Genomic DNA, 72,089 nt, shown 5'->3' on the forward strand with positions numbered 1-72,089 from the left:
CTCAGCATGAGGACCCATTTAGGCCTCTGTGCATCTAAGCAAGTGAGTAAATTGAGTGAAGCAAAGACTTTATACTGTAGAAATGTGGCACTCAAATATAGTTAAAAAGATACGGAAGTGAATTTAGCTAAATAATTATATTATAATTCAGTAAATGGCTTTGTGTAAATGTGGTCACTGTGTAGTTTTGGATTTATTCTAATTAAGTAATACTTTGCAAGTCATGTAATGCAGTAATGCTTAAGAGCTTTACTCATTAACTGAATGAGTGTCCCAGGATGTCTTGTATTTATGTTTCTCTGTTTCTTTTTATGCAGTGTAGATATGGATAAATCTAACACAAATTAAATATGAAACTCAAAAAACCTGGGGAAATCTAAAATTATTAAAAGAAAACCAAAGCGTATAATGTAATTACTTCCCGGGTTTAAGGGAACGTCAATCAAGGGCATATCTTGGAATCGCTTAATGGGATATTGAAATATCCTCTTTCAGCATGTGGCAAGGAAGGCAAGTGCTAATTAGTATGAATGACGAGAGCTAAGATGACTAATGTTGCTGAGTACAGGTTTTAATTGAGAATAATGTAATTAAGTGTCCTGCAGATTTGTCAGTATGTAGTCCTTGTTCCTTATTGGTCCACACAGGCCTAAGAAGTGCAATAAAATAGCCAGCAGTAGGTCCAGCAACAAAAAGTGTTTTTTTTCTGCAGAACTAATTCATTATTAGTTTATTTGGGATGTGGTGCACATCATTTCATTTTGTGTGCAACTGATTAAATTATGTATTTCATGTATGCATGTTTTGGTACAACACAATAAGAATATTAAGTAGAAGGGGAGGAACAAAAAAAAATCAATAAGCAAATCTACCAGTAATGTTGTGTGCTTTAATGGACGATCATTTCTGATAAGGGTAATAGCCTATACTGGCCCCAGCAGCTCAACATGAAAAGCAAACCTCGTGGTTAAAGGGCGCACATGGGGTTTTGGGTGGGATATTATGCAGTGGTGTGTGGTGAGTTTCACAGCAAGGCAAGCAGAGATAACTAAAATCTAAACAAAACACCACCCTCAAACACAGAATACAAATCTTCCTCCGTTGTTTAACGAGACAGATTGGGCCAGATTAAAACATACCGTTTCAAGATTTTGTCACGCTTGTCTTTTATTCTTTTTTCTGGATGCTGACATCCTCCTGCAACATGCTGCACTCTGCAAGGATATTTTCCTCTTTCTACACTCCTTTCTCACTGAAAAATTGTAAAATATTATTACTTCTACAGTTATCAAAAACATTTACCATTAGCTGACAATGCCAAGCACATTTTTAATAACATTTCCTTTAGTAAATTTAGCAATAAAGCTGTTTTCACAGAATGGACTAATTGTAACTGATCTCAGAACAGTCAAGTTAAAGCCAGTGGCAGATTGTCTTGCACACTACCAACCTTTGTCAATGGGACATGGACACACTCATGAAGACAATAGAGACTAGAGAGTCCCATGACTCTGAGTTAAACAGAGTTAACACTGCATCCAGAGACAATAGCTAACTGTGGCCACAAGATGCTAGCTATTTGAAGGATGGACACAAACAAATGAGAAGCTTCATGACTGAAGTGCGAAAAAACAGAATGGGAAAGCCAAGTTTGTTGAAAGCACTTATTTAGTAGATTAGAGATGAAAATAGATTAAACATGGAAAAATTGTGTTTGTGTTTCTCTACTGATCATTTTAAAGCTATATCTACCAGGGTGTTACTAATGTAAACTAAAGGCTAGTCCCTTTAGGGGTTACCACAGCAGATCATCTGTCTGCATACCACCATATCCCTATAGCATCTGTCACATCAACTCTCTGCATGTCATCCTTCAATTCATACATAAATCTTCTTGGTGATTTTCCCCTTTTCCTCCTGCCTGGTGGCTTCATTAAACAGTATTAAGAAAATAACAGATCCATGTAGTTATCACATACTAGTTGGTTGTGGGTAGCCAGTCGCTTAGCTCTAATCTAAAACAATAAGCTAAAATAAGCTAAAATGCTCTATTAAATGGAGGACAATTGGAATCATTTCATAAATTAATGTAACTTGTTGTATTAATCAAGCTTTAAATACTTCACTCATACAATATCTAGCAACATATACGGTATACTCTCGAAATAAATTGACCTATAGAATGCACCTGAACTAGATAAAATAGTCTGAACTACTTGGTATACTAAAGTCAGATCTTATATCTCTTTATAAAAAGCAGACCTCTTTTCCACATTCATGGTGTAATGATTATGATTAAGAAAATAGTCTGTCCAGAAGGCAATAGAAGGATAAAGGTGATGCATAATGACTTAAGACCTAAAAGCTATTCTCTACAAAAAGACATGTTCTCCGACCTAATAAACAGATTATCACTGCTGTAACATCATTGATTAGGTTTTATTGCCTTCTCCTCTTTTGGCCTCACAGCCTTTTAAGGTTTTTATTAAAATGTGAATGGCAACTGAAGAGCATAATTATTATCATATTTTATATGGGACATGCCATTCAGAACAGTAATGAAACTTGTGATTTGCTGTGAGGTGTGTAGTGTGTTACCCCCTCATGTTTTCAGTGTGTGGCTCGGGGCCACTGTATATCTCTGAGAGGGTGCCAGACTTAAATTTGCCAGTGATGAGTGTGTGAGTGTGTGTTTTTTTTAAGTCTTAGTGGAGTGACTGCTCAGTAACACTTCACAGAAATGGCTGTGTAGTTGTTCAGCCATTTTACTCCTCTAATGACGTATATCATGTTTGCCTGAGATGAAAACACTCTGAATTATACCAAAGGTTTTTTGTGCCCTATCTCTGTCATACTAAAAACAAAAACAAAGTAATTAACCTCAGTTGACTGATTATCAATATTAGGAAGAATTTAAAGATTCAGATTTCTAATGTACAGACCTACCATTTAAAGGGACCAGCTGAAAGCAACTACACCAATGTGCTTGGCTCCAGCAGCCCTGTTCTTCATTCACTGCACATACTTCAAATAAAATTTTTACTCCTTTCATTAGTTAAATTGTATCTGATAATTGCACTGCTCCCACCTGTTTCTCTCCCACTAATAATTTAAGTTTAACCAACAAATTAATTAATGTTTCTCAACAGTTCCAACTATAGCACAACTGACTGTCCATAACATAACACTTATTTCTTCAACTACTTGCAGTGACATTTAACTGACATTTCAAGTGCTTTCTGCTGTGTTAATCGCATACTGATTGATTCTCCTTTTTTTCACATTTTCAGGATTTCAGTCCTAAGAGTTTGAATCTTCAGGTCCTTTCAGCACTCAGTTCAGCTGACCATTCAATTTCACTCAACACTTTCACTTACTGTAAAATAATACCTCAACTTCAGTAAACGCTTTCACTTACACTGAAATTTCAACTTCTTTCAGGGCTCACTGGTAGTTTGGTTTTCTTTTGCAATTTGCAATTTGAATTGATTTCGCCTTATTTTATCGTTTTGGTAAGTCTCCGCCCGACAATTAAACACAAATTTCAGCATTAGGGTGTATATTTACACTGTGAATTATGGTGATAGTAACCATAATAGCTCTGAGGATGACAGGTACCCGAGCCAGATGAAAGTGAGATATTGTGACACTTACACAAAAACAGACTTCAGTGGGGCTCCAATGACTAACATCAGACAGCAGTTATTTGTGAAGGTGTCACTCACTGACAGAATTCAGCACTTAATATGAAGGGGGGGGGGGGGGGGGGTTGCAATAAATAAAGATTATTAGGTTAATTAATTATTTTGCATTTATTACTCTTTTGTATCTCCATATAATTACTCTGCACCGCTTTAATTGAATCTGAGCAGGAGCCAGCAGAAGATAATTTGTTTTCACGTTACCAAATGGTTCCAGTGTTGCCAGGCTGAGAGGAAATCGCATATAGTAGAAAAGCATAATTCATCTGGCTGAGACACTGATACTCAACCATCAGAAAGGAAATTAATTCCACTGCCTGGCTGCACAGCCAAACAACATTAAAAACAGGAATAAATAACAACAGCAACCGGGCTGAATTGGGAATGTGCAGCTTGCTTATCTGATATGTGGTGTGTGGGAGACTGCGTGGGTTTTTCTTATGTGCCTGTATGTGCATAAGTGAATGAGATTTGATTGGTGGGCGTATCAGTGTGTGTTGTATGTGAAGGCATTGCTTCGTTATGCATGCAAGAGCCACTATCAAACGAGAACATGACGAAAAAATGGTTTGCATATGCATCAATGTGTCCATAATTACAAAGTAGATTTCCTGGCGACTATCATGGATTGTTGACCATCTCTAAGCAAGCATTGGAGAGCGTTCAAATGAGGATTATCTCCTCCAGTGCAGCACAGCAGAGTTTAGCACTGTATGTCATTGATTAAGCTTGCATATAGTACATGCCAACACGCATCCCACTTGCATAGGGGTTTTTCTCTGTTTCATAACAGCTCCTCAAATGCATCCTATCTAGGAAAGACAAATTATATATAATTATATATAATTATATAATGTTATCTGAATATGTAAAGAAATGCAGTATAATATAGTTGACAGAAAGTGGAAAAAAGCTATTTTGTGTTACAGTGATGTACTGTATAGGGCATTGGTGCGTTTATTATTTTCTTAATTAGCGTGTGACATGCAGGAATAATTATTAATAATGTGCCGTAGCAAGCTGCAGAGTTTAACATGTCTCATGTAATATTCTATTTTACATCAACGAACAACTGAACATAACTGAAAAAGCACCGAAAGAAAACGTATGAAACAAAAAGTTGTGTTATTGTAATCTACACTATCAATGAGACAGTGATTAAGTAGACTGTGTTCATTTAGAGAATCCAAGAAAAAAAATAAAAAAAAATGACACACTTCAAAGCAGAGATTTAATGGGAAATAAAGCTAACCTGACACTTGCAGACAAATATGACATAACGACAAAATCTGGCTTATGTATTCACATGGAGGATTAATTCTCTTCTTGATTCTGATGTCTTCTTTTGTCAGTGCAGAGATGACTGTGACAGCTGAATAACTTTTTATGTCCTTACTGCACAACTAGGGTTCTAGTGAGGAGTAAGTCCCTAAAGTTTCACTTTAACCCTCTCTTTAGTTGTAAATTCAGATTGCTATAACATTTTTGTTTCACTAATGTATAAAGCATGGTCTTCTTCTCCAAAGAATTTTTCACAGGTGTAGCTATGGATTCCTTACATACACATACTCCCTCCCACTGCTATGGGCTACTGCTCAAAAATGTCTTTGATTTTCTAGCTGGAAATAACAGCTTCCTGCACCATCCTAAAAGTAACACTTGCACAGTCTTGTCTTGTTTCTTACTTAGAAACTGAGAAATGTGTTCTGGTAGATATTGCACAGACTGCAAGGACAGAGTAAGTGTTTCGAGTAGAGCAATGCAACAAAGCGGTGAAGTGGACAAAATAGTGTAAAGTGGCCAGGGATACATACAGTATGTGTCTGGTTGAATCATCACTGCAATAATCAACTTCAATAAAAATGTTGCTTTCTTTGATTAAAACAAAAACAAAAGAGTAAAGGTGCACGTATGTGTACTCACAAATTCAGGAGGATGTTTGGTAGAATAATAGTTATTTTTTTGCTCTTTAGTATTTCTTCTTATCAGTGATTAGTTGTTAATTATATATTAGTCTTTATGTTTGAAGGTGACATTGGAAGAATGGCAGTCCCCTCTTTAATCTCACTGAAAGAAGCTGTGTGTGATAATTAGTTTCAGCTACTGGTTAGTTTATCAATCTCAAATCAGACAAATGATTTTGTCTTTTTTATTAATTTGTGAATACGATGGACATAATGAGTTTCAGGCTGTGCATTTATTCATGTGTAGACTCATTCATTATGTCAGTATGGTTAAGTGAAGCTTGACAGAAGCTAGAACCAAGAAAACCCTTCCTCAAATCAAAAACCTTAACCATGAATTTTTATTTTTATTGAAATATTTACTTTTTTGTAACTGTGCAGACTTTAAGAAATCACTGGCAAGAAAATTTGGTAACTTACGTTCAGGGTAGATTTCTTGCATCCTGCGTTAGAAATAATAGATGGGCAACTTAAACAGGTCAGAGCAGCCAACTAGTAACCTTCAAGTTGCTGGTTTGAGTCCCTGTTCAAATACTGGGTTCTCTGTCTGGGAATAGTGTCTTTCTGCATGGGAAAAAATAAACATAATAAACAATCTTACACAATGTTAAAGTGATATTTAGAAAACTACTTTGTTCTAGTCCATATGTAGCAGCTGTAGGATAGTTTCTGCAGGCTGAAGAACACTGAAAATTATATTGCAGAGAGACTCTCCAAAATCTGTAAAAACAACCTTGTGAGCTTTTTTGTGCCTACTTTACACTTAAAACACTGACAATAAAAACAAGACAATACAGACAAAATTCATATTCATTGAAACATATAATTTGTTTACTAAATTACTTACCCTTTAGCTCACATGTAAATATAGGCATCTTTCAGAGAAATTAGTTTCATTACTTAAAGAGCGTATTATGCTGCTTATTCAAATATATAAGAATATTAATAATAATTCAACACGTTCCACACATTTAATTGAAAAGCTAGTAAATGCAAAGAATACTCGGCACTCTTATAGTGCCCTGCACCAAATCAGAAATGCAAATAAAGACACAGAAGCTCTTTTTCTCCCACCAAAGCATGTCAGCAAAGATCTATGCTATGTTAAAAGTGTTAGCTTAACCAAGGGAGAGCAAGAGAGAGTGTCACAACACATCTTAGCATCGCAAAAGCTACTTGTAAACCAGACCTATGCTTAAATTGAGACAGAAAAATAAAAATATAACATAAACAACATGTTGAGTCATCAGTTTTTACAAGCGGGCTTATTAAACCTCTGTGCATATGTACCTATGACGACGTTAAAAGGGTGTACAGCAGGAGATTTTGGAGCTGGCCTGTGGGCTTCCCACTCAGTAAGAAGTTAGAAATGGTACTCCTGTTCTGTGTATTATTATTGTTATTATTATTATTTCCACTAGGTGAACAAAACAAACTAACAAAAAATACTTTTTGTAAGTTTTGATTTGGTGTGTATTGAGTGAGCAAAAAGCTTTGTGGGTGGGCTAGCCCACACCAGGTGGTATATTGGGTGGGAAGTTCAACACAGCCAGGAATTCTTTGCATTAGCTGACTTGACAAAACTGATGGTGGTTATCAACATTCTCTGTTAAGCAAAGCTTTCTGTTTCAGGCTCTGTATACACTCACATAAAAAGGGGCATTGCATGCACAAATGATCCCTACAAGCATAGCCTACTTCAAGTTATCAGACAAATGTTACCAGAGATGATGAAAATAGCCATAAAAATCTATAAAGAGCATAAATATGTCAAACAATAAAATGTAATGCTGTTGAAAATAACATAAGAGATTATTTCAAATTAATTATTTGAACCCCGAGCCAGCGCTTTGTACTGCTGTTTATTTCTAACATGATGACTACACATTAGAGCTCTGTGTGGATCCATCCAAACTGGAGCCATTTAAACATTAAAGGTTGCTGTCACATAACATAATAAAGGAGATGTGGAAATCTCTTTAGTTTGTCAGCAGATTAGAGTGAAATTCATTTTACAGATTAAATTTTATTGCTGTGTTCTCTGCTCTCTGCTGTGTATTCAGCAATGTAAACGAGAATGAGCAGAAGATTAGAATCAAGTAAAACAAACGAACGAACAAACAAAATTTAAAAATGTATACATTTTCTGCATCACCAGCTGAAAACATGCACATTCCATGGGCAATGCAATGAACAGTTTGCACTGTTGTAACTTTACAGCTGTGCTTCACTTGTAATGCTAGTAAGTTGTGATTTCACAACCTGCACTTTTAAAACATATTTGCCCAGCGGAGACTCTGTACTGCACTTAAAACATGCTGTAAATAAAAGATTAGTGAAAATATGGTGCTTCCAGCCAATTTTAAACCAAAACTTCCAACTAGTTCAACTTAACTTACCATGGGAATTTAACCAGTTGAAAAGACACGTTACTACTGACAGCAAAAAGCAGTTTTCTGATCGTTTGGAATAAATCTGTAGTTGTTTTGCCTTTTTCTTTTTCAAGTGTTTATACCATAATACTAACCAGTTTTAAGATCTTTACTTGTCTAAAGTAAAGCTATCGAAGTTCATATATTGTGTTGAACAGTTTAGCACTATTTAAACCCTTGTTAGATGTTTTGAATCCACAGAACCTTATGCTATTGCTATAATATTTTGTGTAGAGGTTACCAACCAGAAAAAAGTATATTTTAATTATATTTTTTCATCTCTTTTTGCAAGCTTCCAGCTTAGGAAAGGTAAAGTTTTCTTCAATCATTGAACTATGGATTAATGTCGACCTGGTGTATCATTTTTGTCTACTTGTGTATATTGTTCGGTGCCCTGTGACCAGTACCAATATGACTTGAAAATCAAAAACACTTCTCAAAGTCAGTTCTGAAAACATATGTGACAAACTGCCACAGACAGAAACGTGTATAAAATATGCATTAACATCAAATACAGTAGCAGTGGGAGGAAAATTACCGTGGATCGTAAAAGCTTCATAGTGAAAAACTGAACTGAAGGTTAAAATTCGCAGAAGAAAGGAAAAACAAACGGGAGAAAAACTGCAGGAGCTATCGTACCTGTTGGCTTTGGCAGCGTAATGCAGAGTAAAAACAGAGTAAGATGTAAAATTACATTTGGATGTAACCTGCCATTTATTATGAAAGTCACCGTTTAAAAGGGCATAAAAAGGTATGCTAAGAAAATATACACATACAGACTCATAATTATGATTAATTATCATATGCCAACATGTCACATGGACTTAAATGCAGTGTTTTCATGGGAGTGGCTTAGTGTGTTTGGGGAGTGGCTGGCTTGTTCACACATTTTGCCTTGTTCATCACTACGACAGGCAGAGCCGAAGGCTGAACGGAGATACTCAGTGTAGTACATCACATTCACTAATTGCACCATCTGTGGAGTGTTGTTCAGCTTGTTGTACAAAACCTGTGTTTAGCAGATGGGCTCGAGCGGCCAGCTAGTTGCTCCTTCCTCAAACTGCTTCACCAACTAGTTTTACAAGTTGGAAAAATAAACTTCTGCGAAACACGGCGGAGGACACGGGCACGTTTTTGAGCGCTATCCTAACGCGCGGACTTTACTTCGTGGTATTTATTACCACTTTCCTAGAGTTTTCATTTTTCCCTTTCCTTCCCCCTCTCTGCGTCTGAAGGAGGAAAAAGGAGGTGGACCCACGCTCACTCGCCGGTCTCGTGGCTTCTTTGTATACAGCAGCAGCTGTGTGTAAATGCATGGGCACACAGCGTCTGCTGCTCTTTGAAGGACAGCTTCCTGGGCTCAGTCCAGCGTTCATGTGGATTTCCACAGAAATGAAGCGACTGGTGTAAGGTGTAAAAAGAGGAATATCCAAACTTTACCTGTCCCCCCTTTCTCTTACCGTAATATCTCGTTTAACCCAACAAAGCTTGGGTCAGTTTCGCCGCCTTTCTTTCTCCATCTCTCTGTGCGCTTGGATTGTAAACGGCAGAAACAAATTGAGCTCCGTGCAGAGCAGGCTACAACTACAGCTGCGCGGCTCCGTCACACACCATGGATGTAAGATTTTATCCGACTGCCGGTGGAAATTCTATTCCGGGAGATCCACCAAACCTGGATTTTGCCCACTGTTTGGGCTACTACAACTTCAATAAGGTGAGAAATCCTTCCCGTTTCGCGCCGTAGTGTTGTTTTGTGTTGTGCGATCACGTTGGGACTGGAACCACGAGTGCACTGTTTTTAGCTTAATTATTGAAACTCTGACCGATATTAAGTTGATTTAATTAGAACTCCCCTTACTCACTTCCTCCTTCCTTGAATCAGAGTTCTCTTTCCGCCTAATCAGTACTTTCCTCTCTTGCCGCAAAACTTTGTTGTTGTTCATTAGGAAAGGAAACTGGAGCACAGGACAAGTGTAGCGGCACAGTGTTACTTTTTGTCCAGCTCAAACCTGCCTCGTCGCACTGCTAAACTCTCACCAGACTGATGTGCTCCACAGTCATGGGCGCTGTTGCCTTTAGGGTTCCGTGTTTCTCAACATCCTGTCATTACAGTTCAAATGTGATTTAAAAAAAAAAAAGATGTAGGCTGTCAGGTACCTGCTCTTCTTCATGACCGTCCACGTCATGCAGTTAAATAAAATGACAACACGATAAAGAAATGGTTGTTGGTCTTTTGGTTAACTACTGTGTATTTAACCTCATTTTCAAACCGCCTTCAGTTCATGTTGTTCACTGCATTTGCAAGCAGTTCTTAGAATGAGCTCCAAGTATCATATTCCTCATTAACATTTTAGGGGAAAAAAAGCATGCACAAGCAGAAAGAGGAATGGACAGCTCACTATCTGTTCCGTATGAATCTATTCATTGTCAGCGTTGCGCCGTTTGGTGCACTTATCTTACCCATGGCATCAGTTAAACTCTTGACTGTCATACTGTGCACTACAGTTTTATCTGCCCACTGCCAGGTTGCATGATGTATTTGCATTGTTTACATGTTGATCTGTTCGCTTCCTCGTATTTGTATACAAACGCCACCGTGTCCGAGCTGTGAATAAGAACAAAGCTGAAGTTTAATAACTCTTGCAACTAGAGCTTATGAGCTTATGTAAAACACAGTTGATGATTTGTAATGTTTTGTCAGTGATGTAACACGCGCACTGTTAGGCCTGTGATCAGTCACTAACTTGACTCTCGTGTCTAACAGCAGGAGAGAACATCATTGTGGCAGTCAAAAATAACAGTTTTTTATGAAGTCTAAACAATGATACCCCCCCCCCTCCCCACCCCAAACAGACACACAGACACACACGCACACTCAGACACGACACACTACCCCCCTCTCAAATTATTCAGCCCCGTAATGCAGCTCTGTTTGCAATCTGATGCTGCTTAAAACAGTTACCAGGTTTGTCTCAGTGTTTCATCAGCTCTTTGTCATTTGGCCAAGTTGTCATATGTGCCCAATTTCATCATGTCTTCATCAGCCTCAAGAAACTTTAACCACATTGCTTTGAATTGGTGTAAAAGTTGAAGTGCGATTTTATTCCTGCTCATAAAATCCCCGGGTCAAGTGAAATTTTCCATCTGTAACAGTAATTGGCCACAATGCAAAAGGAGGCATAGAGTGAGAGAGAGGGTGGTGAGAAGGTGCTTATCCAGTATCTCTACCAGTTACGTTGGAAAGAGGAAGAGAGAGAGAGAGTACAAAGCATGCATTTCATGCTAATTACAATGCCTTTCCACTGTGAACAAATAGGCTCCTTTGCATGCATCTTTTAAATAAGCCTCCAATTTATTTGAATCAGCTTGCTGAAAGGTAGCACAATGCAGAGCGGTTAGTCATCTAAAAGATGTGGCATGCTTACAAGCCACAGAGCTGAAGCATTACTTCTTTAATCTATTTATAAGCTGTCACAGCACCTTTTGCGAGCAGCCAAACTTTCACTAGATTTACAGTTTTGATTTGAAAACAGGCAATACCCACTCAAAATGCTGGCGCAGGAAATGTTCAATTTTAATGACAAGAGAGACAGAAGGGCCCAGAGGCACTTTCAAACATCAGAGATTCTTTTAAATTTACAGAAAAATCCAAACGAGTGGCACAAACTTAATTAGGTGCTACAGTCATGACTAATGAAGCTGCCATTTCTTTCCCTTTTTTTGGCACAGATATGAAGGTGCTGAAGAGAAACATGCCACAACTTCACAAAGCTGAATAATTCTCATATAAAATCTATTTTGTGAGAAAAATTCCCTTGTTGCAGTTTCGGAAAAATTAAACACGGTTTCTCTATTGAAACTGAAATTGTAAAGGCTTATTTCTGTGGGTTATAAACATTGACTACAGCGTGTGCAGGGTGAGTGACGAGGCTGTCACAGTGGGGTCTATTTCTCTTAAACTACCTTGACTCGAGGGTGAACACGGAACAGGTATGCTCAAGGGCAAAAACACCAAGGCTCCTACTTTTACTGATTGGTTGTTACTTCAGGTAGCGTTGTTTTCAATTTATCTGATAATGACTATTGGTTTTCCTGGCTCTTTGGATTCTTCTAAGAACACCTGGTTGTAGTCAGTAAAATTTATAAAAGTTCCCTTTTGAAGTTTGATAAACTTTAAATCTGTGTATGAGCTCGTACATATATATGCACTTATTTCTCTAATTTATTATTCAAAGAGATTTCAGTGATGCAACATGGTTAAGGCTGCTTGTTTTCTCTAGGCAAGCTCCTCAGTCAGGCACAACATAAACCAAAGACAAAGAGCTGTTTGGGTTTAACTAGTTTTGGTATTTGTAAAAGTCAAATGTGATTGACTTTAATGGTTTCTTGAAAGAGACCCTCTGTTGTACCCATATTTATTGCCATCTGGTCTTTTTTTCCTAAAGGTTTAATAATGTTTCAGATACAGTATCCATTTAGTGTGGGCTTTCATTACCTCCAGGCGCCAAGAAATCACCAACAGATGTTAATACAAACTCCTCACCTGCACTGGTGCTAACACTGAAGGTTTATTTGGAAAACTAATACCAGCACCACTGAGACATTATAATTCATTGCAGTTGAGAATTGACCATACATTGGAGTATTTTAATGGCAGTATAGCAGAGGGATGTAGATAAACACATTGCTATGAGATTCCATAGCCGTTGTACATGACAAAAACTAGAAAAGGGGGGGAGTCTTGCAGGATCTCTGCTCTGTTGCTGTGTAGTGCTGTCAAGAGACATACAACAGTTGTACTTAATGAAGCATTTTAAAAGGAAAGGGCAAACTATAATTAAACATCTTAGAAATTTGTGACTAAGCTTTTTTTTAATAATGTTGTCAGCATTTTAACAATTTATATATTCAAAAATCATATTTGCTGACTGTGTCTGGAAAGAAAATCCAAACTATAGACATGTTTCACCAACCAATTAACTTGCAAATGTAACAAACTGATTACTGATTAAGACAGGGTTAATAGTTTGGCGGTTGCACTGTACACTGATTTTTAGATGCACATGCTGTGTTTGCTGTTGCATGAAACCACAGACTATTAACAACAGGTAGTGCCAAATCAACTTGGACTCAGTTGTTAAGGATTACAGCCTTATGTGCAGCATAATAAGTCTTTTCTGAGAAATGATCTTGATGACAAATCCTCTTTAGCTACACATGCTTGATTTTTTGTTTTTCGACCACATATTGATAAAGGACTCTGGATAATTTGTTTATTGTCGGCTTTGTATTTTATCATCCACAAGCTATAATATGACAGACTAGCTCTGCTGTTATTCCCTGATTAGAAAGTTCTTCAAGACCCAAAATGATGCACTTCTTAAAGGATTTTACTGAGCGGGGGAAATGGGCCGTAGGCCATGAACTACTTAGTTTATATGGGCTCTACTGACACATGCATATGTAAGGAAACCAGGAACAACACAGATTTTAAGGTCTGGGGGAAGTGAATTAATGTAGCTTCACATTAGCTAACCCCTGGGCAATAACCTCTTTTGTCCAAAGCATAGTACGTCAGGTTTCTTTTGTCTCTGCTGTCACTTAAGCTTCAGCGGGAGGGAAGGGGTTAACTCTCTTAACCAGGGGGCCTTGTGCATCTCTCCAGTGTACACAGCTGGTGCCATTTCATCACACACATTCTAAACATATCCAAACACAACTTTAAATGTGTGTGTGCGGTAATGCCGTGTGTGCGTGTCTTGGGGAGGGGCAGGGAGGCTGTCTGCTTTGTCAAACTCAACACTTGATGGATATGACTCCAAGGTGCATGTTAAATGTTTAAATGTCCAAGAAGTGAATAGCTGATGTGTTTTGCTGAGTCCTTTAATTGTAGCTTGTCAGGAGATGTAGTTCAGCAGATTTATTAAACACCTAATTTTCCCAGTGAGACAAGAGAGTGTTATTTTTAGTTTGTTCTACACGAAGACACACTCTGCACTTGGAGCTCCTGTCTCTAAGAATGACTGCTATATGTGGCAGACAGCACTACACGTATTTTGTAAATGCCCAGCTCCATTTTCTGCATGCCATTTCTTCTGAGCAACATTAATGGTTGTTGCTTTGATCCCACAAGCATTCTGCAACTGTATGACAATCTGATCCAACAGAGTGGAAAACATAACATCAGGTTGTCCACTTTGTTTATGAGGTGGATGTGACAAATCCTCCAGCTCTGAAATCTTCAACAGACATAGACCATTACCCAGATCAGCACTCGTAAAGACCTTCTGTAATCTTGCCATCACTGCTCATAAATCCACTTCATTACATCTCATTGTGCATTACTCAGCGTGGTTCATTTAGGCAGACCTCACACTATGAAGTTATTTCCCAACTGGTGGATTTGCAAACCATAAGGCACTATTCTATAGACAAGAACCATCTTGCTGTGCTGATTTGGCCTTGATGTAATCTCATGTCCAATGAAAAATAGGGGAAACCACATTAAAAGCAAAAAAAGAAATCATGCTTGCATATGGAGTGTCTTTATGCTGTAGGCTTTCCTTGTGCGTATAGTTTCACCTCATGGATCCGCTCCACTGTTATTTGTCCTCGCCCTGCTTAATAAAACGACAAAAAATTCTCCCTTTTGACTATGTGTAGCTATGTGGCTGTTTCAAAAACATCTCTTCCAGTGGTATAAAGAGAACAGATGCACAGTGTTGTCATGTAAACAACTTCACTACACCGTTCAAATCATGTAATCATGAATCATAACAAAAGATTATGGTAAGTTATTACAGAAGAGTTGTTGTTTTTTTCTTCTCAGTGTTTTAAGGACTTTCTGGGTATCTGCTTTCTGGATAAATCAACACTTGTTCTCATTTGGATAGCTTTAAAAAATGTAAATTAACATCATTTAGATCTTTAAGTTCTTAGTTACATGTGGAGCCGTGTTATGAATTTTCTCAAATATCTAATTAGTTAATGCATCATTAAAGTCCAGATGAAAAATGACAGTAATAATTTCACTGCTGACTTCATTAAAACATATGTTGAAGTTGTATGGCAAAGCATTAGCATGAGCTGAGCTCACTTAAAAAGCACCCATAACTCAGAGATACACCAAAAGATGGAACTCATCTAGACCACAGAGTTCCCTATAAAAGTGGAAAAGATGACATTGTCCAGGTCAGCGAGGGGGTTGAGATTTAGCTTTAGGGTTTGATGTCTTAAGATAAGACTGAGAGTTTACTCAAATACCAAACAGAGTTGGCGTACAAGAGGTTTGTTAAGCTGTGACGTGAGGAGGTACGCATTGCCTTTTTAGATGTGCAATATGTACGATTTTTTTAGTTTCAAAACAATAAGTTAAATCATTGACAGTGTGGAAAAATTAATGGTTGTGAGGTTATGTCAAAGGTGTCTGTGTCATTGCAGAGGTTGCCTGAAGCGCAAAGTAGCACTCACCCAAATCCTCACGGGATTGTAGTATGTAATCCCGAGGTACAGCACTACAAGATCATATTGTTTATTGAATGGTGTCTATGATTCTTGTTGATCATATGACAGGAAATCAATGAAATGGTTTTTGAAAAGAAGGATTAACTAAGAGGTTTTGTGTTAGCATATGTTACCAATATGATGGTTCCTTGCATACACGTTGTTGTGTACAATTCTTAAACAACACCAACCTCTTCTAGTGTAATGCACCTTTAAGTTATGTAAGGCCAAATATATCATTAACCTTCAGAAGTTCTATTGAATGAGTCAGTGCTGTGCCCATTTTTGTTCAAGACAGAGCCCCTTAAGAGAGATTTTTCCACTATGATCAACTGTTTTAATCTGGTTTTGGCTCACTACATTTTTGACAGCTTCAACCTTGCTGACTTATTAAAAGGAGGAAGTAGAACCCCCTGTGCTCCAGAAAACAGTTTTTAACCATGAATTAAGCAGTTTCAAAAGGACCAGTCAATCACTTCTGGTTGGCTGATTCAATAAGTGTTGTGTCCCTTTAGTGGTTAGCCTCGCTGTTAAGACGCATTCATTTTTAAAGCTTTCCAGAGAGGCAGCCATTCCATGTTTCATAGATCTAATGTCCAATTCTCTTAATGGGCTCACAGACTGTATCAAAACATTCTGCAGTTTTCCTTTTAACTTGACTTGCTTGACTTAAGCCTTTGGCTCTTTGTAAGGAGCACAGGCCACTGATGGATGTCTCATACAGTTATGGGTAATATTTTCTTAGCAGTGCAGGTTGAATTTATTGCTTCTGTTTTCACATTTAGACTTTGTTCTTTCAGCTTTTCCTAATTTCTGCATCTAAATGACCTTTGAGTTAGATAAATACTGAAAACTATTCAAAATTGAGATATTTTACTGAAAGGGATAAATGCATGGGGAAGCTTAGCTTTGGTTAGGGGTTGAATTTGTTATATGCTTCAGTTTGCTTTAACTGTTAAAACGAAACCAGCCTCGTCACAGATATTATTATTCATGATCATCCCAACCTTTGTTCATATATCAGGTTGAGTGTGAATTTCTCTCTCATTACAGGGCTATGAGCTGCAGGTGTGTATTATTACTTGTTACACAGTGTGATTAATCCTCCCTTTTTCTGCTGCCCCCCTCCTACATCACACATTCCCATAATGCAGCTTGTTACCAGGTTGCACTAAAAGGACTGACAATAGTAGCAGGTGTGCAAATATCCCTTAGACCCGTTGGACAAAGAGCTTAAATAATGTAGGTAAATAAAACTTTTATTTGAATGGCGAAATGGATGGCATGTTTTCAAGCAAAACTGCATCAGAGTTCAAGGAAGACTAACTTGAAAGAAAACCTGTTTTCGATGAAAGCACTCCTTTAAAAATTAGATGTATTTGACACTTTCTGGTAAAATGTATAACCTTGATGACTGTTTTGTCCCCTGTTTACACGATGTCTCAAACAAAGTGTGAGTCAGTTAGATGATATTTTCTTTTCATGTAGTAACTACCATAGCAGGAATACTGCTGCCTACAGACCTGCGTTACCCCTTAAACAAGAGTTTAATAGTCCCCAGAGTTAAAAATCTGCTATCTCAACCTGCAGCAGCTTGATTCAATCTTCTATAAACATATTTAAGACTGATAGGAATCCTCTGATATGACTGCTGTGGGGTTTTTTTGTCATCGTTGTTCAGTTGCAGTGAATCAAGCTCTCGTTACACAGCACTGATTGCTTGAGGATTGTCTTTTTCTTTTTAGTCCCTAAGGGGAGTGAAACAGCTCTTCTTAAATGTTTGCCCTTTAATATCTCTTTCATACCTTGGTTTGTCAGAAATGTCTTTGTATCCATTTTCTTTAACAAGGCCACAGGAATTCAACAACAATAACTTGTATTTCAGCTGTCTGTTTTGCCATCACTCTCTTTATTTCTGCGCAAACCCGACCTGAAGAATGAGACACGGCACACTGAACTTTTTCAATATTGATCTAAGATGATAATCTTTTCCTAGCCCTCAACCAACAGCTTTTTTTATGGCTGCCATAAATCCAGAAAGATTTTAATCTCTATTTGTCAGGAGTAAATCCTGTGGGGAACGCAAATTAAAAATATTCAGCATTTAAAAAAACAAAATGGGAAAAAAAAACTCTTGTCTTCCGTCTGACATTATTCTTTTGGTTATAATTGCCCATCAGCTGTCCTCATTTGAATAAACAGCTCTCAACATGTTACTGAAATAACACTGCTTTGAGAATTCTTCCAAGAGATTTTCTATTTGATGAAAATCATGCAGTATTCATGAATCTATCTAGTTTTTATTCAGTTCCACAATAAAAAGGAACAATGGACACAGCCTCAGTAAAAGCTCCAACCACATAATAAAGGTCCATTCTCCAGAAACCTCAATTGCGGGATTATGAATGGAGGCCATGAAATTCTTGAGTCAACTTCTGATATTTCTGTGAGGTGAAATTGAGGCTCGTTCACAGCATGTCCTTGTTTACTGTCATGTGCATGTATGTTTCTGCTGGCTTGTGAGCTCTTGCATGTGGTCGTAGTGTGGGATGGTAGAAGTAGAAACAAGATCAAGGTCTGTGAGGCCTTTACATTGGCCAGGGCTTTCCTTCTGCGGACAGCCACTGACAATTCATTTAAATGACATTCCTTCCAAGGAAACTGATCTAGTTTCTAATCTGTGGTGGTTCTGACTCAATAGTGTAACTTTTCAAATACCTGCACAACCTTGGAAAACATTTTTTTAAGGAGTTCCAATATTATTTTTCTCCCCCGCTGATAAACAAGAAGAGAAACTGAATGATTACAATGTTTCAAAAGCATTACAGGCATCTGATTAAAGTGTTAGGCTGGAGTTAGCCAAGGTTAACCGTCCATAATGAAACACTTTGAAAATAATGATACGCTGCATGGTTTTATGAAGGCTTGTGGCTGCTCAGCTCAGCAGTGGTGACCTTCAGCAGTTCCACGAGCTAATCGTGGCAATCCCGCAGCACCCCTGTAGTTTTGAGACTCCATTAGCTTCTGATATGCATCCAGGAGAGCAGAGCTTGCACAAGGTCTTCCTCTTAAACCATCCTTGTGTCACTGAGGTGCCTAGCCAACTTCCCTTTTAAGTGACACCGAGAGATTTGTCGTCAACTCCCACTTTGATTTGAATGCGGCTGTTAATATTTTATGGGTTTATTGTTTTGCCTTGTGCATTAATGCATAAGACTATGGTGTCAAATTCTCCTATATCCCCAAGTCTGAGAGGTTTATCAGTAATTGGCACTTCTACTAAATGTTCTCGAGCTGTTGTTAATTGCTTGTTTAACAGCCAGTAAATTCTGTTTGAATAGTGTTGCTGTTGAAATAGCATTGCATCGGGTTCTGCAAATAAGTATTTTTGCTGATTTGTACCATTTTCTGCTGTGTGGGTGGGGTGGGTAGTGTGGGATGCATGTAAATTGCTGCATTATTCTGCTGGCATGCTTGACAATCAGGCAAATTCCTAACAGCTTTAGTTGATTTAACATTCAATTTCAATCAAACATGTACGAACATGTACCCAGCTTGTAGCATGATACTCAGTTTAGTCAGTCCTAACATAGCTGTTGACAGGTAAAGGGACAGCTATGTGTTCATCTTTTAGTGTTGGAATCCACAATAATGCATTCCCAACAGGAACTAATTAACAAATAAGAATAATTGCCCAGTTCTTTCATTCATCACCACAGTCTCTCATAACATGCAAGCTTCAAGCAGGAACAACAAAGTAGTACATAAATCAAAGTAGTTTCCTTTGCCAAGCCAGAACCCCCTGGGAGGTACCTTGGTGCTTAATTAAAATCCAGAAGGATCATGTTTTAAGTGTAGGTGAGCGAGCACTGAATAACAATGACAAACCATGCCCCAGAGCATTAGTGGTGTGTTTTTGAAAAAGAATAACAACATCTTTTTCTTTTTTTCCCCTTGTAGAAAATAAACGAGATTTAATGTGAAAGAAGAACGCTGTTTTCAGTACGTTTTGGCACACAGATATTTGTAAATGTAGCCTTGTCTCCAGAACCGGACAAAATCAGGATTGACATATTAATGTTATAATTATGCATACAGAATTAAAATGAAATGGCTCATTGTTACACATTTGATGTTCTTTCTTTCTGCGCACTGTTTCCTATTCCTGATTTTGGTTTGCGAGTCCTCACATGTATACACCAACTGCAGAATATAAAGGTGCACTTGGGAAATTGTCACTACAATATCTGTATTGGAACATAGAGATTTATGTCAAATGGATGGTCACAGTGGCAGACCTTCAGGCTATTGTTGTCCCTGATCTTTGAGGTTACAGATCTGATGTTTCTGCACTCTCTGCCCTTCAACCAGTGATACAGTGGGAAATGATTAAATCCACACAATGTGGAGTCACATTTTAAACGGATGACAATCAGAATATAAACTGTCCTACATACATGCTGTTTCTGCAAGCGTTATAACTCTGATGTTCACTGGCTCCCAGGAAAGGCTAAAAAAGGAAAAGTACATTTCAAAAGGGAATGTGTAGTTATCAGGAGAAGAAAAACTCTCCCAAGTCAAATCCGCTCAATTACAGAGCTCTGGAGAGCTATCCCCAAGCAGCCCTTCCATTGGCTAATCAGTCACAGCAAATTGTAGTGGTGAATATTTCAGACTCGACATATTTGAATAAAGCCATCATGATTATTTCACTGTTGTACAGTACTCTCGAATAATTTTCACAGCCTTCAGCTGGGGCCAGCATAAACTGCATAACTCCTGATTTTTTTCTTTTTCTTTTCTTTTTTTAAAAAGGAAGGGAAAAGTCGAGGGAGAAAAGCAGACACAAGGGCTGTCAGTCAATGTGGCAAGCTAATTGGGTCGATCTCTTTAGCGAAAGATGAATGAAGAGATTAACTCTCCCTATGTGTCCAGTGAATCTCCCCCTCTGGCTCCAGGTAAATTAGCCGATGACAAGTTGACAGTGGGATTTCTGTTCCCCACTCCTGCTTAAACCTGTAGTCGGTAGTTTACAGCATGGCGCCCCCTGTTGAAATCACTGATTTTTCTCATTACAGGCTTTGTTTATATATTAATTAATTGGAGCGGTGGAATTTATCTTTCGAGGTTTGTTACACGAATACTCCAGAGTGGGTGGAGAAACATTTTCACATACATGTCGGCCATTTACATTTAGCTGCTCTTCACCTCCGCAAGATATCACACATAGAGATGATCTCTACAAACTGTAGTGTTTATATTTACACTGGCAGAGGATTGGTGATGGGTCAAACAAACCTAATGAAGATAAATGAAGAGTGATGGGAGAACATGTGCGCGGAAAGGTGCGAGTTCAGAGCAGACTGTCGTGCTGTCATTTATTTTAGTGGAAGAACTCAGCATGGTCCTAAAATAGAGGGCAAGGCTCAAATACAGAAAATGTCAGTGACCCCTTTTTTTTTTTTTTCCCCCTTAGCCGCCTGCACTGAAATTAGATAAAAATAGCTCAAAGGGATTTGTTGTCAGAGCAGAAAATAAGCAGACCTGTACAGGGAGGATTTTTACAGGTATAATGTATATGATTATTTTCATCAGAAATTTTCTCTTGTGTGATACCATTGTTAGGGAAATTAAGTCCAGATATGGTTGCTTTTGATTGGCCACAGACTGACAAGTCTTATTAAACAAATGCTTTTGCATTAGTTTTTGTTTAAAAAAATGTGTAAACACTTTCCTAACTTATCTTCTCTATTTAAAAAAATTAAAAAATGCCACTTCCACACAAAGCAGACCTCTAGGTTTTTCATACGCCTTTGATCTCCAACCTGTCTTTTTACACAGAGGAGAGGAATAATTTTTGCATTATGACTAAAAGATGTGTAATGTGTCTTTGTTCCCAATCTCTTTAAATGTCAGTGCAATGATACGGAATCAAAGTTGAGGCTTAGTGTTTGTAATTATTCAAAGCTGGTATCTTAATCTCACGCTGCTTTTGAAGTAGGAAATGTTAAAGTGACATTTTGAGTTTAAATACTGTTAAAAACACTAGTGAAGCACTTAGCCTGATGGTGGCTGTCACAAGAAAAACAATGTCTGCGACTCAACAGCTGTCAGGTTTGCTAATGATGTCCTGGTGTGCTGTCAATCTAGCAGATGAACGGACAATAGTATGCCAAGGAGAAAATGCTTGAAACAGCTAATTGCTTCTAAGAGCTCACTCAACCATTCTGTAACTACTATGTGTTCACAGATGTCTTTTCCAGCTGCTATTTCATTATGGAACTCAAAGACATTACAGAAGCAATGTACTGGCTTTCTTTATGAGCCTGTGTTGTTGCACATCAAGTCTTAATGATTATAGATACATTATTGCAACCACAGGTGGAAGAAAATAACAGAGCACGGCATCTATATTTGTGCATTTTCATTATTTTACCTAATTTGCTCCCATCATTCCGTTAATCTCTGCCAACTTGTTGATTGTCAGTTTGGAGACACATTTCTGGAGAGGAGCCCGAGAGTATTTGCAGCCGGACCTCTGTCAGTAGCGCCAAGCAACACAGCCACAAATTGGAATGTGGTACAGTTCTGGGAAAGCAGCCAAGATTTAAATTAGACAATAACCTCTGCTCTCTCTATATTGCCTCTCTTTTCCAGCTGCAGGCCTAGCCATTTGTTTAATACAGTCAGCCCTGTAGTATATAATAGACTGATATATGAGTCACCGCTCAGCAGTTTGTGCTTTTCAGATTTATAGAGATTGAACAACTGGCTGGTTTGTGCATACTGGTCTTCTGCTAAGAATAACAGAAAAGACACAGGTTGCATACATGAAGATTTTAATGGGCTTGAGAATTATGATGAAAAATGGGACTAACCCTCCATCCAGTTTACTATTTGCTGTTAATGCCTTTTGTAAACATTTCTCAAAAAAAAGAAATAGATTTTATATTTGATAGCTTTAAATACTGTTAAACTGGGCTAATTACTTGATAAAATTGCTCAAAAACACGCTATAGAATACATTAGGCTTTTAATGGACTGAATAGTTTGATGTTAATGCTCTCACCACTTTAGGCTTTTACATCATTTTATATCCAACATTAGCAGATAAGAAATAGAGGATTGTTTTGAGTCCAGCACTAAAAGCTCTTGACTGTGCACATTCCCAGAGCCATTCATAATGATTGTATTAGTCAGTAACAGCACACAGGGAATTTACAAAAAAAAGAAAAAAGAAAAAAAAAAGCTTCTGTGCTCCACTCCCTGCAGCTTTCAGTGGATCTTTATGTGAAGTCCTAGTGACAAAGCCATTTGACAAATCAGGAAAAAAGTACAACCATTAGTGCCATCAGAAGCAAACCTGTTTCCACTGGCACAAAGCTGTTCTTCTACTTTTTGACATTTGACCATTTAAAAAAAAATACTATTGGCTTCTTTAACCTGATAGCACCCTTGTGCTCTGAAGTAGAAGACTGGCAAGCAGAACAGGACAAGCTTGGGTTAAAATCCACAGCCTGATACCATCTTGAGTTGGAGTTGCATCAAAGCTGCTGAAAGTAAACAGCCTTGAGACATGGCTTAGCAGTAAAAGCAAGACAACACCAACAAGACAAGCCTCTCTCATGTTACTTCCTCAAGAGCCGTGTGTCCATGCAACAGCAGCAATTGTGAGAAAGCTACACCATGTTTCTGAGGCCCTCTCCATTGCCTAAGCTCCTTTGTGGCTGTGGGCCAATGGCTTTGCACCCCGCCAAATCAAAGATGGAACCCCATTTAGCTTGTGCTTTCTTTTAGGATTTGCTCTTGAGAGTACATAGCAGACTCAACAGCCAGGGAAAAAATGGGATGTTGGATGTTGACCTGCATACTATTGAGGCTGCTGAGCTCAGGCTATTGGTCCATTATGACGAATCCTGAGACCATCTTTGTTTTGGCAACATTTGCAAGTCTTAGGCCTCAGAGAAAACAGTAGCCATGGAGAACCTCTGTGTGCTTTTAGGTCTACTGTGTAACTAGCTGCGACTATGCTATAAAATTAGTCCAGCTACATTTACTGTAAATTACACTTAAAAGTCCACATTTACACAAGAAAGCAGAAGTCTTAGAAGTTTATATTTTAAAGCGGCTGGCTACATTTATAATATAAAATAAGAGTAACAAGGACTAATTTTAGTCATGTAGGCATTGCTGCTCTAACATTGGCCATTTTAGTCAGTCTACCCTTTAGTCCAGACTAGATTAGCTCAACAGGATGCGGGACGGAGTACTGTTGAATTTTGTATCCTACATACATCCATAGATTCATGATTCCCAATGGTAACAACAGTTTTACACCAGATTTTCCTTTGTTTTATGACCCATTTCTGATCCCATTTCTATTAGCCGTGACAACCATGTGTATAGTACTCAGTAGCAAATGTTAGTATCCTAACACACTAGTATAGTGTTATAAAATATTCTATTTTATTCTATTCTGTACAGTTGTGTACTGTATTTATTCTTATTTTATTTTATTCTAATTTTTGCTTCATAACTTTTGCACTGTCCACTTCCTGCTGTGACAAAACAAATTTCCCACGTGTGGGACTAATAAAGGTTATCTTATCACTAAACTGAGATGACGTTTTCTATAATTATTTTACATTACCTGCTAAAGATGTGTTGATGCCCCTGATGCCTGACATCTCAAAGCAACTCTGTGCATAAATACAACCTGACAGATCTACTATCTAGTAAAGCATTGTACTCCTAGCATAGTAGTTACCAAATCCTATTAATTTAGTGAGCCCATAATTCAAGTGGTAGAGTGGATTGTCCACTAATTGCAGGGTTGGAGATTTGATCCTTGGTCTCCTTACATGCCCAAGTGCAGGACACTGAGCTTCTAATAGTAGGTATGCATGGCAGCTCCGCTGCTTTTGATTTGTTGTTCGTGTGTCTAAGAGAGAGGGAGAGAGAGAATAGTTGAATGACAAACACATTGTAAAGTCTTTTTGTGGAATATGTATTTAGTAGCAGTTATTTTATTTGGAAAAATGTCAATTTCAATATGAAATCGGTAATTCACATTGTCACTTGATCTGTTAGCCATTATAAAAATGTGGTTGTGGTCAAATGTGTTCTTAAAAAAAAAACTAAACTAAAAATAAACAAGTGCAGTATATGCCAGATGTTTACTTTTAGTCATTGACAGCTTTTCTGCCTGACTTTAGAAATGCTGTTTCACTCTGGTCTTTTTGTGTTTCCGTGTTATCGCTCTCATACACCGTGTCTGCACTGAATATAAATTTTGCCCAAAGGAACATGCTGAATACACAAACTATAGTTCGCCTTTTACTGTCTTTCAACACAGCCATAATGACTGGGAAGCTTGAAAAAATATAATATATATTTGCTGAGCTGTGAAATCACTTGTAACTTTTTCCTTTATTTTGATAGTTAAGCTTGTCATTTTGGTTGGACATGCAAACTTATTTTTATGCGCTGTGACGGAATTATAGTGTTCCTTTACCGTTTGGAGTAATTTAAAGAACAGAGGCTCTGCTTTTGGGTTTGCTTATAACAACCCCATCTGTGATGCCCTAAAGTTTCTTATTTTAGAGACTTTAATGATTACACGGTCCAAAAGTTAAAGATCCCTGTTTAACCTCCTCTGATCGAATGCTAAATAAACGTGTCTCACCGTCGGAGCAGAATCCCTACCATTCTGTGGGCAGGAAACAGTCTTTTTGTGAGAGGTTTGATATCTGTGCAGGGGTTGAAAACTGTTCCTCCAGGTCAGTGTTTACTAAACTAAAGCAAGCTGTGATACCTCTAGCTGAGACTATAGTGGTCTGTGTGGTGTGAAGGCAAGCTAATCACCACACAGCCTAAACAACACTGTCATCAGCTTAGTTCAGATCCCACTTTTTCTCACACCAGCTTCTCTGCACTGTTGTAGGGGTACTACCACTGAGAGGCAAAGGAAGACTGAGATGCTTTCAATGAACTTCCCCTCAATGCTACCTTATGTAGTTAAGGAGTAGCAGTCTTAATAGTGGAAGACAGTGCTGGGCTGGGGGGAGTAATGATTTTAGCTTTAAACTGAATTACCAATCGATTCGGCCCGCAGATCAGAACACAGCTTGCTAGCTGACTGTGTGGACATGCTGTGTTGTGGAGTTGCTTTACAAATTGACTGCTGCACACATAGGAGGAAATATATCTATATATGTCAGCTTGCCTCTGCATGCACAGTGGCCTGCTGTGCATGAATAGGCCTTGTGATCACCAGAGACGCAGCTGCAGAGTGTTTATGCTGAATTGGGTTGTAAATGAGCATGTATTTGGTGAGGAGTACCTCTGGAAGATAACTTTCCCAGAGGCTACAACACAGTCTGACCAGTATTGCAGGGAAGGAAACAGTGCTGCTCTTTTGAATCTCCAGCCTCCTGCACTCAGTGTGAGAGTTAGCTAAACCTGGTTATGGGCAGGGCCTTAAAGGAAATTGCATAAAATAATACATCGAAAATTACAGTGAGCTACTTGGGATCGAAGATTGCGTTTTAACTGTGGTGTTTTCACTGTCTTTTATGGAGACCACTGGAGAACATATTAGCACAAGTGTCATGTTCCAGAGAACACATGCTAGGCTGTGATTACTGAGCTCAAGCTGAACTGTAAAATCGTTTGTCAGCAGTTGATTTGCTTCTGGAAAAGCCCAGGCTCTTGATTGAATTAGTTTGGCGGTTTTCAGTACGGAGCAAGAATGTGTCCAATTTGGTTACCTGCTGACAGACAGCTATGATATTATAACTTTATGATTGTACAGTAAAACCAAGTAGCAGTCTTTTGAAGCTGATTTGAAAATAAAAGAAAACACTCTTTTATGTTTCTCCCTTTTTCTGGTGAAAACTGTCACCTTGGATTTTCCCAGTCATGCTTTATCATTTAATTGCCATTGATAAAGCAATATTTGATGTTTGCACTAAAACATATGCACATTTCATTTGTATGCATGAAGAGAAGGCAGCTGTGCTATCAAAGGCTCTTCAGGCTTGTATTCTGTGGATTCTTCGTTGTCCAGTTCATGTTTACTGATAGGATCTGTGTGGTTACTCCATCATATTGGGAGTGAGAGGGGGTCATGTTGGTGCAATATTGTGTTCACCCTGAGGTTGAAATAATTTTGTTTGCTGTAATAGCTGTAAAACACCTTATTTCCCACTGGACATTCTTTCATACAAATGTTCTTGCAGTGGGATTTAAAAGATAGCTGGAAAAAAATCAAGCAAAATTACACTGGCTTTAGTCAGGAAAAAAAACATGTTTAAATTGTGATTGGTACTACTGTCTCGGATAATGAATAACTGAAACCTTCACTGCGATTTAAAAAAAAAAAAATCTGAAATCTAGTCAGAAGACAAATAAGAAAAGCAATACTTTGCATTTGTAGAAAAATCTAGAAATTCACACATATTCTATTTGCTGCAAGGTTGCTTGGCTTTTCTAAATGCCTGTGATTATTCAGACATTGGAGTCTTTTCACTTCAGGATCAGGGTCCATGTAAGCTCTTAATTCTCTCCTGTTAAACAGTTATTGAAGAAATGTGCTGGTGGTGCAGAAGGCGAAATAAAAACACTGGGAACCCAGCATTTTATGCTGCCGTGTAGCCATGTCTGACTCTTAGCACAGTTCATATTACAGAGCACCTTTAACTGTGAATTCACTCTGTTAGTAAAAGCCTTCTACCCCAAAGCTATTTTAAAGCACCATTTTCTATGGCTTCCTCATGATTCCCCACCGCTGAAAGAAGCAAAGCCCAAGTACATAACTGACTTTTTTGGAACTGGGAAGACTGAGGAGGCTGGTTTCTTGCAAGTAGCAAACCTGTCTGGGCTGTGACTGTAGTGCTAGACATTTACAGCCATTTTGTTGTATTTTAGGAGCCTTTATCTTCCAAAAATCAAGTGATCCCATCCTTCAGATTTCCCAAACTTTTCATTTAGGTCTGCATATGGGCAGGCACACAGTTGTTTGACTCTTCACATGGCAGCCACAGCTCTCCTCTAGCTCGTCACATCATTTTAATTACAGGGCCTTCATTGTCTACACTGACCCATTTTAGCATGGTCCCTTACCGTCAACTGCGCGGTCCCTCCAATCGCACTTAATTTAATCTGGCATTTGACTCAATCGGCACTGCCGCAAACATGGGCCCAAAATGGCCCCTACCCCAGAAATGAATTGGGAATAAAAATAACAATCTCCACTCCCTGCTCTGCTTGTCCGTCGAGGCCTCCGGCCCGACATGGTACAGCTTTTAATGGTGAAGATTGATACTGGTAACTGGGGACATTTCTTGGGATGTTAGGCACAGTTCTCTGAGGAGATTCTGAACTGCTCTTAAAGGGGCCTGGAAACACAGTAAAACATGAGTCAGAGAGACAGAGCCCAGGGAGTTTAACACTGCTAATTGGCACATGGACTTGACTTGATCATGTTTTCTGTAATGAAGCTGAAATGATTTGGATCAATATCTTTGTTTTACAGTTTACAATTCAGGGATGCCTTTGTGTGATATTTGTTTTATTGGTGTGTGTGCACCCACCCACGCACGCACGCACAAACACTCACACTTTTTTCACTTTTTTTTTGTGATGTTTTCTGCGTTACAAAATGGTGTAACATTTCAAGTAATTGAGTTGAAAATGGCTATTAATGAGAGCAGGAAGTTTGCATGGAATCTAGGGCAAATAATTTTTCTTTATTTCAAGGCAACAAAGTAAAAATCAAAAGTTCCTTCTTTTTCACTGTGAATTTTTTCCCCTCTAAATTCTCAGGCAACTATTTGCATTGGAGAGCAACTGGTGCCCCCCCATTTAGGAAAAAAAAAAAATCTTTCATTCAGGCACAGGGCAAGAAGAGGCGGAAGCAGCCCTGCATGAAGCCGTATCTCCCCCACAATCAGAACAATGTTCTAGTGCTTGAATAGAGAAGGATATCTTTGAGACTTCAATTTATTATCTAAAAGAAGAAGGGGAACGGAGTAACACTTCCAAGATAAGCCCAGCATAAGGTTAATTACAAGCTGAGTAGCTGACGTAACCTAGCCATGTCATGTCTCAAAGTTCCACACAGCTGGGAAGCGAAGCAGTGCCAGCAATTGACAGTTATTTTTCCAGCAGAGGCTCATGAGTCTGTGTGTGTGTCTTTATACGTTTGTTCAAATATGTAAACTCAAGTAATTGAGTCGGATATAGTTTAGTAGGACAGCTCCAGGTAAGATGGCACTGGAAGCTTAGGTGGCTCAAACCACCTGCTTCAGCAACTGCTAGTGGAGCTTGTGGCTCCCTGTTCTCATTGGTGCGCAACACTGTTAACATTGCTGCTGACTCTCAACTCTCTCTCCAGGGCATAGACTAATTAATGGATACCATTCGCAGTTGATTAGCAGCAGTTCTTTCGGTAATTACATTCGCATACTAACCACTCAGAAGAAAAAGAGTATAGAAAAAAAACACAAAGGGCTAGAAAATATATTAATGCACTTCTCAGTTTGCTCTGATCTTAATTTGTTTCCACTATTGTTTGGCTTCTGCTCTGATAAGAAGCATTTTTCTCTCTGCCTGGCTCTCTTTCTGTTCCCTCTTCCCCTCTCCCCCCCGTCTATTAGTTTTTTCACTCATGATGTTTTAAGAGAGTGACTTTGTAATAAACATACAAAAGAGATGACTTCAGAGCTTTGTTAAAAACAGGTAAAACGCTCTCATGAAGACGCAAACGTGCTGCGTTTCTTTCTCCTCTGAGCTGTGTAGGCTGGGGTTTGCTCTCCTCACTCACAGAGAGGTGCATTGTGCTCGTGGGCCCAGCTGCTAGCCCATAATTCTTCATTCTATGTCCCATTGTTCCTACCTGTCAGCATGGTTGTGTCTATGAAGAAAGGAAGTGGCTGCCATTTTGCCAACAGGCTATGTGTGGGTTGGTAGGGGCGGGGGGATGTTGTAAAAACATGTTATTTCTTTCCAAAGTACAGGGTTTTGATAGCTTATCAGCTCCCTTAATCACTAATGTGTCTTTACAGTATGGCTCTAACTCACCACTAAAGACTGTATCTATTAATATGTAAATGCTAAAGTAGAATACATATTTTTGTAACAGATCAGGGGGAAATTAGTTTCTTCATGAACATGGACTTAGTCAAATGTTCCCATTGACCTAAAATGTACACCAGCCATAATAAAAACACCCTCTACCTCCTTATTTCCCCCCAGTATCACTCCTCTCCCATAGGTTATTTTAAGTTAATAACCTGCCACTGCATCTTGATACTTGGCTTTGTGATGCAAACATATCCTTAATTGCTATCCCATAAGAGCTGAATAGCTGGACCAGATTCTCATTACCCTGGTTTGAATTGGCCAGGGCCTCTCAAATGCCTCTCATCATGTCACAATAATGGCAGAGTGGCAGAATGTGCTTATGCATGTAGAGACAGGGGTTAACCCAGTGTGCAAATATTCAGAGCCATGTGTGACAATCTGTTTGAGTGACAGGTGTTGGTTATGAGAGGGAAGTGAGTTGATTTACACTGGATGTTATCTGGACACCACTCGGCTGATTGTGTTTTTTTTTTTTTTTTCTCTCTTTGTTTTCATTTCTAGTTCCAGAATAATAACAACTACATGAACATGGCTGAGGCGAATGGTGCCCTGCTCGCTGCTGGGGATGTAAGTATACTCTGTTTTCCATGAATGTAAACAAATTTGGGTGTGAAAATGAGTCTTTGTTTGTCTTTTTTTTTTAACATGACTAAATAAAATGATAATTTACACCTTTTTATACGTGTTATGGAATAAAGCAGTCTCTGCTTTTGGCTTTTGAATAATTTTTTGAAAATAATGGGATATGGTAGAAGTGCCATGAATAACTGTCAGAATAAGCTTCACATCTGATAGGAAATATTCCTGGAAATGAATGACTATTTTGCCATCTCAATCAGGAAATAAATTTTTACCATCCAAAATGTTCCTCCTCTCCTTAAAACCTCTTCAGGCTTGGTTGTAACTTGTGAGAGCGGACGCTAATGTGATGTGACTGCTTCAACTATGCTCTGTAAGATGAAGTGATATCTCAGAAAGCTGAGGATAAAAACACCTGTTTTCCTTCTCTTTTCAAAGATGTAATAAAGAAGCATAAACAAACTCCATAGCTGTGTCACTCTTTGAGCTGTGCTATCTCCTGGCACTTACAAAAAGTGAAATGTCACCAGCAATCTTTGGCTGAGGAGCTGCTGGAATAACTGTGTACTATACTGTCGCATTGAAAAGAATAAGGGAGCAGTTGTTCTTCTGGAGGTATATAGCGGACTCTGTGAGCCATAGCAGTCCTAACAGTGTGCTAAATTTATCCATTTTATTCCCCCTCCACCCACTCGGCTGCCCTGTCATTAGAGACAAGTGCACCAAAAATACCCATCATCCTCTGTGGTTCAAACTGTCTAATCTCATCCAGTTTAGCAGGGGAGATTGATCTGGCTTCAAAACCCAAAGCAAAGCATCATTACATAGTAGCTCCAAAATACTGAAATAGATGTCATTGTTAACCGTATTGTTTTCATTCATGTCAGTTGGGCAGCAGGGATGCAACTGTGACATTCAAACTCGGGCAGCTACACAGAAGTGTCTGGAGCGCATGACCTCATGTTCATAAAGTGGCTGCTTCACAAAGCCGCAGAGTATTATGGAAGAAGTCTAATTTTCCCCCACATTTACGCTGAGTGGGCGCATCCTCTGTATCCACGGGCTGCTGAGGCCCACTGCAGCAGGGACCATGCCGACACAGGCTGCTTGGAGAGCGTTCAGCCCCCAGCTGTGAGGGCCCACTGTGGCAGTAAGTGAAAGCGGGGGGAATGGGCTGGGGGTGCACTCCTTAATAAAAACAGCCCAGCTCATTTGCATTTTATCAAAAGGAACAACTGTTTCCAGTGTTAGGGCACAGATGGTATTGTGCTTTAAAGGAAAGAAAGAGAGCAAGAAGAAGCCTTAAGCATAGGGTTTTCTTGTCAAGATTTGGAGTGTCCAAAGTATTGTTTGTTGCAATCTGAGCTAAAGTGAGATTAAAGTGATTTCCACTTTGAGTTGTGAGGTTTCACACCATATGTACAATAGCACTGTTTAAATGTACCGATTGTGCCTGGTTTGTGTTGTGGCTACAGGAGAAGAAAGGAAGTCTCCTTTATGAAGGCTCCATGATAAACACGGCAAAGTTAAATTTATGCCCCCACGTTTGGTTAGTTATTGTTTTCAAATCGAGCCATAGGGATACTTTGCCTACTCTTTCATGTGTAAGAATAAGCATGGGTTATTCCTTTCTTCAAAGTTACTATATATACAGATGTTTTGCTTTACCACAAATGACTTAAAGCAAAAAATGCAAACCTGTTTACATCCAGCTACTCTTTATTTACACAGTGGATACTGTATATTTAAAACTGCGCACAGTGTGTGAGATTGCTTCTGCTTCAGAGCGACAGACTTGCATTGCTGTTTGGATGGCTGTTGTATCATTTACCTTATGCACTTAGAGAATGAGATAAGATGACCTTGGTGTGCCTGGTAAAGCATACATCCTAGGAGAGAAAGGTTGACTGCTTTCCTAAGTGAAAAGGATACTGTACACTGAGATTGTGTTCCACTCAGATGTATCACTTTACTTTCCCAATCAAATTAGCATCATGTAATGAACTATAAATATGTAGAAATGGACTACAAATGATCCAAATTTGAAATAGTGCCGATTAGGGGTGCCATGGTTGATGTTGTCATTTGAGTAGCTGCACTCTGCCTGTCTAGATATTTGAAACTGGATCCTCACTCCAGCCTCTATTGATTCTGAGGCCTATTATATGCAGTAATTGCATGCTGCTGCCTTTAACAACTCTTGGTTATTGCATCTGTGAATTGCATTACTACATTTATTGAACGACTGGAAATATTGCCTGAAAAGCTTTTTCTTCCTCTTGTTCTGATATTGAAAGAGCTCCAAGGCACTGCAGGGATAATCCACTGGAAGGGAAAATTCAGTGATTCCCATCCCAGTCACATCCCTTTATATTTCTGTAGTTCATACATTCCCTATAAACCAATGTTATACTGTTTATGACAACATTTTGTGTTTGCACTAAAGTCTTGTGCTTTCATTCTTTTCCACTGCATGCTAGCAACAGGACTCTTGGGGATAACTTGTCCTTGAGCACCATAATAAGGTTGACATTTTTGGCTTTCAGTGACATCTTGAAAATGAAAAGGAAAGCATGGGCTGCCAAGAGATTTGGTACATATATTTATTATGAAACTAAGGGGGCTGATGCTGAAACATTCAGTTCCACATATTTCAGAAAAGATATTCAAGCAGGTTCTGCCTAAACTATGGAATATCTTATATCTAGACAAAGTAATTTAGACAAAAATAAACTAACTATAAAAAACACACGTGAAGAGAATCAAGTCATAGTTCCTAGATATGCACAACTTTCTAGTATCATTCTACTTTTTGCTCTGCTCAGAGCTCCTCTTGCAGCAACATAAGCTAAACAAGTGCAACGAAATGAAACATAATTCAAGTTAACAAACTGAAGTTACATTTGTCATTTCTCTTAACTTTTTAAACTTTATCTATGACACAAGTTTATCTATGGCACCATTTTTACTTGTGTTTTTACTATGACACAAGTAAAAATGGGAAAAGGGATATTTAAATTATTTGCATTGTCAGTGCAAGCATTTAGGATGCTGTTCAACAAGACTTTGAGTTAAGCTTTACATTTTTGTAAATTTTCCTGTGACAGATGAAGTGATTGATTGATTATTGCTTTTATCTAAAATCACATAGATCCTACACTGAAAATTGACCCAGCACAATATAACAACTGTTGAGAATTTCTCTTGGTACAATTTGGGATGATCCACCTCCAATGGGTTCTAAGAACTGGGGGATTTCCCACACACCTGCTTAGGATGCTCATGCTGGGTACATCAGGCCTCTCTGTTACAAGCCCTTGTCTGTCCTCAGACCACTGAACCATGTGTCTGCCAATGGAAACACACACACACACACACACACAATCCTTCTCTCTTTCTGTCTGTTGTGTTCTGCTTTGCCCACCCCTTAACATGTACATGCCTGCACTTCCCAAGCCAGCATCTGGCTTGGCACTTGGCTCTGCTGAGCCTTTCAGAACAATTTAAATGGATAATCAGGCTGGTGATGCGAAGAAAGTGGATTGTGCATCTCTTAATCTCCGATCAGAGCCCCCTAAGCTGCTCCTGGTGAAGAATTAAACTGGCTTTATGTGAAATGACACCAGACAGTGTGCAACACTGTAACACTCTGTGGGATCCAGTAAAATCTGGCACCTCTTCCCTAGGGAGAGGGCCTTTTCTACACAGACAGCTGACATCTTCCATAACCTCCCCCCTATATGAGGCAAAAACTCCATGTCTCCATTATCAGTGCCCCTGGTGTTGATGTTAATTTGTATCATCATTAACAGAGTGAGGCAAAGCATACAGGCGCAGACTGTGATACTGATCTTGCTCCATCTTCCCACATCCACTGTGATTTTTGCTTTCGCTATCCTCCACTTCAATGCTGTTTAGCAGATACTAAACACCAGCATTCCTCTCCACCAAGTACATGTCTGTGTTTCACTTAAAGGTCACAGTCATGCTTGTACTGCTCCCTTACAAAAGTGTAGCTGACCTCAGCCAACCTTCCTCTTTGACATTTGTCTCAAATCTCTAGGTTGGCTTTGTAATTCAGGCCACAATGCACCAGAATATAGGAGCCAGTGCCCTATATAGTTCTGCCCTGATTTACCTTACACAGTGTAACACCACAGGAAACCTACTTAGATCAGCAAATAGTATTCATAGTCGAGTAGAGCAAAAAAAATGCAAGTGATGTCCCCCCCCCCCCCCCCCCCCCCCTCAAAAACATCCCCGCAGGGGCTTACGTGGATGAATGTGGCCATAGAATCACAGCCTAAGCAGTGTATCTGGCTGTAGTGGACAAGGCAAGACCGAGACAGGATGAAACTCTCCTGTTAGAGAGATTATGATAGAGTGCCAATGTCTTCAGATTGTTACATGATATGATCCAGGTGAGACTGGGGCGATAGATCTGAAGGCTGGTATGGGGATTGACCCTGCTCCACGGGGGAAGTTGAAAAAGTTGAATGACGGCTGTGATGATAGACGATCTCTGATCTTTTCCATGTGCTACTGGAACATTTTGTCCATTACTCATGACAGTTTTGTTTTATTAACCTTATAAACGTACACTGGGTTTTCATTCACATGCTGCTGAACAGGCATTATTGTGAACTAACTTTCAGTGGTTTTTGAGTGGACTGGAGCATAATATGACAGCAGTGGACTGTTAGTAAATGTTCCTAAGGTGCTTGTGATTTATTTCACACTTTGAGAGCCAGAGGCCTGGACTGTGATGAATATGACCTTAGCTCCTTCCGAAAGGAGAACTGATTCTCTAGCTATGAAACAAGCACTGAAAAGCGAAGCAGTGGTAGGGAGCAGGAAGAGAGAAAGAAAAGGGGAGAATAAAAACTCTATTAGCTTCTCCCGCCACTGGAATTCATCAGTGCTTGTCAAGACAGCTGCCCTGAGTAGGCAATGAATTAGTTTCAAGTGTCTGTGTGCTAAAGCAAGCAAGGGGAACATTAATACTCCCTAATCAAGGTCTGTGTTGGCATATTCCCTCCCTTGTCTCTATTCTGTTATTCTATCCCCTACCTACCAGAGGCAGAGCAGAGGAAGACAGGGTTGTTAATATCAGGTTTATAGGTGTTTTAGATAACACATCTTCACCTCTGCTGAGGTTAAGGTCCCGATTCCTGTTTTTACACCATGCCAGAACTACAGGGTGTTGAATGATGCTTTACATGTGAGTAAGTGGTAAGAGTAAGGGAAAAACGGGACCCTTTTCAGAGGAGCTTATCTCAAAAAGCAATGCATGAACATCTCTAGGACTCTCAATCCCTCTGAGAATTACAGGCAGGTGTGTGAAAAGGTGAATCGGCATGTGGGAAACTCATCTGTGGCTGTTCGAATTGGCATAAGTGCCTGCTTCCTTCTGTTTTTTTGCCAATTATTTTCATGCCATGATTGTCTGAGAAATTTCAGGAACTAGATGAGGATTTGGGAGGAGGCTTAACAAGCAACCGCTGCTATAAAAGTGACGCAGGGCCAAGAAAGTGGTGTTTGTGATCAACCTCAAGCAGATTCTTGATGCAGAACTAGCTTCTCTTTGTCCACATACTCAAAGTCTAACATTTCCAAGAATTCCTGGAGTTTAACATGAGTTTTGTTTTACTCAGTGTGAGCATTTTAAACCATGTTACTTTCAGTAAGTGAACTGTGCTTTAAAGAGGTTGTTGGTTACTTGGAAGCAGAGCAAGCCTAGCACCTAAGATAGCAGGCCCTGCATTTATGTGAACCTGCAGTGTGGTCATTGTGAGGGTATGAATATTTTGGCTTTGCAGAGAGTAACTTAATGCAATGCATAGATGAAAACAAGACCCAAGTAGGTGAACAGTTCCATCTCCAAGAAGGCACATAAGCAAATTAAGTGTGACCAAAAGCTTTAATTCGAAAGGCAGAAGGATTAGGCTGTTTGATGAGCAGATTTAAGGGTGCAGGCAAGGGGAACAAAAAGAAACACTTCTGGCCAAGCGTTATAATCTTTGAAAATGTTCTTTAAACCCATCTCCCTGTGACGTGTATTTTCACTGCACTTCAACCCAACATCCCCAAGATTAAGGGCTTTTATCATGTATCCTCTCTCTCCCATGATTGCTGCTTGATATTTTTGCTTTTGACGTCTTTCTCCACACTCGCCTTCTTCCTTCTTTTTCCTTAAAGTGGACTTTAATAGGTTTAGGAAATGTTACATCTTAGTGCACTTACAGAAAAGTGTGTTACCACTCCACTAAAACACTCCATCTCTTAAACAAAGTCATCTGATTTAATCCCTGAAGGTTTCCTTCCAGCCTGTTAGATAAGGCCCACCTCAACAAATGCTTCCTGCCTCTTTTGTGTTGGTGGGTTTCATAATTTTCTTCTTTGTTCCTCTTTCTTGCAGACTTTTCATACACCCAGCTTGGGAGATGAGGAGTTTGAGATTCCTCCCATTACACCTCCACCTGAGACGGAGTCCGGTCTGGGTCTGTCAGAAGTGGACTCGCCATTCCCAGCAATGCCTGAGCCCCCAGTTCCGCACAGGGGTCCCTTAATCCCCCAGTTTCCCCCACAGAGTCTGGATCTGCCCTCGATTACCATCTCACGCAACATGATGGACCAAGAAGGGGTGTCTGTCAACAACGGCCAGTCTGTGGTGAGCACTGCCATCTCACAACTAAGTGAAGAAAAAAAAACCTCATTTATCTAGAATAAGAAATCTTGCACCAGTGCTTCTCCAGCAAGTGTCCTACTCTCCAGATTTATTTTTTGATGATGTATCCAAACTGAAAGACTTTAAGACAGAATTTGGAGAGCTGCACTAATCCACCTTTATAAGAAGGCCCTTTTACTGAACCATACTGTAATGTCACCTTCAGAGTTTTGCATGCCTCCTATTGTCGGTGCATCTGGCACAGCATCTGGCCTTGTTTACAACACAGGAGGTATATGATCACATTGAGTAAATGTCATGATATTATGTTACTTACTGTGAGCATTTTTTATCTCTTAAAAAAACAAAAAAAACAAACCCAAAACAGGAATGTGAATGATCCCTCTCTATATGAGGTGAACAGATGTGAATAGATCACAGGTGTTAGAGTACAATGCTCATTCATCCCCAGGAGGACGGTGAAAATGGGACCCAAACGTGCCACAGTTTCACATGCTCATATTTAATTCATGTTACCTCCTGAAACCTTTTTTTCCTGCTGTAAATGCTGATCTGTGCTTCAGCAAAGTGTCACATGAGGTCTTTAGTAACGACACATGCTATGTTTAGAGTTTAGGACTGGGGAGAATTATCCCACTAGTAAAATGTTGATACGTATAATTTTAATTGCTTAATATTATTACACTTGATTAAACATAGAACTGTAGAGTGAAATAATCACTTTCTTTATGTTGATACTGTTTTGTGCTACAGATTGTGAGATCGTTGTCTGAGGGTGGACAGGCATTTTCAAATGCCACAATCATGGAAGCACTGAGGAGGAAAAATGGAAATGTCACTGGCTGCCTAGTTGTCTTACAGAGCCATTACAAAAATGGAAGATTCATTTAGGAGAGAAGAATTGAAAGGACAAAGGCATCAGCAAAAAGATGATGGTATTGATGGTGCATTTGCTTTGTGAGTCACAAATCAGATTGCATTGAGATGAGGCGCCATTATTATTATTAGAAGTGTGTGTGAATAAATGTAATGTGTTTTAGACCCTCTGCCCCCGTTTCTCCCTAACACATTTGTTGAATCACAGTGATATTAGATATATTTATTTACATTCCATATGGGAAAGGACTGTAACATTTTTACAGCTCTTTTTCCTGCTCCCATGCTTCTGGCATGTGAAATAATTGCAGCTTTTAAAATATCTCGGCTGCATACAGTAAGTGAGCCCCTGAAGGCTTTTTGCCTAAAGAATTTTCATTTCATGGTCAGTTAAGCTTTCTGCATCTGGAAGAAACGGAACCTTGACACAATTACATTCCTGACTGTTCTCATGACTTGCTGGAGGATTAGATTTGATTCTCAAACATTATTCCTCTTTAACACCATTTGCATGGCTCATGTCTCTGATTGTGCAGAGACTCTATTAAAAACTGAGGGGAGAATGTGGGTTTTTACTCTTTGCCTCGTGGCATTGTCGTCGGCACACTACTCACTCGTTATCAGTCATCGCACATTGTACCGCAGGAAGACTTGTGGTGGCCCCTCATTTTTCCTGTAAATGGGATTGATCCCCAAAAGTCTTGTGACAATGCCTTTAGAAATTCTATTCATCTGTGGTTTTATCTTTGCTTTGAGAAGAGAATGCAACTTTTAAATGAGATAAGTAACAGCACTGTTTTCACTGTATTCCGTATATAGAGACAATGATTTACGAAGGCCCTAACAGGGGTATTTTGTCATTTTGTCAGCACACTGATAAAGGAATGACAACCTTATATACATGATTACATTCTGTGTTATTTGTTATGGCTGCAGGGGCAAACAAATAAACCGTGCACTATTGCAATTACATTTTTCATCAAGCCACCATGCTCATATTTCCCAAACTCTTGTCTTGGTTTCCTTCCTCTGTGCTAGCTTACTCATGTAGAATACTTAGCCTGTGTGAAAGCCTGTCTCTTATCAGAACTTAATGAGAAACCCAACCAGCAAATATACCTGGGCTATTTTCAAAAAGCTTCTTCCATGTCATTGCATTGCCAAGTGTTCTGCTAATTCCTCTCCCCTTAATGTTCAGCGTATGTCTTGCAAATTGGCCACAGATGCCGGGCTTCTACAAAGAGAAATACATTTTCTCAGCTGCAATGTGCCTGGCAAGCCCTGAATCTGAAGTCATTATTTATTTAATCTGCTCTCCTAACAAGCTTCTGACTCTCATTTTTGTCTCCCAGCATGTGTCCTCCTGATTTGTGATTGAGTCTCAATAGTGCCAAATAGTACTGGAGTTAGAGCTGCCAGTATTGCTTTATTCACAATTTCTTCTCGATTTTCTCCCTGCTGCACAGCAAGGGTCTCTGGGTTCTATTTCAAAAAACACCTGGTGCCTTCACCACATTTGAGGGTTTTCTTGACACGTGTAAGCATGTAGTGAAATGGGCTCTGTGTCCTCTCTGATTGGATTCGATACCTACACTAGTCAACCGGTTGTATTAGATGTTAAAATCAATATTTAGAAGATATGAGCCCTGCTGTCTTATTACATTTACCACTATGTGGTAATGCATTATATATTTTTCATTACCAACTAGCTGTTTCACATGTCATTAGCTTTGCAGCAGCAAAGATATGCTAATAAGCGATGGTAGCGTTTGAACGGCATCCATCATGCAAGATAAAAGTAAGTCTGAAAAGCCATTTGTAGTTTGCTGTTCACATGATTTGATATGCCACGATACTGTGTAGATTGTGAGTGAGTATAATACCCACAATTCTGACTGGTCAAAAACCACTATATCCTGAATCAAATGGAAAATGTGAGCAGTGTTGCAGAAAGCATGTTTTTCTACACTGTCCTCTTATCTCGTTTCCAAGCCAAGAAGCACTGACATGAGTTGTACATCAATTTAAGAGATTTTTTTTCTTCTTCTTCTTCTTCTTCTTTTTTTCTTTCCTCTCCCGACAGACAGCTATTGTGACATATTGGGTCAGTCAGAAATGAAAGATATTCATGCAGGCATGCAATACTTGTAATGAAGTCTCAGCTTGACCTTCTGCATGATTGATTCTGTAATTTACTTTTCTCAGGCAGCTCTCAAACTGAAATGATGTCATGTTGGACAAGTTTTAAATACCCATAATGCACTAGGAGAAATGGTGGAAAGGGGTATGGGTCAGTGGCTGCACCAGACAAAGGGGGGAGGGGACCTGCTGGCCTTGCAGTTTGAGGGGGGAGGAGAGAAGGAGAGAGATTTGTTTTTAAGTGGGGGTTAGAGGTTGGCGAGATGGATGGAGTGAGTTTGCACACCACAGAGAGGGAAAGAGAGCGAAGTGTGTTTGACTGAGACAGGGCAGAGGAAAGAAAAACAATTTATCTTCGTGCTATTATAGCCTTTACCGGCATTCAAAATTCCATTTTTCTCATTTGGCTTAAGCACAGACTTCAGCAGGTTGCAGAAAATGGAAGGGGAAAAAAAATAAAATGATGTTCCCGTTTAGAAGCCGAGTAAAGGAATATGTGCAGAGCACTGATAAACTATCTTTAATAGGACTGACCTTTCATGCTGGCGAAAGTTACTGGGGGATTCATCCTTATAATTAACATATAGATGATTTTACTCCTCTCCTGCCATGGAACGTTTCCAAGAGCTCTGGCATTGATTGAATGGAAATTGAACTTGTTAACATTCTTTTCAGCCTGTTACAGCTTGGTGCCACTGTTCATAAATTCTTCCCAAATTCTGATTTTCAATATCTTTAAGAACAGACTAGAGTCTGTTTTCATTGACATCGGTGTTGAGATTTTTATCACTTGGTGAATGCATAATGTTGTTTTTTTTTTCCAGCTCCACTGCTGGTTTTATTGACCTGTGTTTATTGTGGAAAGGGTTTCATGCATTGTCAAAAAATTAATAAATGAATATAATAAACATTTTTTTTACACTCATGTGCTAGCTTTCAGAACACTTTATGCTGCTGCTGTGTTCAGAGTGGTTAAAGTCGGTGATAATGTACAAAACAAAACAAGCTATTTCTTCTTCTTTTGCAGCATATTCTAAAAATCATTATTTTTGTTGTTAGTCATTTCAGCTTTCCCATTTTAAGCAACACAATGGGGAATCGCACAAACTGAATTTACATTCAAAAAACCTTTTATTGATTAGAGAGTACATTTCAGCTTGTTAGTGTTTGATGTGCAAACACACAGATAGGAGCACACCTAGAAACGCACAAATCTGATTGAGGAGGGCACATCTGGCCACTGTGTACCCAAGATAAAGAATTATTTGCAGATTTACGATGACTATCAAACTATCTGGTTGGATGTCTGCTGTGACTCCAGACAATGCTGCAATCAAAATGCAAATGAGGAGTCAGAGGGACATAAATAAACCTCCCTAGTATCAGATTCATATTCGCAATCAAGACAACTGTTACTTAAGATGATTTCTTCGACTAACTTATTAGCTGTTATGTTTTTATTCAAATCAGATGTTCTAATGCTGGCATTTCAGTGACGCAACTGCCGTTGCTTTTTTGTAGAGTGAGGTGCTAAATTGCTGGTACTCTGGTTATTGCAGAAATATGTTGTAAAACCAGATATTTAGCAGGGTGTTGAATGTGATATAATGATGTGTCTAAAGGTGATCATCAAAACATTTTTTTTCTTTGTTTCTTTAATGCACTATATTTAATTTGAAGCCATTTCAAAGAATTCACCACATCCCAAATGGCAAAATGAGCCATTGCTCTAAGTCAAAACTGCACCATAAGGATTGGGCAAAAGTGTTATTATACAGATGGCCACGACTAATGAGCTCAGTGTGTGCATCTTTGATGTTCGTAGCGAGCAAAGAGCAAACGGTGAGCCATCGTGTTCCCAGTAATGAAGATGACAATAGCACTTGGAACATAGTGGGTTGCTGATATGTAAATCACAGTCATTTGGTTGCAGGCTTGTTTATTGCAGCTTTTATTTGTGAGGATTTCCATATTTGAAGAACAATAACAATATGTTTTAAAATTTCTTTCCCCAACTTTTCCTCATCTTTTTGTTGAAACCCGCTCTTTCATGTAAATATAAATCCATTTTCACTTCATAGATTGTATTTATGATAAGCAGTAGACATGGCATATGAGAAAGAAATGGATTGTAGATCCAATATGTTTCTGTCTGAAATGGTGTTACAATATTGTTTTCGAAGACGGGCATTCATAAGGTTCTTTCAATAAAGCCAGGTGCGTGGGTTTATGATGTGTTGATGTTGGGAGAGATTGAGTTTGTGCTGCTGAATACCAGATGGATGTACCCAGGGAGAACAAATCACCTTTTCTGTTGTGTTCACATCCCCTCTCTGTTCCATGTCAGCTCTGTTGGCTGTCTGATCAGTCTTCCCTCTGGAGAGCTGGCAGGCTTCGTAATTTCCTCCTCACCACAATCAATGCAAACACTTCGCCTGTACCTTCTTTAAGACTCTTTCAAGAACTGAATGTTTTACTAGGAAAAGGTGAAAGAGAAAATGTTATTACATTATACCCTGGATGGCAGAATGGATGGGACCTGTCCAAACCTCTTAAGCTTCATTCCTTCAACTGGCTGATTTATGGAGTTGATCTGTACAAGTATTTTTTTCCCACTCTTTAACAGTGAAACATGATCTTTGAAAGGTGCCTACTTCAGAGTTGTATAACCTTAAAGTAGTGCATACAAACTGGCACACACACACACATATATAATATTACTGTGGCATTTGAAGTCCACTGTTCCCCTGCAGGGACTGGGCAGTCTAAAGCTGTGTCACAGATTTCCATACAATAGAGTTTTGAAATGAATCAACCAAGCTGTGTAGTCATCTATTACTGACGTATAAAGATGGCGCCTCGGGTGTTGAGATAATTTATCATGTCTTGTAATAGAGACATTTAAGACCCAGGACATCATGACATGTAATCTGCTACATAACAACCCACAGAATCCAATGACCCAATTTCTGCTGTGGTAAAGGAATACAGGTTCTCAAGCTTTGGGCAGCATGGTGTCACAACAAGTACAGCTATTCAAGCTGGATAGCAGAAACAAATTAGGTGCAGCATGAAGTCTGTACAGGGAAAAAAACCAGAAAGGGCCTCAGTCAACAAAAACATGAATTTTTAAAAAGTACAGTTTTATTGAATTATTTTAACAAGTGGTGTTTGCCATTATGTGAATTCCTTTGCAGAACGTTGGCCCGGGTCATCTACGTCAATATCCATCCAACCCAGCCATGGTGATGAAGTCCATCATCAGCATGAACAGCCCCAATGGTATGATGTCACGAAATCAGCTGACCACCATCAACCAATCCCAGCTCAACACACAGCTAACCTTAAACATGGCAGGACCCAACATCACCCACACTTCCCCCTCACCTCCTGCCAGCAAGTCTGCCACACCCTCACCCTCCAGCTCCATCAATGAGGATGAGCAGGATGAAGCCAACAGGGTGAGCAAACTTTTAATGATTTGGATTACTGTATTAAAAGGTAGCAGTAAAAAGTAGACTCTGTTAAAGAGCAATTTTGTTATTGTGCTTATGTTAACTCTGCCATCATTTCAGGTCATTGGGGAAAAACGACCAGCCCCCATTGATCCCACAAAGAAATCTAAGACCCCGAAAAAGAAGAAGAAGAAGGATCCCAATGAGCCCCAGAAGCCGGTGTCAGCTTATGCCCTTTTCTTTAGAGACACTCAGGCTGCTATCAAGGGTCAGAATCCTAATGCCACCTTTGGAGAAGTGTCAAAGATTGTGGCATCTATGTGGGATGGTCTTGGAGAGGAACAGAAGCAGGTACTACAGAGTTTAGTGCCACTCTAAAGTAGTATGCAGTCTACCTTAAATTATTATTATTTGCCATTTTAAAAGCTATAATTTTCTGTTCACACACATTTTTGTGTCATCACAGGTTTACAAAAGCAAAACAGAAGCTGCCAAGAAAGAATATTTAAAAGCTCTTGCAGCATACCGTGCGAGCCTGGTTTCCAAGGTGAGAAACCATTTCTTCTTTTCACCTTTAAAATGTGTGAATTTATCAGAAAGGTGATGTGAATTATTGAGTTCATTGTGTCATATTATGCACTGTGAAGTTGTAGAGGACTTATAATGACTGTTACTAGATACTATATGCTAGTCATTTAAAGGGAGGTAGTGGGATTTTTAATGGGTGAAATCTGTAATTGTAATAAGTTTTTATGTTTTTCACTTACCCAGGCTGCAGCAGAATCAGCTGAAGCCCAGACAATTCGCTCAGTGCAGCAGACCCTGGCCTCCACAAGCCTGTCCCCTGGCCTGGTGCTGCCGTCACCCCTCAACCAGCACCCCTCCATGCCATCAGCTTCCCAGGCTCTTCAACAAGCCCTGCCACGGGCCATTGCCCCAAAGCCTCTGCAGATGAGACTAGGGGGCAGTCAAATCGTGACCTCTGTTACAGTTTCCCACCAGAACATGTCATCTGGGATGCCTCCGCAGCTGCTCGGCCAGATGGGTGCTGGAGGGTCCATGGTGGCAGGTGCCCAGTCCACAGCAGTCTCTCAGATGAGCCCACCCATGCAACCGGTGCAACAGCATGCAATGCAGCAGCTCCAGCAGCAGCAACAGCAGCAGCAGATGCAGCAGCACCTCCAGCACCATCAGATGCAGCAGCAGCAGATGCATCACCAGCAAATCCAGCAGCAGATGCAGCATCAGCATTTCCAACATCATCTCCAGCAACAGCTGCAGCAGCACCACATGCAGCAGCAACAGCAGCAACAACAGCAGCAGCAGATGCAGCTGCAGCACATGCAGATGCAGCATCAGCTGCATCAGCAGCAGATTCAACACCTCCAGCAGCAGCAGCAGCAGCAGCAGCAACAGCAGCAACAACAACAACAACAGCAACAGCAGCAACATCATCACCATCAGCAGCAGCACCAGGCCCAGTGTTCTCCACCTCAACACTCTCCTGGTACACCCCATTCAGTGGGAGGCTCTGCATCACTTGGCAGCCCACAGCCAGCCCCACAGCAGCAGCCGCATCCTTCCCAAATTCAGGCCCATGCCCAGGTCCTATCCCAGGTCAGCATTTACTGAGCCAAATGAAGTCCTATCTAAAAGAACAGGAATAGAATAAAAAGCATCAAACATGTTGCTTTTCTAAGTTGCACTTAAGAAGTGTGTGTAAGATTTAGAATGTTATACAAAGAACTTGTCCATTGTTATAGACAGATATGCACATGCGTGTACAGGGGATTAATATGTTAACTGGGTTTTTGTCTATAAAATAGGCTAAGCTATGACGGAAGCCTTTTAGGGCGAGCACCCAGTGATTGTTTATTTGTTTGTGAGGTCTTTCAGTTTTCAATTTGAACTGACTGGACACACAGTATGTTGAAAGAAGCAAATCTTTCACTGTTTTATTTAACAATAAAGCTTTATTTATGAGGCCAGAGTTGTCAGTTCAGCGCAGTGTGAGGACGCTCTGAATGCGTTTCATCAAAAGGATTTTTATCAGCTCTTGCCTGGACTGAATGACTCACAGGATCCTTGCTGGAAACCAGTAACCATCCGTCTTTGTTCCCACACTGGCCGGTATATAGCAGACTTTCTTTAGTCCAACCTTTCTCTTTCACCCATCATTCTTGCAGACATAACTCTACAGATCATCGGATATTGGAGGCCCAGTGGTGTTGGAACACAAATGTAAAACATTTCACAAATGCAGACAGCGTCTTTTCAAGAATGAGGGCAACTGAAAATAACAGGTCTTGGGATCCACATTTGTGGATGAACGACTGAACAGACAGAGAGAGAAACTGCCATAAATCATTTATTTCATCACATCATCACTCTGTAGCTGTAATCTGCTGTACATGTTTCGTAGAGTGGGAAGAGACGAGACCTCCTTTATCCAGTAATTTACCCTCCAGATGATTTGCCGAAAAGTGTGTAACTGGCACCCTCCCAAAAAAAGTCTTCTTTAATCTATTTGTTTTTACTTCAGATGTTTAACAATTAAATTATGTTTTTATTTTGTGTAACAAAGGGGATATTTTATGGTAAATACAAATTTCTGGATCAAGGCAGATGGTTTGGGGATTGATGTATTTTTACTCTGCTCCTTGATACTGTCATTGTTTAAAAAAAAATGGAAAAAAGAAAACTAGCAGAGCCAGTTTGTTGCACTGCCAAAGCCAACTGAAAAGGCATCGGAGGTATTTTTGCCAGCTGTACAGAAGTCCCGGGGGGAAAAAAGAAACAAGAAAATGTTGTACATTTTTCATATCACCTGTTGTAAAGTTTTATTATGTGAGGCTTTAATTAAAACATTGTTAAACGACCTGTGGATTGCTATATCACATAGTGCATTTCTGCTCTTTTATACTTTTTTATGAGTTACAATAGCAGCAATTAATTTTGTTTGTATTTTGCTTAAAAACCAACTGCATTTGAAAACTGTCCATAGAGTCGATGCATATCCGTATGGAGTTCTGAAAAGGTTGTTTTCTGCTCAAGATAGAAAAAGTAAATTAATGTTGGAGTTTTTGCTCAGCCATGAAGACGAATCCAGAGACATTCCACCACTAATATGATAGTAGCCATAATTTTGTATGAAGTATTATATATTTCTTTGTGTCTCTGTTGAAAATTAAACTCTCAATCACAAATATTTATTTGAAGGAACTGTTTTCTTTCAAAATTTATATTAATCATAATTTCTTTTCGTAACTTCTTCATTTCCTTGTTAGTTATTGAAGAGAACCGCAGTTATAGATATTCATAGCGCTCTCCAGATATAAAAAGATAAATTTGTATGTTTTCTATGAAGGAAATCTATGAGAACAATACTTTACAAGGTTATATGAGCATTCATGTTGGCTTTATTATACTGTGTGCTGTTTCTCAGTGATTTGAATGGAAGTCCATTGTTACTGTGTGTAAAAACAGTGTTGATACTGGACGAGGTCAGCATGTAACTGGTACTTGTCTCAATAACAGTCCCCTTCTCACACACCAGTGCACTGGATTCTGCCTCTTTCTTACTCCCTTTTAAAATCACTTCATTTCCAAGACATCCCCAGGGGTTTGCTGTGCTCCCTTGAATAATATGGTGAGCGGGGGAGGGAAGGCAGGCAAACAATAATTATCATATCTTCACAATAGGCTGTGAATCCACTGGCCCAGAGAAGGGGTCTTTATTTCTTCCAATGGCAGCTGAGACATTTTAAACACGGGTTAATGTTAGTTACAAATTAGGAAAGTGAATTCGCTCCTGCGCTTCTGTGATAGCAGCTTGATAGAATTTTCACATTTTGGTTTGTTTTCAATTAGTTAGTTTTAGGAAGGCATTTGTAATTTGGAGCGGAGGCCTGCCTCTGCTGCCTCTGCTGCTGCGGTGATTGGTTCTTCAGCTCGGTGTGGAAATGATGCCCATTTCTCTGCCGTGATTAATTGCAGCATCTGTCCTGTCAGAAGCCCGAGTGAAGAGGTCTGCAGGAAAACTGCAAATAAGCACTGGCAACAGTCTTAAAGTGCTTATGATGAAATGAAAATTAAAAACAGCAAGTGCCGTGCATGACCTGAATCTCAATACAGGGGGAAGAAGAGGAGAATGTGAGAGCGGGTGTCCATGGATACCAAACACATGCTTTAAAAACACACAGTAATGAGGCTCTGGGAAATCGCTGTTATTATTCTGAACAGATTCACAGCAGAGCCCATTAATAATGCATGGAGCTTCTTGTTATTCCATAACCCCTCAGTACTGCGGTCACTGTGTGTACAAATATCTCATAGCCAGGGTTGGAGTTATGGGACTGTGCAATAAAAAGGTTACAGATATTTTCAAAACACCATTATACACACACACATAATTTACAAGAATAATACACTGCTATACATCCCCGGATCATGAAGGCTGGCTTCATCTGAATAGGTGAATAAATAAATTTATTCACCTGCTTTATGCATCAGCCTTGTATCCATAAGATCATTTGTTTCCTCAGTGCAATATGATATGATCACAGAATGAAGCAGTCAATAACTTATGCAGTTCTTTCTTCCTGTCCTCATCATTAACTAAGGCTGATGAAATGCATGAAGGGCAGTATGACATTAATATGTCATTTGAGTAATGCAGTCATGAAGTGACCCAATTGTCCCCTTCTTCCCCACTGAGGTCAGTTGGTGGGCACTGTGCCAAGGATGACTAAGGAGTCAGATGTGGAAGCTAAGGGATTCTGTATTTTAATGATTTATTTGGCTCTTTTGTTATTTTCCCGTTCACTGCACAGATACAATATGAGCTTAACAAAAGCCCTGCTGACACTGACCATCTGACCATAAGACCCACGCTGCAGTCACTCGCACAGTCTGGTCGCAGATGCAGAACCTGCCACTCTGATACGGCAACCTAAACATTGTCTCCTAAAGAAAAAGGAGGAAAAACAACCTTTTTTTTTCCTAATAAGACCTGATCCAGTAGAGTGCATAGACATCTGCCTCTACAAGTCCAATGTCAAGCTTTGTTTACTAGGAGGAATCAGACCTCCAGTGAAATGGCTGACTACATTTAAAGAATTCTTGACCTTGCGTTGATGAGCTTCACAGAGAGAACTATTGACCTTTGAGATGAATAGTGAACTTTGTTTGGAAGGGGCTGCTGGCTGCTCTGTTAGTCTGCCGGACTGCTGACATCCCTTACCAATGGTAACGCTTGTTTAGAGAACTTTTGACCTGCCAGACTGAAGGAGCACCACAGACAAAGACTCTTAGCAAAGTTAATAGAATATTCAATAGGCTTAGTGTAAATATTATGATACCCTTTACAGCCTTTCTGATTTAGTCAGTTAATTTAGCACTTTGATTTAATTTTAAAATATTATTTTCTGAATTTTAGGGGAAATGGATTTAACAAATATAAATTTATCAGGCTGCAGAAAACTTGATCCATGCATAAATATTTAGATTTATACTCTTTTGTTCCCTTTCCATCTTTCTGATCTTTCGCAAACACGTTTGCACAAGAAACATGCATGTGTACACACATTTTCCATCCACAGAATTCAGCACAATGATGTTGCCTTGGAGACCGAGTGATTCAGCCATTAGGCTTATCCCCTGCTTTTGTTGAATTCTGTTAAGGTAAGTCTGATCTGCCAGTCTTGTGACCTCTGTCAGCTTGTGCACTGCTACGCTGTCACAGATCTGATACCTCCATGTTAGCATGCACCAAAAGAAAAACGCACATCGCTGGTCTGTACTCTGGTGACTTGGTGCTAGTAATGAATAATCCTCTTTCCCCACAACAGTAAATGATTAACTGTATGTGATCATAATAAATAGAATATTGAAACAGATCACAATCTGCTGTTATCTAATGTTTAAACAATGTTTAAACACCATATATTTGAGTGTGCCTTAAGCAGAAATGGAAAGCAGATAAGAAAGCCACTACTACCTTACAGTTAACGTAATAAAGGTCATGGAATAAACATCGAAAGTCCAAAGAAAAACTGTTTATAACAGCAACATCAGTGAAAATATGAGTTAGGGACTGGTTTGTTTCAGATTATTATGGTTAGCTCAGTTTGTTATTGTGCATTGTCAGTTTTTTGCAGACCAAATGCATCTGGAGCATTTATCCTCAGTTGAATTATACAGTTGCTCTAAAAAAATGCTCAGCAAGCTGTCAGTGATTTGAAAAAGCTTTTTTTTTTTTATTGTGACAGATCATCATGCCCCAGAGGTTGACAGATGTCCCTGCATTGCATGGAAATGATAGCAGTTTCTTTTTATTTGGACTTTGTTTAGTTTAAGAATATAAAAATCCAGCTCGCTCTCCCCCTGCTGCCACTTTCCGATTTATTTCATCAGTATTTTATAGGCTTTGTGTTCAGCAGAGGATCCCAACTCTGAAATTGCCTTTTATTGCAACTTACTTAGCCTGTTAATATAGGCTATTACAGAGCCAACATGTTTCTATGGCAACAAAACTGATAAAGTGTACCAGGAGACTAGAGTGATAGATTACACGTGCATGCTGTGTCACATCCAATTAACTCAAACTGACTGTACACCACATTATGCCACGACTTGCAGGAAAATCAATAAATATGGACGGTACCCAACAAGGTTCCCCCTCTGTTTCTTTCTTTCATCCCTTACGATGGCAGCAAAGCCAAGACAGATCATGCCACTAGGATGTCCCTGCTGCTACAAGAGGCAGGTGCTGTGTAGACACCATTCAAAACTTGGCCTATTCAGTCCAACTCCTCTAACGCTCCATTCATGCATAGCAAAACACCATCTGCTCCTGTTTTGCCCGAAGCAATCACAGCTGACCAAAAAAAAAAAAAGAAGAAGAAAAAAAGAAAAAGAAATCCATGATAACAGCTGTTGCCAAACAAAAGCCAAACAAAAGGGGGTAGGAAAAGGTTAGAGACAAGTTCGACACCAAAAATTACTCATTGGAGAGGGTGAAGAAAAACATTTACTCTTGGTAATAGTCAGGGAAAGAGAATGCCATCCAGCAGAGAGGAAAGGGTTAAACATGAGACTGTTCTATCCGTGGACCTGGCAGACTTGCAACAGTACAGGATCAGGTGATAATAGATTCAAGCTGAGGATGATTCTTTTACACAGTCAATTCTCAGGGTGCAGGAGCAGAGGCAAATGAGCCATAGAGTTTCCTTACAGTGCAGTCTGGAGTATATGCAGGCATAGATACACAGAGAACAGTCAGAAACACCATGTTGTTATTATTGTAAGGAGCTTGGAAAGAACAGGGTTAAAAAAGAAAAGGGTGTATACATGTCTGTCACACTGTTGTTGCCATTTTAATATTACTATTACTATTTTTATTTTTATTGAACACTTTTAAATGACTGCTAATTGACATTAAATTGGGAAATAGTATAAAATAGCCATTATGAATTATTTAAACTGCTTACATTAAACAGAAATACCTGTACAGCATGTAAAAACAGTTCTATTTTCATATGGGAGATTTATCAGGAAATTGCACATATAACATTAAAATTCTAACACAGTTCTTTACTAGTAGTAGATTTTGAAGGCAGATTAAATTTGGCATCTCAACTCATGACATTAATGCAAATAAGGGATAAATACTATATCAGAGAAAAGATACTAACTACCAAATGATAAAGAGATAATATTTTTTATAAAGGCTTATAGCTTTTTTTGCCCTCCTGCTAAATTGCACTGTGGAATGATTGGCACTGGTTGCTTGACCCTTTGAGGCCTAGCTTGATCTAATGTATGGCCGCTGACCTGGGGGAGGGGCCGCGAGCGAAGGTGAAAGACTGAACAGCTTGGATGCCTCCAGACCTCAGCTGCCCATGCAGACAGGGAGCTTTAAAACCACCGTTTGAGCTCCGTAGAAGTGTCATGGCTGCCATATACAAATATGACAGGAGCTCAAATGCAGTTGATACACCATACAGGCGTTAGAGAGCTAAGAAGGAGCAAAGTTAAAGTGTAGGAAGAAGAAGAAGTGGAGGAGGGAGGCATCAGTAAATGATGATGATCTTACCCATCGTCCCTATGGGGATAATTAAGTTTTATCTTATCATACCTTGCCGGGGCTATGAACAGACCTGGATCTAATTGCATTTGCACATAATTTATAACATTAAAACAATTCCTTAACCTTACAGCACCAGATGCCTGACTGTGTTTTTGAATCCATAAAACAACTGAACATGATGGTTCAGACATGCACAGGAAAGCAGTTGAAAAGAAATTCTTCATCTTTCTGTGATGTGATTTACAACCTGCCAGCTGCTGTGAAACTCCAGGAAGAAGGTGCACAATAAATTCTAGAGATGATTTGCAAACGTATTTTTAACAAATTTGACTATGAAACATGCAAATGTCTGGGTTGAACCCTGATGCTGCGAGAGATGTGATAGGCGGAGCTTTTATTTATAAACAGAGGCTTCTGTGGCAGTTGATCAGTCAATTTGCCTAGCAAATAACTCCCCAAACACATTTCCAGTTGACTGCATATGATGGCCTCTTTGTTTGCAACACCATTACAAGCAACCAAGATTGAAAACAGAAAATGAAGTAAATGTAAAAAACGAGTGATGCCTGAAGAAAAAGAGTGGACAGCTGCTCTTTAAGGTCACGTCCTGAGCTATGAACTCTGTTGAGCAGCTTAACATGACTGTATGGATGCCTGGACAGTGTACAGTAGACTTGTAATGAAGAGGAGAGAGACAGGACAGAAGACAGGCTCCAGCCTCACGCCATTAGAGGTGATTTGTCTGCCAAACTGATTCCAGTCCCCGTAGTTTTATCAGTTTAATGCCCAGACAGTGTTCATTATTTCTTTGCCGGGAGGGTCAGCCTCTCTTCAGCAGAACAAGTGTGGGTTGTGTTTCTGTCAAACAGGGAGAGGGAGGGGGTTAGTGCTTGACCCGCAAAGCCATTCAACTCTTAGAGTGATCCATTGTTTGGGTCCTCTCTTTGTTCAGTGCCTGCAGAGAGAGAAGGGGCCAGCTAAAGGGGAGGGAAGAAGCAGAGCTGGGGGTCTCGCTGGGTGCCAGAGGTCTTCACTTACCCTCAACACATTACCTACAGTCATTTTAGTCCTAAAAGGCCATGCTGCCTATTGTTTATTATGAGCGCAAGTTTTGCTGCACATACATGCACTGCACTGCGCTTCAGATTTACATTACAGGTGATCATTTTCTAGATTTTCGATATGTTTTCAAAAAATTTCTAAATATTTTATTAGTGTCAGGCTGGCAATATGAATTACTGTTTTCTCTATTTAAGGAAATTATATTAATGTTGACGCCAGCATAACCTGCAAGTATGTTCTACGGGCAGTAATATGGTAGAGTGGAGGAGTAAAGGAAAGAGAATCCCTCAGATCTAAATCTACTCTTATAACATCTAAAAGTGACCAGACCAGTTTAATGAATAACTCCCTCAAATCTTGTGACAATCCATATATTTTACATGAAACAACAATATTAGCCACCTGAATACAAAGTAAAGGAAATTTTATCAAAATAATTATTATGTCTCATCCTCTGGGAAACATTGGTACTTGTACCAAAATTCAAGGCGAGTCATTCTTTTGATATGTATTATATTACATAATGCATGAATTTCCTTCGGGATTAATAAAGTTCTATGAATAAATGAATGCATGAACGATGATACCGATGAATATTTTAGTTGTTTGGCTTTTTTTAGTTATGGCCAAAATGCTGGACTGCCTTAAAAGTGCAGCAGTTTGCATGGATCTTCAGCGAGCCTAAATGAAGAGTTGCATTTTTGTTGCTATAAAGAAAAATTGTGTGATGTTGTGTAGCTTTGGAAAGTTTTCAGCTAACATGGTATTTGTTTGCTCGTTTAGTCCACAAGCTCAAACACTGGATCACTGCGTGTTTGCTCAGTGGTGTCTAAGTGGCTTTTTCATACAAGTTTCTCTATCTGATTCAACACATCATGCACTAAATAACTCTCCTCAGTCTTCTTCCTCTACGCCTCTGCCATGTCAGAATCAGCTCCTATGAAAACATCAAAAGGCGGATAAATCCATTTAGTCGACATTTTATTGATATCAGATTTCACACCTTTTGTGAATGTATAACATTGTGGTTTTTCTGCACTCAAGCTGTCAACAAAGGGGCAAAATTAGTAAAGAGAAGCAAGCTGGAGAATGGTAATAGAAGTCAGTGTGGTTAGTATTGTGTGATTCAACAGTGCAGTCAGCCAAAGAAAGCAGATCTACCATGGAAATACTTTAAGCTTCATTTTACAAAGCGACCCTCTAGTTTAGACAAAGGTTTTATTCACATACTGTCAATAGGAGATTATGATTATACATTTACAAAAAGAAAGTCGTAGGTTGTTTAGATTTTCAAATAAATTCATATCTACAGCTGAACACAGACGAAAAGAAACTGCTGAAAAAAAACCCCAGTTCATGCTTTGAAAGGTTTCCACCCTAATATCTGCGGTATCAGGTGTAGGTGTGCAGCCAGTTATGCACACTGAAATAGCTCCTTCTCCCCTCATAAAGCCTTTTCTGTGTTTGCTTTGGACTGTGTTTCAGGTAAGTTTACAGCAGGCCTATTGATGACAGCAGAGTAGACAGAAACAAAGCCATATTCATCATATAGCCTATATTGGAGAGAAAACCATCTTAACCAATATTTAAACATACTCAAAAAATGCTTAAAAAAGTTCATATTAGCAGCCAACCACACATCGCTGAAATAATCAATAAAAAGTGCAATCATACTCATAACTAAATGTTATTACTACCAGTTTATTATTATAGAGCTTTATGTGTGCTTTAGGTCATGCACAAGGAAAGAATTAGACATATGAGGAAACAAAGAAACACAAAGATACAAAGAAACAGAAAATCCAAGGGACAGTAGAAATGCTGAAAAGCTTGACTAACACAACAACAAACTAACATGAGGTGGAAAATGTTAGTCTATATAGGGGGTACTAATGAAGACAGCTAAGACAACCAGAATGTCTCCACGAAGGAGTCATGATTACACAAGACTGCAAGATTACAAAATATACCACAGAAAAACCACAGAATTCAGCTAATGTTACTGTCAGAAAGTCCACTTGATGTGAATAAAATGTTGATCATCACTCCATATGTATGAAAACAGCAGTAGATTGTATAGTATACAGTGATTGCACACGCTGTAGTATAGACAGCATTACTGTTGTTTAATTAAGTAAGGAGTATTATTCCATTCACCGCCAATACCATCATCAGAGGAGCTGGAGACATTCATCAGTTTTTGCGGTAGCCTCATTAAAGAAGAAAAATACACGAGTATTGAGAAAATGAGAACCTGTCAGATGATAGAATTAGAGAAAGAGATGTTTGTACATATCATAATCAGAGTAAAGATAGCAGTTTGGAGTTTAGCTGACATGCAGGTGGACGAGAAAATGAGCAGATATCAGGGGTTACAGTTATAAAAGAAAAGGTAAAAATAAATAAATAAATAACAAGCAGTGTAACAAATATAAAGTTAAATGTAAGATAAGCCATCCAACATAGCTATGTAATATGACCCATTGTAAAATGGCTAACAATTGGTTTTTGTTAGGAGGCAAGCTAGGATTAGCGAGAAAAAAGACATCATGATTGGTTTTGATCGCTAAAATCCACCAAAGCTCCCTTCATGGTAAATGGGCTGATTCTTATAGCACTCAAAGCACTTAATATATACTATTTTTCTACATCTAAGTGCTTTCTATTTCTTAACATTCACACACGCACACCCACACACTCTGTGATGAATGCATCGGGAGCAACTCAGTGTTAAGTATCTTGCCAAAGTATACTTTGGCATGCAGACCACCTACCTTCTGGTTAGTAGATGAGCTGATCTACCTCCTGTACCACAGCCACCCCACTCATGAACTGAATGACCTTTTAATGTAGTTCCTAGTTTTGGCTCCAACCTTGACCTATGATCATTTCTAGCCAGAAGAGTTTCACCACTTCACTGGCTAATGCTTGATACTATTAGATTACAATTATAAATGGTAGACGTAGCTTTCAGGTCTGATAAATGAAGGCAAGAAAAAGGTTCCTTTTAGTGGCCAGCAGGGGCCTATCAGTGCAACATAAACCCTTGCTTTATAACTTCAATAAACAATTATCTGGTTTCAGGTCATTGGACAAAACCAATTTGTTAAGTCCATTTTGTAAATTACGGTCATTCCAAGAGTCAGAAAAGATGATTATTTCAGATATGCTCATTGAAAAATGACTTGTTAATCACGAGTCTTTAGCTAGTGAACATAGTGTCAGATAAGCTCACCACATCTGATTTTGATACACCAAGATGGTGTTGACAAAAACACGCAATGCAAGGTTTTTGTAGCGGTACTTCACAAACGAATGGGTGACTTTACAGTGGCTGTCTATCTACTGTCTTTGAATCCAGCTCAGTAACCAGCTAAGTTGGACGCTAACCTGATCCCTCTTGCTAACAAAATTTATCAGAAGCCAAATCAGTTTTTTTGTCCTTATGTAGAATTGTGTGTGATTTGTTGGCCTCAGTAATGAGCAGATTCCTTTGGCAAACACTAGCTGGAAATACTCATGACAGATGACAAAAGGGGGCAAAGAAAACAGCCTCAGAGTGAGTATCAACAAATTCTTTAGATTTTACTTCAGCTGAAACAGATAAATTGTGTCTCTACATTTTGTCATTTTGTAATTCAGATCATATTGTTGACAGGCAGCTGAGTAGGAGCTTCAGTGCAAGCGCAAAGTGACCAATGAAATCAGCTTAAACTGTTGGTGCAGTCAGTTAGTCAAACTGCTCTTTGAGGTGATTTGGGGACTAGCTGGTCTTGGTCGTCTATTTATCATAGAAGTCCTAATGTGCTAATACTGTGTTCATAATCTCAGGCAGCATCATCGATCAACATCGGTTTGACAAGCCCCTCCCCCTCCTTTCCTCTCAAATCTGTTCACAGGCGTAAGGGGGTCATTTCTTCACAATGTCCTAAATTCAGAATTGCACCCCGGAACAATACAAATGAGCTTGCTCTGCCATTGTTGATTAATGGAAAATCACATCCCTTCATCCTTTTTTTTGGTTATTAAAGAAACGTCTGTGTTTTGGATGAATGGGGTTGGGATAAAAGATACACCCCTCTCGACTTCTTTCATGTCTGTTTTTAGGAATACAGAATGATTTTTCTTTGCTGCATTCGAAGTCTACAATGCTACAGATCTCAATATTTGTACGTTTTTACATATTTGTAAGCTAAAGCTTTTCAATTATCTTACAGCAGCATAGCAGTTAAACCTTTCAAGAAATTCCTTTTATACTGAGCAGCTGGATTCAGCAGATGGGAGAAACATCGAAATTAAGATGCTTAGTTATTATTTGCTTCATATTTTCACATTCACAGAAAGAATATGGAACATTCCCCATGCTTAATACGCCGTGACTATTGAACATATACTATTATATGAAAAATTTTGAAGAAATTAAAGGTGACACAGCTAATTCTGCAGGGAGACATCAGACATGAGTGCTTGCTTTGACCTTTTCTATGACTATAGAACAGAGTAACTCACAGGGGGAACTATATTAGAAAATAAATGAAAGGTTCTGGTGGAAAGGTCAGGACACATGTTTTTGTGATATGGAATAAGGTCTGTTTATAGCAAGGTATGGCTGGCTGCACCTCAATACAAAGAATCCTCTACAAATCAAATTTTAGTGAAATACCCTCTGCATATACCATAGTATATAACCACATTTTAGGAATTGGTAAAAGTTCAGGCTGAAAATCTAAAATACATTATTTTCTATCGGCTATATACTGTTACAGTGTAGTCGCTCAGGTTAAACATAGCTATAGTTTCAAATAATAAGTCAGTGTACAATTTGATCAGCTACCATAGGTGCTGTGCATACCCTGGACAAGTTGCCAATCTGACGCAGGGCAAACACAGAAAGCACTCACACTGACACCTTTGGGTCATTTAGAATACATCAATTAACCCAACCCCACTAATTGCATGTCTTTGGACTGTGGAAGGAAGTCAGAGTCCCCGGAGACAATCCATGCTAACACAGAAAGGATCTTCTTGTTGTGAGGCAACACTGCTAACCACTGTGCTACCGTGCTGCCCTGAAATGAAATGAATTGAGAATGAAGATTTTTAATATAATCCGAGGCACACAAATACAGACCTCACTCAACTACCTTTTAAGTCTTTTGTTTGCAGAGGGCAGCCAATCACACGAAAGTAAGTTTAAATGAAAAGGGGAAGGAACTAAAATCACTGAGAGGCTGCACAAAGATAAGAAATATATGCAAACAAAGATTAACGGTTACATGAATAGTGATTATTTTAAACTGCAAACCATGTAAAGCTACTCTGGCAGAATCAAGTGATGAAGTTGGAAAGTCATCACATTTATAACAGCAAAATCTCATGGTAACAATGAGCGTCTGCCATTCAGCTAACTGCTTCTGAAATATATGAATTGATTTTGAAATGTTTTCATTATTTATATATATTTTTGCCAGTCATTAACAATTAAATTTCTAGGTTTTGTTACTTATTATGATTAATAAAATTATAGTCAAGAAATATAGTCAAGAAAAACACTAACAAATGAAAAATCTGTCCATTTGTTTTCATTAGAGTTTAAATATGAAAGTTAATATGGCTTCCTTTACCCTGGAGAATAGTTGGCAAACAGTCATAGAATTTGCTTATGGAGTTATCAGATATGGAATAGAAGGCTGCCTTGAGGGCATCCCAAAGGTGCTCCAGGTTTCAAGCTTCCTCCTTCATTCATCTGATATGGATCTGATATGCTGCGTAACAGCCACATCAGGAGACAGCTATGGAGGACTTTACTGTCTTTTTTGAGGGAATTTCTTTATATTAAGCACAGATAATGTTCCCATCTACCTTATGAATCCTCTGACACCCCCTTACTGAATGTTACTTAACCATAATCTTTACCTTTTGGGTAAACTGAGGGTCCAGATGAGCTCCAGTACTTCATCAACAATACTGGCAATGCTTAAGATGGACATTTTTTTATTAATTGGAAAAAAGAATTCTTCTCAATTTTTCTGCTGTGCCACATGGTTGCAAACATGTGGTATTTTTTGTGGTCTGGTATTTTCAGCTCATTTTTAAGCTGTCTTTGTTTGGGACTAGTTTCTGGGCAGCAGTAAGACCATATGGACAAATATGTGGACAAATATGTGCTGAAGAATTCTCGTTGAAACAGGTGTTGCTGGTGTCCAGTTCTTCTGACAATAGGCTGGCCTTAGACTTTCAAACTAGCAAGCTGTCCTCTCAAGCAACTGTCCTGTGTGGTGCCCAACCCTGCTCTCTCATAAACATCCAAAGTTTTTTGCTAGTGCTTTCAAATTTTCTTCACTTGCCACCCAGACACATTAAAGAGATATCTGATGATTTGCACTTTGCTCTCTGGGCTGATCTTAGGTACATTGTCAGAACAGTTGATACATCTGAACTGAGGTCTTGTGAGTCAGATTTCTCTTTTTACTGATAAAATACACATATTACCTTCTTTGATTTCCCAGGTGTATTTAACACAATTCGGCTGCTGTTACGGAGAGAAAAGCTACAGGAAATGTCAGTAAACCCTTCCACCATCTCATAGATTACCAAATACCAAACATGCCACAGTATGTGAAATTGGATAGCGCTCCTTTGAATTTGTTAATGTGCAGTACAGGAGCTCCAAAGGGGACCATGCTATCTCTATTCCTGTTCACCCCGTACATATTGGAGTCTGGTACAACTCCAGGTCATGCCACCTTCAGGAAAACCCTGATTGAATCTGTAATATTAGTGATAGGCAGGAAGAGGACAGAGCACTAGTGGATGATTTTGTGGAGTTCTGAATATGAATAAGACCAGAGAGATGGTAATCAACTTCAGAAGAAAGAGGACTCTCTGTCTTGGGACAGAATGTTGGTGGGGTGGAGGAGTATAAGTTCCTGGGTGTTCACATGGCAGCATGTGACAATGCTGAAAGACTGAACAACTGTTTGACCAACAAAAATGATGACCAGGCTGAGATTCTGTAACAACTTTACTGTGGTCTCCCGGGGGAGCAGCACTGGCTCTAGTGACACCAACACACTGAATAAACTGATTAGGAAGACTGGGGTCTATGACTGGCTGCGAACTGAATATTTTTGAAGCTGTAGTGTAGACAAAGTCACCCAACAAACTGTTATCCATCATGAATAATCCTGACCATCACTTACTGGGTAGGCAGAGGAGCTCAAACTAACTGATTCAGCTCCATTGCTAAAAGGGTAGATATAGGAAATTTTCATATGACATGCATCAGTCTATATAATACAAGAATCTGTGTAGCAGAGAGAAATCTGCTCAAGATCAATAAAGTATTTCTTATTCATTCATTATTCATTCTCATTCTCACATTGTTGTAACCTAGAAATTAAAACTATTTTACTGCAACAAGACTGCACAAGGCATTTCTGTGTTGTACATATTATATAGAGTTATTTTTGAAATATTATTTGGCCAAGAGCTTATAACCTTTAAATTCTTGAGAATCATTTGAGTCATTTTGGCCCTTTTTAATTAATTAGGTGTTAAAATATTACTATATAACTATATTCAATATTCAAACTTTCTGCACATACAGTATATTGCAATTTTCAAGCAAACCAATATAACAGCAGGTATGCCATTATTTATTCAAGGCTAGATCTTTACAGTAAGACTGTAATGTACTATTACCTGAAGCACAACTCAACGCCACAGTAATAGACTGACGTGAGCTTGCGTAAATTGAACTATCAATAAGAAGTCTACAAGGCCCTAGACCTAGATTCAGAGCAGGATAGTACAGTGCAGAGAAGCCTGATTATTTTAATGGCAGCAAGAAGTCAATTTAGAATTGGTTAATTGGTTAAACAACCAGGCCTGAATTACCACACACTAGAAATTGGTCAGCTATATCAATTATATCACTGATATAGTTGTAGAGATTGGTATTAGCCATACAACCTTCAGTTCACCCATGTAAATAGTCATGCATCCTTATATTTTTATTTATACAATTAAACAGTAATCAAAGTGCTTAAAATGCATATAGAGTTTGTGTGCTTTGATCATATTAATCATAAAAATAAAAAATAAATCAAACTCTATAGGGGAAACACCTTGTTTGATCTTTTTTTAATTATATCAAAATGTTTTCACACTTAGAGGGATTTGGGAGACTTGATGTGTCTGGAGTATAACCCTACACTCACATTAACTGTACCCAGACAAAATAACCTTGAAATCCGGAAAAGAAGAGGCCATATGCCTTTCCAATGTGGGTCCATGTTGTAACTATTGCAGTAGTTTACATCACTGTGGCAGACTTTTAGGCACAAATGGAAATTGGAGCCTGTTTCATGTACAGACGATCCAAAGAAAGGGGATCAAAATACCAGCCAAGGTTAGAAGGTATGAATCCATGAAGTACAGCTCCAACATGGAGTTATAAATATGCAGTTTCAAAATGTTAGAGGTCCAAAACTGCACTTATATATTTTTAACATGGTAACTATTTTCACATAGAGTTTATATCCAATTATGCTTTTTAGGTATATAATTAAAGGGAATATCTGTCATTTTAGCTGCTAAAAGATCTACTTGCTACTCACTAACTTTATTTTTCTGGCATTTGTTGTTCGGCAAGGAGCACGTGGATTTTTAGAAGCTTTTCAAGGCCTGAAAAGGCTGCTTCCTGTATATGGATCCAATGAGAAGTATGAGAATGAATCAAAACAGTGACGCTGTTAGCCCTAAAACCAAAACAATGCGCTAAAAGATACAAAAACACCGCAATAAGCTGAATAGGCTATCAGGAAGTGATCATCTTCCTACTATGAGGAAGCCTCTACATAAGATATACATGTCTCATTAAAAAAATGTTTAAAATTCCGTGCTGGTTCCTGCAGCAAAGTTTGTGTTTTTATTTATTTATTTGATTTCTGTTGACATACATTTCCCTTTTTGTGGCAGGTAAACAAAAAAACTTTTCATCATTTAAAATAAAGTTTTAAAATCGTCCAGCTTTTTTCTAGCTTCCATTTAGCTAATGAAAACTTGATGTGATACAACTGTTTATCATTGGTGTGAATAAATGTGCTCTGCAGCTGTTTTCAAGCATAATCAACAACAATCAGGTTGTCCAAAGTTAGCTGACCACAAGCCAGCTGTGTATTGCATCAGTTCTCACATTGGTGCAAAACTGCGCTATTGGACATCACACAGATTAATATATTAGTCTCTTACACTGTTTTCAGTCTTATTTCTTGTCTCCGTGTCCCTGTGTTTTGTAATTGTCTGTCCCACTCTGATCAGTTTCATCTTTGTTATATTTGTCTCATTTGTTTCCCATTTGCCAGTGACCCTCCTCCGCATACCTGCACTTGTTTATCTCCCATAAACTCTAAGACAGATTGCCTTTTGCTTTTTGTAGGGAAGCAATGTCTAGAAAAGTTGAGGGCTGCAGTGCATGCATAAAGGAGGCTTTATTTGCAAACAGGCTAATGGCAGTAAACTAGTAAACTAGTCAATATCAGCCTCAACCATTATCTCAGTGTATCCCTAATTCAGTCTATTGCAATCTAGATGTAATCAATATTAAAATCTTACAAACAAGTTAGAAAATGTGTGATTATATCAGTATTTTGCTGCAGAATATTTGCAGTTAATTGATTATTGTAGTCTGACAGTTCATGGTTTAGTTTAATAAGGTATCTTGAACATACTGCTTTTGTATGTGTGCTTGCATGTTTGTTTCTATATTCTCCAGAGTTAAATTGTGTACAAAAATAATGCTTTTAGCTTTTTCTGAAAATTAGAATATTTTTGCTGTTCAAGAAAACAGGAAAAAAAAGCTCCACTGAAAATTACTCTGTTATCACTTTAGCTCTAAAACCAATTCATTAACTGGTTAAGATCTACTGACTAATCAAATGGAAACTATTCACTATCCCACTGCACCTTGTGTTAAATAAGAAACATGATGAGTGTCTGAAAAGCAACAAATTTCTGCAGAACTAAAGGTCACGCTGGCTATAAATCCACTGGCTCAGTAAAATGAAATGACTTCCTTCAATTGTTGTCCAGTCTTTCATATGTTTCCCCCCCTCTCGCTCTCTCCCTCTTTTTCTCTCCCTAAGTTGTAAATAGTGATTCACAGCTCTGATTCTGACCAAGCTGATGATTTTAATTTTCTGTTTTCAGAATAATAAACATTGACATGAGAACGAGCCTCAGGCAGCAACTTCTAATGAGAAAATGAAATTAGTTTTTCAGCTGACTGATCAGAAACATTTCATACATTATAATCAAGCATTTATTTGACGAGATTTGTTTTGTGTGCATGCACAAGCACGCGTGTACTGTAGTGTATGTGTGTGTTTGTGTGTGCATGAGGCATATGTGTGCACATGTAAATACATTATTCATGTGTCTGTTTGTTACTATGCTTCTGCTTGTTATTGCTACACCACGATGCAGCTTATGACATTTTCCAACCTTTCGTACCAGAACTAGCTGGCTGGCTGTCTCACTATATGCAATTTTATGCCTCATCCTTCACTATTGCATCCATCATCTCACATAAACTACACCAGTTAAATAACCAATTACAGTTGGATCTGTTGATGCAGGGACTAGGGTGGGAGGCAGGGATGTTCAGTTCGCTATAATAATAGACAAAACTCTGACACTTCACATTATGTCGGCAAAAAAGGTGGATAAATATGAAACTCTCTCCTTGCGGTGGGCTTAGATTTAAAGGACATTCTGTTCTCATCCACAGCAAGCATGATGATGCAACAAATTTGAGTTTTCTATTTAATTCTCAGGGGTACATTTGAAAGCTATCATATTATGCTCTTGATGGGAAAATGTTGACAAAAGGAAACTGACAAAGCACTTTAAAGTTGGAAAGACCTTAAACCTTAATTTTGATGTATTCAATAATTGATCTCAAAAGCATAAAATAATTGCTTGCAGGAAAACTGTGCCACGCTTTCTGCAAACTCAATTTTAGAAAGAACTCTAAAGTAACATTTGAAATAAATCATTTTTACATAAAAATAACTCAAATTATCATGAGAACAGTTCATAAGGAAAAGCATTTTCTTGGTTCTACTAACCAAGCCACGTATGAATCATCATCAGTACAGTGTTTTTTAATGTTCATCCTTGCTTGTGTGAATATCTTCTCTTCCCCACTCCCCTTTAAATTGTTTTAATCCTGTTGCCAGAGGCCTGTACTAGAACATCATGTTCATTAGCATCTGTTTGCTGTTCATGCAGAGTTCAAAGTGTTTCCTTTCCTCTTCTTATGTGTGGATAAAAGCTTGAATTACTGCAGCAGTACCTGAAGTCTCCCTCGGTATCATTTGACAAAAGTAGGGCAGCAAGAAGAACAAAGGATGGGCAACGTCTTTACTGTCATGTTACATCACTCACTTGATCCTTTGTAAGAATTTTCTGTTGTGATCTGGCTAGTTTGATTCCGTCTGAGAGCAGCTCTGCGGGCTTTTAGAGATACATTCAATTAACAAAGAACAACAAAATATAATTTTAAACTGCTATTTATCTGTATTAAAATGAGTGCATTACCTTGAATGCTTGCCATGCAGCATTAAATCAAATTTCCTGCTATTTTATGCATCTTGAAAAATTGCACTATAATGTATAGGCTTAGATTTATCATGGTGGTGGAACTGTCCTTTTGAAATGTAATAACCAGCAAAAGTAGGTAACACATGAAGAATGCTAAGGGCTACAAAGCCTGTCCTGCACAGTGCAAGACTACACTGACAAACCTAGCAAAATAAAGAGAGGCAAAAAGACAAGATAAAGAGTCCCTTATAAGGGAATTTTTATTATGTGTTGGACTGTATCGATAAACAACCACTGGTCTGAAAGCTCTGTTATTCTAACACAGAGGGTTTAGGTAAAATGCTGAAAGGGCAAGATTGCACATCTGGAGCAGAGAATAGCTGAACACATGCTGAACCTGAGCCCCTTTTCTCTGCTGCATGCTCTATTGTATCATGAGACCTGCTTTCTGCATGCTTCACTGGCTTTCTGTGGGCTCACTGTCCATCTGCTGTAGGGAAATGGCAAAACTTCGCAGAAAGCACAGGTTATTATAGCTTTCAAGAGTCACTTGTACAACCAAGTGCTCTTATTGGTTTACATTTGATGATGTTAACTGCGAGATAGATATGTAAAGACAAACTATTTAAGTTCAAATAAAGTAAATCCTTTGTATAATCAGACTACTTTTATGTCTTTTGTTTTGGGGGTGCATCCTACTGGACTTTTATAGCTCCCATGTGTTCTGGTCATATCCATAGACAGAGCTTTGGGCACATTCAAAACATCATACATCTTTTTAAGCTATCATTTACATCTCTTCTATGGACACTGTAAGAAAATGATGGCCCTTCTAAAGTTGAATAAAGTGGCTCGCAGCTTACTTTTTGAGAAAGCTTGTTCATACAAGATCTTTAACTCCTTTTTTATTTATGGATCTGATGTGATTATAAACACTGGCTTTTGGAGTCTGAGGAGATGAGGAGATGCTACGCTGCTGCTGTGTGATTACAACACCATGTTTATTTATATGTGGAGTTAACATTCAGTGAATTTGTAATTTATTAGCATATTTTGAGAAGAATAAGACCCATTATAAAAATATAAAACTGACCTGAGGCATTCGTGCCTCACTAAGGGACATCATTGGGTTTTTTTCTTCCTCTAAGTAATTATCTGCTCCTTTCATGTTTTAATTGAGCGTGTATTCTAAATATCGAAGACTTGTATCTTCTGCTCTCATCGTGATATCAGTAGTTTTGGCTTTATTGGTCCCAGTGTTTCCCCTTATTGCACTATAAATATACAGATGCTTTTGCAAAAAAGGTATAGAAAACAAGTAGAAGGGGAAAATTTCAAAAAATTATTACCTTTGAACATCTTGCTAGATTTTTAAAATGGTGTATTAAAACTAAAATTCAATGTTCTGGTCAGCCAAGCTTAGTCAGCACAGAACAACTGTAGTCAGCAGAGTGTTTAAGAAAAGCAAAATAAAGTGAAATATGCTAGGAAGAAAATTGGTTTTACCATTTTGACTCCTAAAAATGACTTCCCGCACTGCACATCTTGTTTTGGCACAGCGAGACGCTTCACACATCACATCTATTCTTGGTAATATATTATTTCCCTCTGTGATTAGAACCATAAATGCCTCCATGTTTTCATCCATATTGTAATTATTTAGCTTCCTGTACTTGATATTTGTTGTCCACACCGTGTGGTAACAATATATAGATTATAGCACTTTATTTTCTATACACTTCCTTTTTTGTGGAACAATGTGACTAAATTACACAGGAGATAGGATATTTGTCTTGCCTGGAAACCCATTTTCAGCCAGATTGTGTCAAATTATTATTTCAATCTGACAACAGAAGTACAAAATTTACACAAAAAAGCATTTATTACTGGATTATTTGTGGATATTCATCATTCCAGATAAAATTTGTGTTTGTGTTATCACAAAGCTAAATTGTGGCCATTTTTATTTATATGAGGAGCATCTCTCTGATTGTTGCCCTCACTGGCTTTCTGCAGGGCTGTTAAACAGGATAAGCAGCTTAAAGTCACTGCACCATGTTTCCACCTTCTCGGTCATACTTTGACTCTGGACATCTTGGAAAAGACACTGCTTTTTTAAAAAAAATCTTTTTCTCAAAGAGGATCACTGTGTTATTCCATTCTCATCCCAGGAGGTCAAATACAGTCATTCTGTCTTATGTTACTGGCTTTTCAGAGATCCTTAGTCCTTTACCATCACTACTTTGTCATCAGCTGAAGCAGTATTGAAGAAAGATTGAACAATAAGAAATAATTGTCATCTTTTAAGGTGTTAAAAGTCCAGATTAGGAGCCCAGAGGGGTGGCAGCACAGTCGGTCATAAATTTTCCAGTATTTTGGAGCTTTGTGTCTTGCATTTCGGTTCATCTTTTTTTCACTTGCCACATTCACTCTTTCATTAGGTTATGGAACAAAAAAAAAATGGTTACATTTTAGAAACCTTCATAATATTAAAATTGTACATTGAAAACTGAACTTTAAAGCAGAGCGTTTAAATGTGATGTTAAGAGGTCTTCATCATATGTGACAAGCTGGGAGTGATAGACCTGTCTATCTATTGTCATATAGCCAACAGCTTTCACGGAGAGCCAGTATTTTACAGCCTCTGAATGAAATTGGTTATTCAGAACGTCTCTGGAGTTGGAAATGCCAGTATAAATAACTTTCATTAGGTCCTGCCTCCTTGTTGGACTTTTTCACGCATCTCTCTAACAGTCACAGTTGGTCAAATTAGATTTACAAGGACAAGTTAAGAAAGGTACAAAAGCAGTTAATGAGAGCACAGCGCATTACTTTAGAGGACAAAACCACTCTCTCACCATTCCTCGACTGAGATCACCAAGCTGCTAGACCTATTTATAACACATTTAAATATTTTCAGCACACCTTCAGTTGTGTTCATGTTACCTTGCACATCTATTAAAGTGTACCAGATTGTAAAACTTGAGCTGCTGAACATTTTTGTTGTGTTGCCTGAGGTGTAAACAGAGAGATGAGCACACTACATAACGCCCTATTTACAATACGTTTTGGGTCTGTGTGCCTGGCTTAAGGAAAGAACTTAAGAATATAGCACTGAGAACCATAGAGACTGAGCTGATGTCATGCCAGGCAAGCCCTTCCATTTATTACAGCCTGTCTGGGTATGCTTAAATCCATTAATACATTTGTCTATTGCCTGGCAACACAGACCATGTTTGCCGGACTGTTCGAGCCAGATTTGATGGTCTCTAAGAGCAAGGAAAGCTCAAAGCAGAAACTCATTAAATAACACGATGCAATAACTTACAAAAAGGAAATGTTGTATAGTTCAAGTAACTAACGTATCATGCAGAAATACATTTCCTCAAGCATTAAAATTCTGGAGGCATTACATAGAAGAAAGATTTACATCCTCTGAGGACTGAGTGGGTTCACTGTTTATTTTAGCATCTGCTCATTAAATCTTGAGATTTCTAATAAATGTACATACTCACTCCGTGATGATTACTGTTATCTGAACAACAGATTTAGCCAAATGGAAAATTTTGAACCTTATACAGTACCTAGTAATGTTCCAAAGGTCCAGGGGGCTTGGATACAGAAAAGATATGTGATCACACGGTGGAGAATAATAGTTCAGTATACCTTGATTGAACTTTGTATGTGATATTTCAAACAATAGGAAAGCCTTATGTTGTAATTATAGTCCCTTTGATTATATGCTTCTAATTTTATGCTTCATAATGTATCTTAATAGACCTTAAGACACAGGGCAAGAAGGCATACATACACAACAAAAGAGGCATGCCAGGTTTAATCCTTTTTTAAGGCTTTATAGTTTGTGATTTCTTTTCACTTGCAGATTTTTTTCTTTTGAATGAATTTTTTGTTACTTGCTGTGTGGAAAGGTTTAGCTACCAAATATTGTAAAACGAAGCTTAAAGCTGCCCACTGTGATGAAATGTGATGCCAAGGTGTCCTGAATGGGAATCCCCGTGACAGGGTGAATGAGATTGGTCTTGCCATTGTCATGACTTGGAAGGATAGCTTTCTGTATCTATCAGGCACCAGAGCAGATAATCAGAAGGCTAGTAGCCCCACATGTGTTTGACATATTTGTATTGTAGGTGTGTGTATCAGTGTTAAAACCAAGCAGTCCATATGTTGCACATATTCAATACTGGAGCCATGAAACTAAATCTTAGATGGCATATTAGGAGTGAGACAAAACTGAACCTGTGACCTTGGCTAAGACAAAAGTACACTTCAGCTAAGTACAGCTTCATTATTAACGTGGTATTTTCTTGTTGCTAAAAAGGAATCCATTCGTGGCATATTATAATTTCCAGGAAATGACATTCATATGCAGTAACTTTGCATTATTAATTATGTTCCCCCAAGTCACTTCCAAAACAAGATTGGTAACGCATAATAGCTTCAAATGAATCTACTGTAATTGGTAGAAGACATAAGTGTTTAGATACAAGTGTAGCAATTAGTCATTGTACTTATTTACAGCAGCAGAGCTATTACATATAGGAGAGCTTGTATCATTTTTTTAAATTATTCACTGAGTGAGTGCAGCAGGACAAGTTAATGTGAGTGAAGGAAGAGTGTATGCATAATTTATCATCATAGATAAGATGCAGCACAGAAAAAAAATGCACAATTGTCAACTTAAATGCAACAAAAACAGCCTAACATGTTTACTACAGATTCTCATTACAGATACAACAACTGAGAAATGATACATCGACTGCGTAGCTACCCACACTCTCTCATTGTTTCTAAGCAAACTGCTGTTGCACTATTTTTGAGCACCAGAATTCAGCTTAGCTCTTGTACAGTAGCTGGTTTTAAAACACAGTCATGCTGTTTCCAGCCTGTCTCTTTCACCACAGAGGGGAAAGTGATTGAATTTTGTCTTCTTTATAGAGGTAGCTCGGGCTGAATAAAGATTTTCTGTGCTTGAGGTTATACGGTGGTGTGTAGCGGTGGTGAATGATGCCCCATAATGGCACTTAAAAGAAAAACTTGCATCATTAATCATCTCTTCCTCTTTTTATAACCCTGACACGTGAGACAAGAAAATCCATGTCTATCTGAACACAGACAATAAATATGAATGCTTCCCAGATTAGTCCCTAAAGAACAGAATGGATACTCTTTAAGGCCACATTTTCTAGTCATCACTCATTTGACTAAAATGAGCCGATTATTTCTTATACAACAGCATGCCAATTAAAGAAATGTCTGCTCAACTCCATTCATGATATTGAAATGTGACTTGTTTAAAGTGCTGCCAGACAACATCTGTTCCAGTGCAAAGCCATTTATCCAGGACTGGGTGAGTGGGTGCATAGTCTATCATTGTTTGACACCTGTGGTCTGAAAGAGCCAGCTTTAGACCATTATTCTACTAAAATAGAGAACCCAATCAAGAAGTCATTCAGTCTACAAAATACATAAATGTTTATATTTTGAGTGTTTATGTATGTATGGAAATTGTTCCATTGCAGCTTATCGTTGACATTTGTTTTCTACTTTAAATTATATTTAATTTGTTTACATCAGCTAAAGCTAAATAGAAAAGAGGACTCATGTACCGAGGAATGTGGAGTAAGTTATGGCACAAATGTATTTTCAGCCAATGACAATACTCCAGATAACCCATAAAGCATCTGCTGCTGAATTTTCTCTCTTGCAACTGACTCAGCAGGAGCATAATTACCAAAAGCCAGTTTTATCTCTACCTCTAATTTAACTAAAGCGTTACTAGTCATCTTTTATTTGGCTCTAATTTTGTTCTAAAACCAGAAATGTGTCAGAAGGTAGCTCAGTTAGGGGGGCTCAATTGTTTCACTTCTGTGAAAGGTGTCTCAGTAACCTAACATTAGGTTAACAAAGAATTATGAGAACATACAGTTTATGTTCACATCTCAGTTTTTATGAGATTTGGACAAGGAGGGCAAGGGAGTTCAGTGTATCTGAAATAGCTGGTAATTTGCCTTCAGCACTTCCTGCTACAAAGCCTTTCTGGCAGACAGTCTCTCTAACAGACTGGCTTTGGGAAGTGAGGTGAGGTCAAATATAGAGCAACAAGGTCCGCATGAGGTCAGCTAATGGTGGATTGATCGATAAAACATGGGACATTCACCCGGGATGCTAACCTTTGAGCTAACTTTAACTTGTCTTTTTCTTTTTTTTGTAAGTTTTAACTTATAAGATTTTAGTCACCAAAATTGTTTTTGAAGGTGCAGACACTTCTCGCACGTCTTTCATTTTATAGTAATATTCATAGACTGTGTATTAAAGACAAACATACCCTCCATGATGTCATCCACAGTTAGCAAATCCACACTTGAAAGCCTCTTTTTTAACCTTATGGTTGTTGCCTTCTTGACTCTTTGGAAGCAGAATTAATAAGATTTATCAGCTAACGTAAGCTTAGTAACCAAGTTGGATGGACTGTGTGCCTGTATTACAAAGATAAAGATACTTTTTAGTGCTAACAAACGTACTATAAAAAAAAATACTAGAATTTCACTAACAAAACAGACTTCCTGAATAGGCAGTTAGTAAAATTTACCATTATGACAAGCCTTATTACTAAGCCTTATAATTTGCTACTATAATCACAGTAATCATAATAATCCCAATTCTCACATTTTTTTTTAAAGTAGAATGGATATTTAATAAAATAACTTCTAAATAATGAAAATGACTATGTACATTTTGAAACCACAGTAACATGAATTCAACAAACTTCACCGATTTCTTAATGAAATTTCAATCAATTTTCCTGTTATAGTTTAAGCACAACTGAATTATATTTTTAAAAAGTGAAAGATGGAGAAAACTGATTGATTTTACTCAACGAGATATCATTGGTTTTAGTCATAATTACACTTCAACCCACTGGACTTGGATCTGGAGTCAAATAACACTCTGGCTAAAAATGTTGGTCAGCTTAATGTCACATTGTAATTTAGACAGAAAAAAATGTATGTGTTTACACTTCTCACATATTGGAGATTATTGCTGTTAGGCAATACCACCATGACCTTTTAAACAGCAGCTACTGACTCATTTTCCAGGTTTGTATGGTGCTTCAACAAGCACCCCACCCTAACCAAATATATATATATATATATATATATATTTATTTTTTCTCTCATTTAGCACCTGCTGTTATTTAGTTCTGTGTTCCTGGAACTTAAAGGGATAGGTCAAAATTCTAGGAAATAATCTCATTTGCATTAGGAGTTTGGTTTGCAGATTGATACCGCTCCCATGTCTGCACTGTAAATATGATGTTACAACCAACTGCTGGCTACATAGAAACTAGAGAAAATGGCTAGTCTCGCTTTGTGTTGTTGTTGTTGGGTTTTGTTGGGGTTTTTTTTTTAAGGAAATCCGACTTATCCTGTGAACATGATCACACTGGATCAGTTTCTGTCGGTTTCTTTCCAGTATAATGTAGAATAAATGAACATTTATAAAATTAATAATAAAATTTCTTCTTTTCTTTGTTGCACTTTCAACATGCTGATGTAGACAGTGCGAGAAACTTTACAAAGAAAGGAAATCTACAAAATGAAGAGTGATACATCAAAGTGTCCCAAAGATCTCATTGGCATGGGATAACATTTCTGACTCATGGTTTAAAAAAAGAAACAAGTACAAAGAACAGTTTTGGGGTTTTTTTTGAAAGGTAATTGTTGCTGTATTGTTGAAACTATCTATTTTATTAATAAACAGACCTGTTGACCTGCTGTTGATTTATGCATATTGCTCTGTTCACAGAATGTAAGTAACTACAACACAA

At 38.6% G+C, this 72,089-nt stretch overlaps 1 protein-coding gene across 1 annotated transcript; it reads left to right on the forward strand.

Annotated features, from left to right (window-relative positions):
- The first annotated feature begins 9,020 nt into the window (after positions 1 to 9,020).
- On the forward strand, positions 9,021 to 46,690 carry tox3 (TOX high mobility group box family member 3). Its single transcript, XM_063479039.1, has 7 exons — positions 9,021 to 9,811; positions 30,247 to 30,312; positions 36,743 to 36,994; positions 43,225 to 43,488; positions 43,603 to 43,833; positions 43,949 to 44,029; positions 44,254 to 46,690. Exons 1-7 carry the CDS (start codon positions 9,710 to 9,712, stop codon positions 45,112 to 45,114), a joined length of 1,857 nt encoding a protein of 618 aa, XP_063335109.1. The 5' UTR covers positions 9,021 to 9,709; the 3' UTR covers positions 45,115 to 46,690.
- Positions 46,691 to 72,089: the final 25,399 nt, after the last annotated feature.

This window comes from Pelmatolapia mariae, linkage group LG1 (genome assembly GCF_036321145.2).
Source record: "Pelmatolapia mariae isolate MD_Pm_ZW linkage group LG1, Pm_UMD_F_2, whole genome shotgun sequence".
Taxonomy (NCBI): domain Eukaryota; kingdom Metazoa; phylum Chordata; class Actinopteri; order Cichliformes; family Cichlidae; genus Pelmatolapia; species Pelmatolapia mariae.

Bases quoted from the DNA above. Each gene is read 5' to 3' on its own strand.
- tox3 (XM_063479039.1), top strand. From the start codon at position 9,710: ATGGATGTAAGATTTTATCCGACTGCCGGTGGAAATTCTATTCCGGGA. The intron at 43,489-43,602 runs GTGAGCAAACTT...CCATCATTTCAG, and splicing joins AGCAGGATGAAGCCAACAGG to GTCATTGGGGAAAAACGACC. The intron at 43,834-43,948 runs GTACTACAGAGT...GTGTCATCACAG, and splicing joins TTGGAGAGGAACAGAAGCAG to GTTTACAAAAGCAAAACAGA.